This window comes from Paramormyrops kingsleyae, chromosome 7 (genome assembly GCF_048594095.1).
Source record: "Paramormyrops kingsleyae isolate MSU_618 chromosome 7, PKINGS_0.4, whole genome shotgun sequence".
In the NCBI taxonomy this organism is placed as follows: Eukaryota; Metazoa; Chordata; class Actinopteri; order Osteoglossiformes; family Mormyridae; genus Paramormyrops; species Paramormyrops kingsleyae.
In genome coordinates this window covers 3,866,409-3,934,658 of record NC_132803.1, presented here as the reverse complement: position 1 = coordinate 3,934,658, position 68,250 = coordinate 3,866,409, and the positions used below count along the sequence as shown (strand labels likewise).

The window sequence follows — 68,250 nt, the reverse complement described above, 5'->3', positions numbered from 1 at the left end:
ACTTATCATGATATGTTTGACAGTTGGTTAGACTTATGGTCTGATTTGCTAGTTACTGTACCTTTGGCAAAGACAGTAAATTTAAATTCAGTTACAGAAAGCAGTGGAAAAAAATCAATTGCTGTTCTTCTTTCCTCTATGCCATCTACCAAAAACCCCATGTTGGTTTGTACATATGTCTGACAGTGTAATTACAGCGATTGGATCTTTTGTTTTGTTCTAATAATGAACCGGTAATGAAGGCTGGCGATGAGAGGCTGATGTGAACTACATCATGACTAACAAACCAAACCCACTGGATCTCAATCAATTTGCACAGAGATCCATGCAGACCTTCTGAGCATACAGTCTCCACTGCTGCCCATCTGGCCTGGAGTCACATGGATAAAGAAAGATATAAGTAAAAATACCACATCCTTACACATCCAAACACGGGTGTCAAAGCAACATATGTGGACTAAACACCTCTCTGCAATTGTACATTCTGCCCTGCAGGCCTGTTCAGTAACCACATCTCACACTAATACTGAGCACTGGAGTTCCACATATACTCTACTGTTCACCAACTCACACACCCTGGTAATCTACTTAACACAGGAATTACACATGGTATGCACCATTATTTTTTGGAAAAATAAATAAATAAATTATATATATATATATATATAAAACAGCATGATGCCATTTCCGAAATTAATTTATGTTATATTCCTGTGGTAGCCACTGTATGTGTGTCCCCTGTTTGCGATGCTCTACATTGTAACCATGATATTGTATTCTTACTTTCACTATACTCAAGGCTGTGGCCAAAAAGGGGGGAGGGGGGATGTGGGGCTGAAGGGGACCCCAGTCAGCAAAATCCACTAAGGGAGACTCCTCTGGTCACATGGGGGCCCAAGGCATCAGATAAATTTCTCAGGGGCCCCAGAGGTCCTTGCTACGCCCCAGTGTACGCTTGTCTAAAGTGAATTGAATTGAAACTGACACATGGTCCCTTACATCTGTGGTTCCAAACGTGTCCACTAGATGGCACCCTCTCCCCTTTGTAAGAAAAAAGCTCCCTCATCCACGCTGAACTTGATTCACTCTTGGCTCTCTTTTACAGGGGAATTCAGTTACAGCCTACAGCCTGTGAATCATTGCCATTGAATATAAGAATCTGATCATATAAGAACAATATAATTTTACCCACTAAGGTTCCTGACAACACACAGCGAGAGAAATGCCAAAGCGACCTTGCCGGAAAGTAGATAACCCATCACTTACTTCTCACTGCCCTGTTTCAGGCAGAAAGGCAGACTGGGTCATTTTGGAGAAGACGGTGTCTTTGCTTCAGTGTGACTCATCCCTAAATAAGTGGCTTTACTGCTGGACCTGGAATGAAATTCCAGGATCCTAATTAATCAATGAATTACCACATTTGGTGGGTCATTCAACACAGAAATTGTGTCTTAGGTGGTCATGGAGGCTTGGTGGGTGATGTTGTGGGTTTGGAAGCAGCCCAGGGTATCTACATCTGTAGAATTTGCTTTGTCTTTCCTGCAGATTTCTGTGGTACCTGTGGATTAATTTTGATTAATCATTTTTATTTTTAATCTATATTAATCACATTTAATTTTGCATGAGCAAACAGACTCAAGAAAAAAGGGAATATATATGCACTTAACATGTTTATTGAACATCTTGAACATGAGTCGGATGCATTCCATCTGCCACAGAACTGCAATACCATTGACCCATAACAAAAAACAAGAATTTTTGCTTAGCCGGACAACTTGTCGGATTTAAGGTACCTCAGTTTAAATGGTCTTTATCTTAGTTCGCTTACAATTAGCACGAACTACCGTAAATCCGACAAATAATCAAACTAATCATGAAGTCCAATTCTAGCCCGGTTAATTGCCATTGTTAGCAATATCAGTTGATAACACATTACGCGCGGTGCTTTACATATAAAACTCCGTAGCAACACATCCACAGATAAGTTGGACGGTATAGTGTGTGCGACCGATTTAATGAGCCACAAATGAGAAGTAGTGCTTAAACAGTATAAGACTACAACTTTCCCTTCTGTTGAAAAAGGGCGCAGCCATCTTGGATTCTGAACTCGGGATCCTCTGTGCTGCTCCGAGATATTTCTCGGATGTCCGAGAAACGGGAGCGCATGTACTGTACAGTAGTCACTTCCGGCTTCAAAACTCCGGAATCTGACTCGGAATACAAGTTCCGAGGGGAAATGGAACGCACTAAAACTACCCGAAATGGGTTGACAGAGACATTTCAGTGATTTTGAATCATTCTGCGCTGCAGATGGGTTAATTGCGTTAAAAATTTTAATCAGATTAATCATGATGATGGATTAATCCGCGTTAACCCGTTAATTTTGGCAGCCCTAAATAAAATACATTTTAAAATAAAGATTTCTTCTTATTGTAATATTAATAATAAACCATTATTACATTTAATTATAATAATATTGTCGTGCCGAGCAGGGACAGAACAGTGACAAAGGTGCAGATGTCGGACTAAATACAGAGGACTAATGACAACAACCAGAAACAGCTGATCACACGGGGATTATACACGAGGTTAACTGGGGGGTGGCACACGAAAGGAGCGGACGATCGGGGCAGGACACATTATTTTTTTAACTTTACACATTGTTTAGATACATTTATTATTATTACTTAATTTACAAATTGCTCTTTTGATAAATGTGCTTAGATGTGTTTAGTATAGTATATGCTCTTTGTCACGACCGGCTTGCCCGATGCGCAGGGACAGAGAAGCGGCTCAAACCACTCGTTCTCTCCGGGGCAACTCCGTCGCAGCCAACCTGCCTAAGCCGGAGAAAGAAGAGGCGCAAGGGGAAAGAACAGGAAAAAGACTCGACCGTTTACCTGCGGGCTTGCTCTCTCCTTGCAGCCTCTCGCCCCGCTGATTATCAGGAGGAGCTTCTCCCGATACAAACGTCAGTGGGGATCACCGCAGCCGCGCAGCCACCGTCACCAGCAGCCTCCATATTCCAGGGTGGCCACCTGGAATATGTGGGGATCAGGGCCGTTTGGGACGCTATCCCGCAGGTCCCGCGATCCCTTAAAGGGACCACGCATATCTGGGAAGCATTGACTCTGGACGCGCTGGCTGAGGTGCTCTACCTCCCGCCGGTTGACGTCGCTCTGCCCACAGCACCACCTGATGCCGCCGCTCTGTCCACAGCACCGCCTAATGCCGCCGCTCTGCTCGTCTCGCCTGTCCTGTCTGCCTTGCCCATCCTGCCTGCCTCACCAGCACCCCCTGCTGGTCATGAGTTGGCGGTGCCTGCTGTCGCCGCTACGCCCGAGGTCCCGGCAGCTACCGCGCCACCCAGTGAGGCTTCGGCTGCGGCGCCCCCTGCTGGACTCAAGTCAGCAGTGCCTGCGGTGCCCCCTGCTGGATCCGAGTTGGCGGTTGCTGCCGCATCATCCAAGCTCCCTGCTGTGGCTCCGCCTGAGGTTCCAGCTGCAGTCCCGCCTCCTGCTGTGGCCAAGGCGCCTGCTACAGCCTTGCCTCCACTCGTGCCGCGCTTGCAACTTCACCCATGCCCGACACTTCGCCCGTGGCGCCGCCTGCTGCAGCCGCTACGCCCGAGGTCCCGGCGCAGCCTGCTGCTGCCGGTACGCCTGAGGCGCCGCCTGCCGTCTCACCCGTCCTGTCAGCCTTGTCCATCCTGCTTGCCTCGCCTGTCTCGTCTGCCCTGCCCATCCTGCCTGTCTCATCAGCATACCCTGCTGGCCGAGAATTGGTGGTCACTGCTGCACCACCCAAGCTCCCTGCTGCTTCGCCCAAGGCCCCGGCTCTGCCTACCCCAGAACTCTCTGTCCCCGAGGAGGTCCCAGACTCCTCCATCGCTCCTCCTCCCTTGGTGGAGGGAGAGGAGGAGCTTGAATGGGACCCCTCGAGGATCTACCTACTGGGCCCCAGGGACTCGGGTTGTGGAAGGACTCCTCCACCATCACCCCAACGTGGGGGACCCCAACCGGGTCCCGGTAGGGGAGAGGACATAGACGTAGGGACCGGGTCCCTCCCGCCCTGCCCCCTGGCTCGCCCGTGCGTCCTCTGACTGTGGCTCGGTGGCTGCCTGCGGGTCCTGCAGCTCCGGCTCGGCTGTCGCCCCCGGGTCCCCCTCCGGTGCTTCGTCGCCCGCCTGCGGTCCCTCCAGCGACGCCTCATCGGCCACCTCCGGGTCCCCCTGCTTTGGATTGGCGTCGGACGGCGCCTTCCCCAGCTCCGGCTGCACTTTCGCCTCCTGCTTGCCTGCACCAGTGTCCCCTCCTGCTCCCTCCTCGCCTCCTCTGTCAGTCCCTCCATCTGCTTCCTCGTCCCCTTTGTGGTTCCCTCCGGCGCCGGCCTCCCGTCCGCCTGTGGCCCCTGCGGCTGCCTCCCCTCGCCCACCTGGGTTCCCTCAGTCTCCCCTTGTTCCTCCGTCCTTTCCCTTCCTGCCTCCTGGTCTGTTCCCTACTGGTCCCTTTGTTCCTCCTGTTTCCATCCCTCGTCCCTCTGTGTCTCCTGTTCGCTCCTCGTCCTTCTGTTCCTCTGTTCTCTGTTCCCGCTGTGTCTCCTTTCCTTGTCTGCCTGTCTGCGTTCCCTGTTCTGTGTCAGGTCCTGTTGTGGCTTTTGCCCTTGTGCCTGTTCTGTGTTTCTGTCCTGTTTCAGGTGCCCCGTTGATGGTGTTGTTTTTGTCTTCCAGGTCCTGTATCCCCGGTTTCGTCACATCTGTCGCCTCCCCTGAGGCGCGCCCGGAGTGCACGCCTTTTGGGGGGGGGTTCTGTCACACCCGGCTCATCCGATCCTCGTGTGTGCCACACCCCCTCATTACCTCATGTTACTTCCCGATTGTTATCACCTGTTGCCTGTTATTTTCTGCCTATCCTGTGTATTTAGTCCGCGTCTGAGTCAGTATTCCCCTGATCTGTGATTAATGTTTAGTTGTCGTTTTTTCCATGTGCTTGCTGTTCCTGGAATAAACCCCGTTTATCTTCATTCCTGGCTGGCTTCACTTGTTTGTCTGCTCGCCTGCACGCACAGCACAATACACTTGTTTTATCCGGTTCATTTTGTGTTTAAATGCTAAAAAAAAAAAAAACATATTTAGGTGTAATTTTTTGGGACCGGGTAATTGGTTCCCATTATTTCCATTATTTCTTATAGGGAAAATTCGATCAGAACTTAAACTTTTTAGGATTCGATCTGGAGTTCTGAACGGATTAAGTTCGAGTTCTGAGGTACCACTGTATACATAAACATTTACAGTATATTAATTTGTTAATTTGAGACACTTTTATACAGACCTTGGTAATTAATATGAGATCAAAACAGAGACAATGCATTATGTGGAACATCAAAGAAACACTGTTACGAGAATATCTTATCTATTTCATTCACCAGAGTTTATACAGGGCCGCTTTTAAGGTTCTGTAGATGTCGAGCGAGTGAGTGCTGTGCAGAAGTGAGCATGTAGAGAGCATGGGTTTTCTGCTCGCCAGCGCATATGTGCGCGTGGTTTTCATGCGCGCGAGTTTTGGCACTAATTTAACGCCATAATTTTGGACCGTCCGAATCCCAAACAGAGGCCCGTGGTGCATTGCACCGATTGCACCTGCCGTTATATCCAAAGTCCGTTATATCCAGAGTTGCTGTATGCCCAGAACACAACTACAGGACACCATTTACTCATGCCACACTGCAGCAGACACACTTGTGGTTTATTATATTGTACATGTAGTAATCCAACTTTACCTGAGCAGATGCGTGAATATTAATAATCCCGACTACGTATCTGCGCTGGATATCACCTGCACACCACACGCCTTGTAGGCGGAGCCAGCATGTCCGTTATAGACGAAGAGAACTACAGTTAAAAGCAGCCCTGGGGACCAAATTGTTTGTCCGTTATATGCGAAATTCCGTTATATGCGAATCCGCTATATCCGGTGCTTTTTCTGCATGTTCTTAAAGGCGCACGGCCGGAACCAGCGGACCTCCTCCGTTATAGACGATATTCCATTATCGAGTCCACTATAACGCGATTATACTGTAATCCTACAATAAATATAACTTGGAATGAAACTCCTTTTTTTGCATGTATATCTACATGTCACTGGGCTTGTATTAAATGTAAATGTGCTATATAAATAATATATGGAAGCCCGTTTCCGCCAGGTAGTAAAAAAAATATAAGCCACGGAATCTCGCAATTGCGACTTAGTAAGTCACAATTCCGACTTTATATTTCGCAATTGCGACTTAGTAAGTCAGAATTCTGACTTTATATCTCGCAATTGCGAAGGGCAATGCACTAAAGGGTTAATTGCTCTGAAACAAAATGAGACAGTCATGTCCTATGAAGTGTGCCTTGATCAGTGGAGTCAGGGGGCAATGCACACCCCTTGGATTTTCAAGATCACTTTCTGTCTAACAGTTTAATTATTACATCATATCCATATTACATGCCATTGCTCCATTTCATACATATTGACAGTTAATTGATAACACAAATTAATCCATAAGTAAGTTGTAAAGTGTGATTTAGGCAGTGCACCGTGGGACAAAGTAAATGTATCACAGCTGAATTTCTTGATTACGTGTTTCGTAATCGGTGTGCATCGTTGTCTGTGTACTGGAGAACACGATTCTGTCATTAAAAACGCCCCACCTTACTTCCGTGAAAAGTTATTAAAGCTAGAAACTTGTTTCGAGATACCAAGTGGCAATTGCGAGATATAAAGTCGGAATTGTGACTTACTAAGTCGCAATTGCGAGATTCCGTGGCTTATATTTTTTTTACTACCTGGCGGAAACGGGCTTCCATACTCACCCTATTGGGCCCTTAACCCCTGAATAATGCTCCCTCATTTATCTCACCTGGATAAATGGCTTACCCTTCACTCAGACCGCAAGCAAGGTGGGAGATGCGAAAGCTAAAGAATTACAATGTATCTGTAGGCTACAAATGGCAAATAAAGCAGAATTTCTTTTAAAAGCAGGAGCTGTTTTAGAATCAGAATCGGCTTTATTCGGCAAGTGTGCTGGGGCACACAAGGAATTTTTTTCCGGCTGCTGTAGAGACTCCCTAGTACACAGACAATAAATTACACTATACAATACACTATACACTGTACAGTTTGAAATATACACACATGGGTAACAATGTACAAGTATAAGGTGCGAGGTTGAGTGCGAACAGAGTTTAATAATGTGATTAGAGCTAAAGTCAACAGCACTGTGGTGTAAATCAATTGATTTCGTTCAGAAAATAAAAAAATTATATTTTTAAAACACATTCCAGGCCCAGAACCAAAGGGTGTTTTAGAAATGATCGATACCTACGACAGACCAGCAGATTACTACGCTGATGGAGCGTATACTGGCACCGAAGAATACGCATGTGGATTTGAAAACAAACCAGGGAAGCGTATTCCTAAAGCTGGATACATAGCTCAGGCTGGTGTAGGACGAGTTGGAGCTGAGTGGAGCATCTTTTCAGTTGGGGCTAAAGGTCCAAACGTGTCTGTACAGGCCGAAGCTAACGGGCTGCTGGAAGCAGGAGCCATGGCTCGAGCTGGGATTGGCAGTGCATCAGTTGCAGTTGGTCCAGCTCATTTAAAGGTGGGCCTGGGGATTGATACTGGGATTAAAATTAGTCCCACTAAAATAAAGATAAAGGTGCTTGGGACTGGGGTGACTTTTGGAACCACAATGGGAATTTCTTTTTTTGGAAGTGAATTTAAAATAAAACTTTGGTGAACATATTAAAATAAAAATCACTGTTCATCTCCTCTTCACATACGCATCTCTTCCTCTTCACATACGCACAGTCACTTCACTTACCGAGTTTAAATCTCTTCTCAAAACCCACTTATTCACACTGGCTTTTCATACATAACTCAATCTATTAGTTACTTATTTGTATTTTATATTTATTTTCCACTGAAGCTATCGTGTAATTAATTGTATTGTTTGATCTATTCTATTCATGTTTGGTTTGTTTATTTTTGTTTTATCTATTTATTTTTATTTTTTTTTATCTATCTGTTATTGTATTGTTCTATCTTTTGTACTGTGTGTAAAATTATTGCTTTTACCTTGTAAGGCAGGGGTGTCCAAAGTCCGGCCCGCGGCCCAATCACGGCCCTCGGCCAGATTTCATACGGCCCGCAGCTTCGGTCTCATAATGTGTTATTTATGGCCCGCTAGCTCTGTCAGAATAAATAAATACTTTAAAAATGTAATTCCTCCTTTCACCACACGGTTCCGATGCTATCTGGCTCTGCATTAGAGACCTGCACTCCCGCGGGATCCAACGCACCGAGTGCTGCGCGGGACAAGATTTGATGGGTGAATGCGGGTGCGGGCGGTAAGGTCCTCATGTATGTGCGGGTTGCGGGAGAATAGAATTAATCGCGGGACTCCCGCAAAATGGAATTATCTTAAAATTAATTTATTAAAAACAAATACTCTATTATTTATCTACTGCACAAAAGCAACAAGAACGACTAAATTAAAATAATAGTTTACAGGCACAAGGTCGGAAGCTAATTCTCGCGTGGTTCATGCGCGGAACTATAGGCTATATCTATATTCTCGTTCGTGTCCATGTTCATCATTCCATTTAATTAAACTCAAATAAAACGAAACATATTTGTTTGTTTTCTGTTTCTTTTTTATATACACTCAAAAGGGAAGCAAGTGAAACAAATAACAGAGTAGCAGGAAGAAGCGGTAAAAATAAAACTACTTATATGTTTACCTGCGGGATTTTGCGGGCGGGAGCGGGACAAAACTTGAATACTGCGGGCGGGAGCGGGAGAAAATAATATATATTTTTTTGCGGGAGCGGGCGGGAGCGGGACAGAATCTTGCGGGAGCGGGACTGAAAAATGCGGTCACTCGCTAAGAAAATGCTGAGCTTATTCGGCTCCACATATTTGTGTGAGCAAACATTCTCAGTCATGAATCTGCACAAGAACCGATTGAGGTCAAGGATGACTGACTCCCACTTACGTGACATTTTACGCATCTCAACCACTGCCCTCAAGCCAGACCTGGTCTCTTTACTGAAATCTAGACTCCAACCGTTCACCTTCTCGGAGGCAACCCCGCCTCCACCAACCTGCCCCAGCCGAAGAAAGAAGAGGAGACGCAAGGGATATATATATATATTGCTGTTATAAATCGGCAATAGATGCGATTATTTCACCCTGTTCATCAGCGTGCATTCATTCCTACTTAAAGTTTTAATCCCGCTTACATGAAAAGCCCACCTCATCAGACAAACAAGCAGGCAGTTTAGAATAAAATGTCACTTAAAATGCTTACTTTTGGGTTACTGGAGAAATATGCAGGAAAGACAAAGCAAATTCTACAGATGTAGATACCCTGGGCTGCTTCCGAACTCACAACATCACCCACCAAGCCTCCATGACCACCTAAGACACAATTTCTGTGTTGAATGACCCACCAAATGTGGTAATTCATTGGTTAATTAGGATCCTGGAATTTCATTCCAGGTCCAGCAGTAAAGCCACTTATTTAGGGATGAGTCACACTGAAGCAAAGACACCGTCTCCTCCAAAATGACCCAGTCTGCCTTTCTGCCTGAAACAGGGCAGTGAGAAGTAAGTGATGGGTTATCTACTTTCCGGCAAGGTCGCTTTGGCATTTCTCTCGCTGTGTGTTGTCAGGAACCTTAGTGGGTAAAATTATATTGTTCTTATATGATCAGATTCTTATATTCAATGGCAATGATTCACAGGCTGTAGGCTGTAACTGAATTCCCTCGTAAAAGAGAGCCAAGAGTGAATCAAGTTCAGCGTGGATGAGGGAGCTTTTTTTCTTACAAAGGGGAGAGGGTGCCATCTAGTGGACACGTTTGGAATCACAGATGTAAGGAACCATGTGTCAGTTTCAATTCAATTCACTTTAGACAAGCGTACACTGGGGCGTAGCAAGGACCTCTGGGGCCCCTGAGAAATTTATCTGATGCCTTGGGCCCCCATGTGACCAGAGGAGTCTCCCTTAGTAGATTTTGCTGACTGGGGTCCCCTTCAGCCCCACATCCCCCCTCCCCCCCTTTTTGGCCACAGCCTTGAGTATAGTGAAAGTAAGAATACAATATGGTTACAGTGTAGAGCATCGCAAACAGGGGACACACATACAGTGGCTACCACAGGAATATTTTCGTAGTCATAAATGAATTTCGGAAATGGCATCATGCCATTATATATATATATATACACTCACCTAAAGGATTATTAGGAACACCATACTAATACGGTGTTTGACCCCCTTTCGCCTTCAGAACTGCCTTAATTCTACGTGGCATTGATTCAACAAGGTGCTGAAAGCATTCTTTAGAAATGTTGGCCCATATTGATAGGATAGCATCTTGCAGTTGATGGAGATTTGTGGGATGCACATCCAGGGCACGAAGCTCCCGTTCCACCACATCCCAAAGATGCTCTATTGGGTTGAGATCTGGTGACTGTGGGGGTCATTTTAGTACAGTGAACTCATTGTCATGTTCAAGAAACCAATTTGAAATGATTCGAGCTTTGTGACATGGTGCATTATCCTGCTGGAAGTAGCCATCAGAGGATGGGTACATGGTGGTCATAAAGGGATGGACATGGTCAGAAACAATGCTCAGGTAGGCCGTGACATTTAAACGATGCCCAATTGGCACTAAGGGGCCTAAAGTGTGCCAAGAACTTGTTAGAGACTCATCAGACCAGGCAACATTTTTCCAGTCTTCAACTGTCCAATTTTGGTGAGCTCGTGCAAATTGTAGCCTCTTTTTTCTATTTGTAGTGGAGATGAGTGGTACCCGGTGGGGTCTTCTGCTGTTGTAGCCCATCCGCCTCAAGGTTGTGCATGTTGTGGCTTCACAAATGCTTTGCTGCATACCTCGGTTGTAACGAGTGGTTATTTCAGTCAAAGTTGCTCTTCTATCAGCTTGAATCAGTCGGCCCATTATCCTCTGACCTCTAGCATCAACAAGGCATTTTCGCCCACAGGACTGCCGCATACTGGATGTTTTTCCCTTTGCACACCATTCTTTGTAAACCCTTTAAATGGTTGTGCGTGAAAATCCCAGTAACTGAGCAGATTGTGAAATACTCAGACCGGCCCGTCTGGCACCAACAACCATGCCAGGCTCAAAATTGCTTAAATCACCTTTCTTTCCCATTCTGACATTCAGTTTGGAGTTCAGGAGATTGTCTTGACCAGGACCACACCCCTAAATGCATTGAAGCAACTGCCATGTGATTGGTTGATTAGATAATTGCATTAATGAGAAATTGAACAGGTGTTCCTAATAATCCTTTAGGTGAGTGTATATATATATATATATATATATATATATATATATATATATATATATATATATATATATATATATATATATAGACACACACACACACACACACACACAGTGGTACCTCGGTTCTCGAACTTAATCCGTTCCGGACTCCGGATGGAATCCTAAAAAGTTCGAGTTGTGATCGAATTTTTCCCATAAGAAATTATGGAAAACCAATTAATTGGTTCCCGGCCCCCCAAAATTACACCTAAAAATATATATATATTTTAGCATTTAAACACAAAATGAACAGAATAAAACAAGAAGAGCATTTTTTTCTTAATGGCTTCCAAAACAATAAAGATCTTCATAACACTCCTGAACATTACGCGGTTTGTAATAACGAATGTATGCACGGCCTCATAACACTCCTGAACATTATGCAGTGATGGAAATAACAGTTCTTTTTTTCTTTTTTCTTATGGGCAAAGGTTACTAGATTTATCCTCAAAATATTCAGTAAGAGAATTATAGGGTAACACTTAACTCTTTAAGAACCCTGACGCTGACAGCTTCTGCCTCTTGTGACTGGCTTGTTCTCACTGTTCACATAAGAGGAGTGCAGCGCATTGAGAGCAGGCAGTGAAAGTTGGGCACGAAGGTATAAAGTATGGCTCTGATATGGAGACGAGGAGGTTCCCTTCATTCACACCAAAGAACCACTGGAAAGAATCAGATCATCTGTGAACATAACATCAATAATTTGTCGGTTCAAGGTGCAAATCTGACCTAATAACAGACTTAGGGAATAGTATTATTTGTTTGTACAGTATATTGGCCGATACAGTGTGTGTGACAGCGTTAAAGCATTTTTCACTTTTCTGCAAAGTTTTCATTACAATAGTTTTATATATGAATTGCTGAATATGTCAAAATGCAGTGGCAAATATGGCAAATGTGCCTAAATTTTAAAATAGTAAAAAAGACATTTTATTTCTACTTTCAGTTGTTTATTACAGGAACTCTTTACTTAGGGAGATACAAATATTAATACATCCATCCATCCATCCATTGTCCAACCCGCTTATCCTACCGGGTCGCGGGGGGTCCGGAGCCTATCCCGGAAGCAATGGGCACGAGGCAGGGAACACATACACATGGACAAAATTAGTATTAAATTGACCACAGTTACATGTATCATAGTTACTAATGGTGAAATTACTTGAGGATTAGCCAAGACTTGACATGAATTGCTTAAGTGTCTGACGTGTCTTGACATTCTTGCTTCTAAGAAGTAAGATTTGAAACTTGATGCATAGGACTTCTGACTTACAGTGAGTATAGAAAAGAATCGCCCCATTCAAAATATTCACATTTTGTTGCTTTGCGTCCGGAAATGAAGACACACACAATGTTTTTTCCGGGCTGTATTTACTCAATACAAGTTATAACAGCCAAGTGAAAGACATACTGTAATAGCAACAGTCCAGGAAAACATTAAAAAGAAAACAAAAAATCACTCAGATGGTTAAAGGATTACCCCCCTGTGTCAGTACTTTGTGCTTCAGTATTTTGCCCCATCCATTTTTCAGCCTATTTTGACAAATGGCCCAGTCTCTGCTGCAGAGAAACACCCCACAACAAAATGCTACCACCTCCATGCTTTACTGCAGCTATGCTGTTCTTTGGATGGAAAGCTCTATTGACTTTCCGCCAGATAAGCCATTTGGCATTGAGACCAAAGAGTGTGATTTCGGTCTCATCTGACCATAACAGCTTCTTCAAGGTGCCTTTTGGCAAAGCGCAATCGAGACTTAATGTGACCCTTGTTCAGGACTGGCTTTTTCTTGCGACTCTCCCATACAAGCCACATTTGTGGAGCATGTGTGATATTGCTGTCACATGCACACAGTGACCACTCTTTGCCAAAGATTACTATATCTTCCCTCTTGATAGCCTCTCTGACCACTTTCCTCCTCGCTCTTCTATTCAGTTTGGAGCGACAGCCTGACCTGGAAGGTCATAATAATACCAAACACTTTCCATTCCTTGATTATGGACTTTACTCTGCTCCTAGGGATTAATAAAGCCTTTGATTTCTTTTTGTATCCAGCTCCTAACTTGTGTCTGTCCACAACTTTATCCCTGAGATCTTTGGCAGCCGCTTGCCATAGCTGATTGTTTGCTTTCAGTTTCACTCCCAAGCACTGGAATGCTCCAGGAACAGCTGTTTCATGCTGAACTCATCAGGATGATTACAAATGATCACAGGTGGAAGCCAAGTATATCTTTTTGGAGGGGGGGGGGGGTGATCCTTTAACCATCTCAGTGATTCTGTACTGTAGGTATGAGCTTCATATCTCAGGCAAAATCAAAAATATATGTAAAGAACACAGGAATCAAAATGAATGAAGCCCCCTTGATTATTGCTATATTTCCCCCCACAGCTCACAGGCATGTCCTACATGTGTCTTTGCTCACTTCTCCATATTCCTCAACAGTTTGGAACATCAGGAATAGGAGCCAAGACAGCCTGCAGCCTTATGGGCATCCAGCACGATGCAGACTAAATAGAGATTAGGAGAAGACCAAAGCCCCAGGGATTACAATGCCACATGTGATTAGGTGATACTCTGCCCAACACCAACACCAACTATGTTCTATGTGCTCAGTTTCAACTATCAATTACAGTCATGCATCACTTAACGACAGGGATACGTTCTGAGAAATGTGTGATTTGGCAATTTAGTCACTGTCTGAATATTAGAGTATACTTTCACAAATTTAAATAGTATAGCCTATTACATGCTGAGGCTACAGTAAACATTTTTCTAAGTAGAAAGAGCAGACCTGCACTGTAGAATAACAATGAAAACTACAGTAGAGTAAATGTATGGACCAGTAACATAGTTTTTTATTATCATTATGAGTTATTATAATTGTATCTGTTATACTTCTATACGACTGGCAGTGCAGTAGATTTCTTTGGACGAGCATCACGACAAACACATGAGCAATGCGTTGAGCTATGATGTCACTAGGCGATAGGAATTTTTCATTACTGTTATAATTTTATGGGACCACCGTCATAGATGAAGTCCTTTGTTGACCAAAATGTCGTTATGCGGAACATGACTGTAATAATATCTACCAGCTACTACTCAGTAATTTGAGTAATGTTATCAAACAAACAAAGAAGGACATTATATTCTGGGTCATGCCCCCATCTTTCAGATGGCGATGCTGTTTTCAATATTACTTGGGTACAGATACTCGTACGAGAATTTCTGACTCTTTGACCGCTCCTTAATTTTTTCCCCAATGTCATGTAGCTTTTCCTGGAAATTCTTGATCACATCCCTCAGATGTGGATCGTTGGATACATCATCTGCATAAGTTCCCAGGGCAACCTGTGGGAGGCAGCATGGAGGGCTGAGTGATATACATTATGTTAAGATATTTTTCCAATAGCAGACCTACTTGAGATTGGAAAACTGAAGAACAAGGCTGTTTACTTTGTTACACTAAAGCTTGAAAAGAAGATTCCACAACAGTGCCATGAAATTGGTGCAAAATGACAGTGACTCAGTATCCTTTTATCACACAGAAAAGTAAACAGAACAAATCAATCCATCCATTATCAGGCCACTTACCAGTACAGGCTAACAGAGCAGAATGAATCAGTTTGGGATAAGAACATAGGGATCAAGGAATAACTGAAAAAGGTTCAGTACCAGCAAACAGATAAGTACTTACAAAATCTTCAGTGGCTTGACTGAGGAACCGGGCTACAGACATGCCCTGCAGGGTCGTCTCCATATCAGGCAGAGTATTCATGATGTAATCCTCATCTACCTCGTCCGCGTTCCTTGGTGGGGGCTGCCTCATTGTTGTGGGACCGTTTGGCATCCAAGCGTAAGTATCATACTGTAGCAAGGGTAAAGTATATGGCTGAACTTTGCTACAGCTTTAATAAAGATCTTATCATGCATAGATGGTGTGACTGTGATTATCAGCCATGTTACCTGTCCGTGGTTCACGGCGGCGTGCTGAGCTGAGCAGGTAAACATCACCATGCTCAGGTATTCGACTGCTTCGGCTTTAGTTTCCACTGTTTCAGGGAAATCTAATACAATGCATTAAAAAATCTTTCTTGGCTTTGCTTAATGCTTAACAAACTCATCACCAGTGATGCTTTCTTTCTGATTTATAATATAAATACATACTTTACCTAAATTAATAAGCAAGAGAAATTTATTTCAGTTATTGACGGTGTTACCTGTTTGTCCCTCAAATCCATAATGATAAATACAGCGAAAGAAGTTCTGAAGTTCTTCATCCTTTTTAATGTCACTGTCATCATTGTAGTATGTATCAACAACCTTCTGAAGAAATCTGAAATGACCATAAGTACTATTAATGCCATTGACAATATGTAATGATACTTTCAACGCTTACAGCAAGTGACAAAAAGCCGAAGCCACAACGTATCTGGCTAATGTACAATAGTAAAGTTGGCCTGTCCTTCCCAAGGCCCCTGGCAGAGTGGTGACAGATTGGATCTGTCACGACACACAATCAACAAAAAATTAGAGGCTCCTTACTCAGATATTGCATCCCAGATTTGCATGCCATCATCCCGGTAGTGATAGTTATCCAGCTTCTGCACTCCACGGCTCTTCAGGTTGTCAGGCAGACAGAGGCTCTTGTATGTCAGTTGTTTGACTGCTCTATCTAGCACCTTGCACTGGGCATCCACACCAAAGCCTGTGTACTGTGAGGGAAATGAGACTGTATGACTCTGTCACATGTACTGAGTTCAACAGGTTTGCTGCATAATATGATCTGTTGCATGTTAAGGTGGAAACCTTTCAGATTATATTCATGTCAATACAAAACAGAATGTCTAACCTCCTTAAAGAAGCCAGTCTTGTTGGTGAGAGTATTTCTGGCAGCTATGTTGATTGGGATTGTGTATCTCCCGGTGACAGCAAAGATCTGATTGTGGACACAGGAAGGAAGTGTCAAACTCTTACATCACCCAGATAATTCCATGTTCTTTGCCCACTTATGAAAAAAGACCTGCACCCTTCGGATTGGATGGTGATCATGCAGCGATGTGAAGATACTGAAGATGATGATCTCAGCCAGCAGGTGTGTCTTCAGAAGGTGGGATACCAGCTCATGGATGTAGAAATCAGAGTTACGGACCCAGATCTTCGCCAGAAGCCAGGCCTCAGCGTCCTTTGGAGTGAAGATGGGATTCTCCTCACCAGGCTTTTGTTTCAACTGTGGAAGAGCAGAAATTGGATATCAGCTTAACCGTTCAATGTATTACAGTAAAGGGCTGCTTCATGAATAAACCTTCATGACCTGGATGGCGATGGGCATCAGTCCCTGCGCCGTCTCCTGAAGAAGCACGATTGGTGCAGCCAGATACTGTCGATGGCCATGAATGATGTCGTCTTTAATGTTATCAAGCAGTTCATAATCAACCATATAAATCTTCTCTTTCTAAGCAAACAAGACAAAAAATATCAATTATAATAATAAAAAAGTAGAATTTCTCCCTTAACTGCAAAACTGGTTAAGAGATTGACCTATTAAATTAAGGTTGATTCTAGTATAACCAATTAACATGATCTGTTGAACTGAAAATGCATCACATTTCCACAGACTAGGGGATAAGTCGTTTAATGGTCCCACCTGGATGAGCTCACTGATGTCAGGGCACACATCTGATATCCCCGGAATTTTTTCTGGGATTTCAGTGCACATCTGTATCATTCCTGGGTTACATCCATTAAGAAACTGGCTCCCAAAAAAGGCATCATCCTTCCAGTTTTCAGAGATGTCCTCTGGAAGAAGGAGAAAGGTACTTAGCGTGTGATGACCCTATACCCCTCAGCAGAGGGACAGGATGAGGATCACGGACCCAATGTCCACTCAAGAGGAGATGAGGACAGTCCCTGTGACTGTGTGAATATGTCTTTGCTCCACCCTGTTCCTAGTCTGTCAGAGTCCCATCACCTGTTCACAAAGGGCGTTTTTCCACCTCACCAAGTACTGTACTTTTGGTACTTTCCCTTTTCCACTGACTACCGGTCAAGTTCCAGTACCAAAAGTACCAAACCAGCTGAGGTACTTCTTTGGTAGTTTAGTACTTTGGGGTGGGACTTGAAATGCGTTCTTTGTTGACTGGTTATGCAAATAGCCTGCCTCTGAAAGACTATACAAATGCTCCCCTGAAAACAGTTATGAACTCAGAAAACAACGATAAACAAAGTAAAACAAAAAACTGCAATGTGGTCAGAAGAACGGACACAAGAAATAGATCAGGATGGCATGAAAAGAAATTTTGAAAGTATTTCTTTAATTTAATAGGACAGCAGGCAGATATATATAGCATTTAGCGTGCTGTCCTAGTGATGCGATTTTGTTGTAAATATAGTGATGTGATTTTGATGTAATAAATATTGGGGTATTTATAAAGTTCAGCAATTTCTCACAAACCCATCTTAGAGTGATTCAAACAGCATGGATGAAAATGACTACGATTGTCTCAGAGATCACATGCAGCACTTATTCAAAAGGTAAACTATAAACTGATTTTTAAACATATCTTAGATGATCCATAAAAGGAATAATAATTAAAACTGCAAAGCTAGCTAAGGTTCCTTTTTTTCTATGACAGTAAAAATGTAAAAACATAAATGCTCTGCGCTATAATTTCCATACAGAATTGAAAGTAAGAAAAAGCCTGGTGTGGTGGTATGGTGCCCCAATCCGCTGCATCTGAGTCCTGGTATTCTGTGCTAAAGTCATGTAATAAAAGAAAATACCCACATTCCCTGCTTCTGAAGTAGCAGTATTTTTAAATACTACGAAAATTATAATATATCCATCCATTATCATCCGCTAGTCCGGGGTTCGGGTTGCAGTGGTAGCAGCTTCTGGAGAGATACCCGGACCTCCCTCTCCCCAGCCACCTCTACCAGCTCTTCGAGGGGGATGCCGAGGCGTTCCCAGGCCAGCCGAGAGATATAATCCCTCCAGCGTGTCCTGGGTCTGCCCCGGGGCCTCCTCCCTGTAGGACATGCACGGAAAACCTCTCCGGGTAGCCGCCCAGGAGGCATCAGCGCCAAGTGGCCAAACCACCTCAACTGCCTCCTTTCAACATGTAGAAGCAGCGGTTCTACTTTGAGACTCTCCCGGATATCCAAACTTCTCACCCTATCCCTAAGGGAGAGCCCAGACACCCTGCGGAGAAACCTCATTTCGGCCGCCTGTATCCGTGATTTCATTCTTTCGGTCACTACCCATAGCTCATGACCATAGACGAAGATGGACCAATAGATCGAGAGCTTTGCTTTCCAGTTCAGTTCTTTCTTGCCCACAACAAACCGGTTGACAAAGGGCAGCCCTGGCAGAGCCCAACAGGCACTGGGAACATGTCCGACTTATTACCGGCAATGCGGACCAAGCTTCTGCTCCGTTCATACAGGGACCGAATCGCCCACAGTAGTGGACCCCAAACCCTATACTTCCGAAGCAGCACCCACAGAGCACCTCAAGCAACCCAGTCGTAAGTCTTCTCCAAGTCCACAAAACACATGTAGAGTGGATGGATGAACTCCCAGGCTCCCTCCTCACTATGCGCTTAGACCTGCCAGGACTGACTGGCCTCCTCCTCTGCCACCTGAGCCAGCTCACTACCAGGTGGTGATCAGTTGACAGCTCTGGCCCTCTCTTCACCCGAGTGTCCAAGAAAGAAGGCCACAGATCATATTATAAAATCAATCATCGACCTGTAGCCCAGGGCATGTTCGTGCCATGTCCACTTATGGACACCCTTATGCTCGAACATGGTGTCCGTTATGGACAAACCATGCGTTGCACAAAAGTCCAACAACAGAACACCACTCAGGTTCCCATCAGGCAGTTCGTTCCTCCCAATCACCCCCCTCCAGGGCACACTGTCGTTGCCCATGTGAGCGTTGAAGTCCCCCAGCAACACAATGGAATCCCCTCGTGGTGCACTAACCAACATACCACTCAGGGAGTCCAAGATGGCCGGGTACTCCGAACTGTCATTCGGCGCATAAGTGCAGATTACAGTCAGAGACCTCTCCCCCGAACCATAGGTGCAGGAAGACAGCCTTCACATTCAAACTCCGATATTAATAACCGGGCTGTGGGGACACCAGTAGCCCCACCCTAGCTTGGTGTCACTCACCCACCACAACTCCAGATGAAAAGAGCATCCAGCTCCTCTCCAGGAGATCAGTTCCAGAACGCAAAAGCCAGCTTTGTCAGCCACCCAATCCACAAAGCACCGAACCCCTGATATTACCCTTGTGGGTGGTGAGCCCACCTGGGGACAGTCCCGCGTAACTCTTTCGGGCCGGGCCTGGTTGGACCCACGGGCCAAGGCGCGGCTACCAGGCGTTCGCCAACTGGCCCCTCCCCCAGGCCTGGCTCCAGGGTGGGGCCCTGCTGACCCAAGTCCGGACGAGGGAAACAAGACCTTGCAATGTTTACTTTTCATCAGGGTTTTTCAATCACCAGATTGTTCTTTGTCTGGCCCCTGACCTGGGACCTTTTTGCCTTGGGAGACCCTACCAGGGGACACTGCCCCCGACAACATAGCCCCCAGGGTTACTGAGGCACCACGATAAAGTGGCAATCCAAGGAGAGGAATGATGACATAATTTTCCATAAAAAATTTGACTTACTTGCTTTTTTACTTGGAAATAAAAACACACTTTTGATGTCATCAATCTTTTTCCATCTGCGCCCAAACTTATTATGTTTCCTTAGCCAAGTCTGAATAGCCCTTTAGCAAACAAAAGACAATATTACTATGGTATTTAACAAACCTAAACAAATGCCAAACACACAGATTTTTATTGAGATAATATCTATAACCTATCATCTCGGTTACTGGCCATGTCTGATTAGAACTCTCTGGAACTCTTTGCATACTTTGTGAACTCAGCACTTACACGACAATGCCATTTTTGATTATTACCAGAAGTTTATGGGGGCCGAACCACAGGTCTTTTTGCAGCTTGAGGAAGTCACCATGTTTCTCAAAGCTTGGAAGACCACTTATGTAGATCTTACTGTGAAGAGAGGAAATCTGCTCCATTAACCAAAATTTTCGTCCTTCAAATTAAGCAAACTTCACTGCATATTTTCAGTGACTATGCAAACACACATAATGTGGTTAGCTGGAATTCAGGGAGTTATCTATTCCAACTTGATACCTGTTAATATATACATACTGTATATGAAAAAACAAAAAGCAAACAAAACACCAGTAAAATGAAGCATGGTATGAATTACTCACTCAATATCTTTGGAAATGTTGTGTCCAGATAACCTGAAAAGTAAAATGAGATGAAACCGGTGAAATATACAGTAACAATGAAATCAGTTCCAAATGGAACCGTTTGACAATGCAAGACTGGAAGCAACCATGCTGGAGAAAGTGTGTCACTCTGTCCCTGGACAGTGAATCCCGATGTTCCCAACATGAAGCCATTCTGCAGCTGTGATGACCCAGACTGGTGTACCCAGCTGTGTACTGGGGAATGTGGAAGAGGGCACACTGTACAGTGATTGGACAGGAGTGGAAATGAGAATTTATTCATCTGTCATAATTGTTAATAATACAGGGTGACAGTGAGCTTGGAGCAAAGGGACACCTAGGACAAGATGCCAGTCCATCACACACTCTCATCCTCACTCACATACACACACACACACACACACACACGGATATGATGCCAATACATTAAAAAATGCCAAATATCAGCCCAAAATATCGGTCGACCTCTACTCACCATGTATTATATATATGACCAGACACACACACAGACACACACTCATGGCCATTATAAAACACGACTTAGCCTAGCCGCATATAGCTGGACTGTGGGAAGAAACCAGAGTACCCAGAGGAAACCTGCATCACACAGAGAGGAGCTACTGGGCAAAGCGAGGGAAACTCCAACCTAGAAGTGTGACAGTGCAGTGCGAGAGTGCAGTGCGAGAGTGCAGTGCTATCCACTGAGCCATGGCACTGCCTGTGCATTCAAACACAATGTCAAATACAACAATCAAAAACAGTGATTTCAAATTAAAAATAAATCAGGTTTTAAAGATGTACAATTATGTTTGAATCCAAGAGATCCATGGAAGAACTTTACAGGGTGCTGTGAAGATACAGTGGTGTAGAAAGCTGTAACCACATCTACTTACACACGATAATGGATCGCACCACTGATCCAGTTCCATACTTTCTCTTTCGGGGTGTACTGGTGAGCTATGGTAGGACCCTTTACTCCTAAAATTAAGTGAGGCAGGAAAATAACAGGCATATTAAAATTCATTAACTGATTAGACATTACTTGAAATGGCGAACTGCTGATAAACATAGTGTGTTACAATTAGGCAGAAAAGTCAATGCAATTTTTCACATTTCATAAAGCCACAAAGAATGTAAGTTATACCAGGGCCGGAGTGGGACTCATTTTCAGCCCTGGACTTTCATGCCCCACTTCAGATCACGACCTATTATTATTAAAGTCTTGTAATTATAACCTTACATGTTAAGTCTACAATAGCGCACTGTTCTGTAAAGCCTCGTAATTCAATGTATTTTTCTAAAATATTTCCAATTCAGTGCAAGTCAGGGCCGAAGTGGAGCCAGTTTTCAGCTGGGGGGCTTCATGCCCATGACCAGCCCACTTTTTTTCAGGAAAGTGAAAACTGGATAAAGGAGGCAATACTTCATATTATTCACTGGTTTTATTTGCTTTTTTTCAAATATGAACGAAACACAAGTTCTTCACGTGAGGCATGTTGCACTACTATACAAATTTTTACCTGTGAATGGCTTAAACACCAATAGCATCATATCTATAACAGTAGCCATCTATGACGGTAACAGCTGCCTGAGTAGAGTACTGGTCTCTGTAACTTTGTTTATTACTCATTATCTATCAACATAAGGATTTCCTTCTCTGTGCACATCAGCACGAAGACCTCCAAGTGCTCCTGAGTCAGGTGAGTGAGCTTCGTAACCTGTTCTTAACAAATTTAAGGGTAGAGAAGCTTTTGTCACAGGCAACCTGAGTGATTGAAAGTGTCAAAATGTCTTCTACGTCTGTGCCTGAAATATGCTGTACAAAATCATACAACTTTTTAGTCTTTTAACTTCACTAATACACTCTGTGTAGTTTACCTCTGAATCTAAAATGTAAATCTCATCATCTTCTGAATACAGTGATCCCCGCTATATCACAGATTTTTCCCCGACGCATCACAGTTCTCTGCATATCGCGTACCTTGCTTGTGGTCCAATTGTTGTGAACTTTTTGTTTTGTTTTAAGCCCTGCGATTTAAGGCTTAAATTATATTTATAAAATTTGTTTATATGCTCTTTCTATGTCGCGCATCTGGAACGTAACTTGCGCGATATAGCAGGGCATCACTGTATGTGGATTTAAATTAAGTAACTTTAATTGAATACATATATAATACCTGCCCCCTCCGCCATCCTGGCATCCTCACTGCTCATCAGTCCCTCATTCTTGGCAGAACATCGACTGACAGGGGACTGCTGTTCAGAAACTACAAAATGGTTAAATGGTCATTTTACTGAATACTCAGATCGTGCGATAATTTTTTATATATTTTTTTTTCTTAAAATTACATTTGCGCACACATTGATTTGTCATGATAAGCTGTATAAATACGCTAATATTTTAATTGGTTAGTATTGTGCAACAGGTTAACCACATCACTAATGCAAGGACTGTCAAATGGAATAATTTTATTTCCGACCAGTCCAAAGTCAAGTGGCCCACCGGGAAATCTCCCGATTAGCCACTCTGGGCCATTGATGGAAATCCTAGAGTATCAACCTGGACTTCCGATCAGAAGAAGCTCCTCCTGATTCTCAGTCTTGGCCATACTCATATGTGAAACATCCAGGGAGGTCTTCAGTTTGCCAGATGTCTCCTTAATTGCGGCTGCAAAGTCATACGAACAATTAGACATGACTTGATATGGTGAACTGCTGGTAAACATAGTGTGTCTGTTTATAACAATTAGGCAAAACAGTCAATGCAGTTTTTCACATTTCATAAAGTCACAAAGAATGCATGATTTGGTGTAAGTTATACAGTTAGACTGTGATCACACTTTTGGGTAAATTATATTTTGGGCTGTTTCTGTGTTTTATCCAAAGGTTTCTTCCACTCCTTTGGACACAGCTCCCAGAATATCCCACCTACTGTAAGATACAAACTTGGACTCAATTCTCTACATGCATTTTCTGTTATAACAGCCTTCAAACAGATATATACCTTGGGTAGAAATATTAATGATAATTAAGCGCATGCTTGTTTTTGGGTTTGAATGTCAGTCCTTGCAATTATGGTAACACTTTGGGGGAAGTATTATTTACATTCTCAGAGTAATGCATTCACTTGCAAACCCGGTTAACTGAAGTATTTTCAATGCAGGACCAGACGTGCTTTTCTCTTGGTAACAGGCTCTGGACTCATCAATTGTATAAAATAACATCAACCACCAAAAACAGAAGCTATCACAACACAGCAAAATGTTGAGGAACATGCAAATGCTCTCCCTGAATCACTGAAATAGGAGGGGATATAAGCTGCATTGTTTCAAAGAAACAAATATTTACATAAGTGTAGCTGGAAATGTGACCAGTCAGAGAAACAATCATGGGTCAGTTCTTTAGGTTCACAAAATATCACAGTTATTGTATGATCTTATGTAAATGAACAGGACTGACTTACTGGAATCATCTTTGGCCAGTGATAGGAGGGAGAGGATGTTCTTTGAAGAGGAGTTATGGGCAGCACTGCCTGATTGTAGCTTATATCCTGCTCCTTATAATAATGAAAACATTTAAATTACATGGTAAAAACACTGAATTTGGACTCAAAATGAAAACATTCAGATGGAAAGAACTGCTACATCAGTATCAATCTGCTCGTCCCTACTAGCCTGTCTTATTATTCATACTGAAACCACGTTTGGACCGTGAAATGAGGGGTCAGTGATCTCTGAAAGGAAGATGGGTTTATCATAACTGAGCACTTCCATTACTGAATGACATGCCCTGGTCATAATATCAAATACAGATGAAACACATACTGTAATTCACAGGCCAGGCAACTGGCCATGGTGAAGAAAGAAAACAATTCATGATGCATTATAAACTAACATTTTACTACTGAAGATTATCTATTATTTTACATTGATACTTTTGATGTTACACTGCTTCTCAGACCAACAGAAAGCAATGTAAGAGTTTATAAGATCAGGGTTTTGCCAGATGGTCAGTCCAGCCCTGAGTGCCTGCAAGATTTTACTGAGAAACGGAGACTATGGTGTTTCAACAGCCTACTGTAACTGTCACTGCTTAAACTTACCATCAGGAGCTGTCCAGCCAACAAGCTCTAGAGAAAATATAAAAATCCATTAGAAGGTGAAAGGAATTTTACTCAAAAACAAGGAGAACCATCAGTATCAAGAGCCATGTCTGATCTTCGCCATACAGAATTCAACACAGTGTCATTCAATGCACAAAAAACGAACATCATTCTAAAATGAACAAATATATGTCTGTGAAGGCTGTCATACCAAATCTGACAAATTTTCATTGTTGTGAACCATCATTTTTTTTTATTTGGAGAGAAATCGATTTTTGCAATTTTTGGACGCGTTAAAAAAAATGAATGACCAATAGGATGTCAGTTTTTACACATGTGATCAGTTTTTTTGAATAGGTAGAAAACTTTTCATTTGGTACACAACACTAGCCTTTAGTGATTGACAGTACCACTGATTTTCTTTTTGATCCGATTTTGATTAGATACAAGTTTGGTACCGCAGATGCTGAAATTCATTGCTGGCCCAAATTACATGGTAAAAAACACTGAATTTGGACTCAAAATGAAAACATTCATGGAAAGAACTGCTACATCAGTATCAATCTGCTCGTCCTTAGTAGCCTGTCTTATTATTAGATGACAAAGGGGATATTGAGCTGTTTGCAGCTGTTCTGTTTTCTTGTGTTAATGTTGGTTTTTGCTTAATTTTTAAAGTTTTTTTTCCTTGATTCATAGGTCTGTCAGTGTACAATAAATTTCTAATAAAAATCCAGCTAAAAATAAATAATAGACTCAGTTTTAACTTTCTGGCTAATTAACTGATGATAGATGATGTTGCTGCCATGATTTCAATGGTTATCCTGAAGTACCATCTGAAACACGTTGTAAAGTTCAGGCTACTGTAGAAGTAGAGGAATGCAGTATCTTCACCTTATTCTTTTCACTTGTTTGCTCAAAAGAAACATGAAAAACACACTGTCACTCATGGTAGTGCATGTCATCAGTTTTACAATTTCTATCCGTATGCAATGTTTTCTCAATGAGTTGCCAGAATTTAGCATTGTGTTTGCTGTGAAGATGTTTGATCCATCAAATTTCTAAGAAAAAATTTCACATATTCATGTAGTTTTTTTGGTGTTGCATTTTGATGTGAAATGGCCTTTAAGCTGCCGACTGGGACCCGATTGCTCACATCCTGTAAGCTATGGCAGTCTGACATTCAGGGTCATACTAACACAAATGTGACTGAAGCTTTTAAAATGATCACTTACCTTGGAGTTTTTTCTTCTCTTCCAGTCCCTCTCTTCTCTTCTCCTCATCATCTTCCCAAGGCAGCTTTCCTAGAATAGAACATGTGTTTACTGACATGTCTTCACCATGGTAAGTACACACTACTTACTTTGCCGCGTAACATGTATGATGTCTTTGGTGTAAATCCTACTTGCACGTGCAACCATCACATAGTGAACTTGCAGCTCCATCACACTCATTAACATGCGGGTGACCATCACATTCATATATAAAATGACCACATCCTCCCTCCTCCAGCGACAGACCGGATACCTGAGCCTTCTGCTATGGTCTCCTTTGTGGTGGAAATGTTTTTGAAGACTGGAAAGTAGAAGACAGATTCCAAGCTCTGCACCTCAATGTATTTGCAGTAAAATGTCGTGAATGTCCTTTTACAAAAAGATGTTTTTCGTTGGATGATGATTTCTTGTGGTTTTTTGTCAAAGTCTGACAAAACTACCTTTGGGAAGGAAAATGTAGTATTATCCACATAATAAAAATATATTAGTATTCTTTTGCAAATACTATAATAAAGCATTACTTACAAAGTACAGATATATTTAGTATCATACTCACTGTCATTTGTCCTGTAACCCTGACCTCTCCAGACAGCTCTTCTCCATTTTTCAGCTGAATGTAAATGCCATCAGCAGAGGCGTCGGGTTCGATCCTGACTGTGTACTCCATCAGTGTGACCCTTCTCAGCAAACTAAGTGGTACTGTGGATGCTTGACAACAGCTTCTTATAGATCACAGAAAGATATAAATCTCATAAATCACACCTGTCTATTACGTCCCCCGTTGGTACAGTAGCAACTTGTTTCTGTGGAATTCTTCACTGGAAGTCAGTGAGGAAACAAGAATAAAATTCCTGTTTTGTGTCTTCACTCAACTACTTTGTAGGTGGGGCCAGATGCACACCTGCTTCACTCCGTTATGTTCTCCGGTAAGCAATGCATTAATAGAGAGATAAGTGGTACCTAGTAATTTGCCAGCTATACATATGGAGGAGAACATAAAGCATAATGACAGGTACTAAAAACACAGAATATACAGGAAGGTACGATGAAGACTAGGACTGTGTTTCGGCAAGAATCTGGTGATATGATGCGTATCATGATACACAGGTTGTGATTCAATATATTGTAATATACCGTTCTTGGTCTCGAGACCAATTTTTTTGTGGTCTCGGTCTTGTCTTGGTCTCAAGTCTATTTAGTCTAGGCAATGTCTTGGTCTCAGTTTAGACGGTCTTGACTACAACATTAAAGAATATATATGGTTATATGATGTACTGTATTTGTGTACCTATCTGGTATTTGTTTGTGTGGGTGTATTGTTTAATTATTACAGTGGTGTTATTTGACATAATAAATCATCATTGATTTTATATAGCATCTGTCTATGGGCATTGTGTTGAGCAAGCATTCGTTCTATGCTATATGGTAAGTAATTTTAGTGATGTTGATATCTAAGTGTAAAGATTACAGTGGGACAATTCCAGTTTATCTATTAATGTATACAACATAGTCTATAGCATAGTTATAATTCAAATAAATTAGGTATTTTACATTCATTAGAAAGCACGGTCGTGGAGGTGCAAGTCAATCTGGAGGCTCACTCTCTTCAAATCAAAGCAAAGGATCATTACATAGCCGTATTCATAGCTTACCCGAGGCCTCTGTCCCTGGTATAAGAGACTTAATATGAACATCTTTCTGGTACATCTCATTCTGATAAAATGGTTAAAGGAGAGGATTGCTGAGAAAATATGGGAGATTTTAAATGAGATACATATGGACGAACGTGGGGTTTAAGAACAAATTTGTTCATAAGAACGGTTGGTGAATGAGGCCCAATATTCTTCAATTAAATACAGTGTATTTTCTTTTAAAAAATGTTTTTATTTAAAAATTGGCATTGCTGTTGATAACAGTTAATGCAGCCCTCCACAAACTCCTCCTTCATCTTTCAAAAGACAAAACAAACATAATGGAATATCTGACATAACGATGAAAAACCATCCATTAATTTTCTGAAACAATTATTCAGGGTTGCAGGGGATCCAGAGCCTATCCTGGAAGTTATGGGCACAATGCAGGGAATAACCCAGGGTGGGGTGCCAACCCATCGCAGGGAATAACCCAGGGTGGGATGCCAACCCATCACAGGGAATAACCCAGGGTGGGGTGCCAACCCATCGCAGGGAATAACCCAGGGTGGGGTGCCAACCCATCGCAGGGAATAACTCAGGGTGGGGTGCCAACCCATCACAGGGCGCACACACACACAATTCACACTTATGGACAATTTGATAACTCATTTGATAACTGTTTTTGGACTGTGGGGGGGAAACTCGAGTACCTGTACAAAATCCAACAACAGTATGGTTAGAACATACAATCTCCATATACAGGGCCATGGTGGAGACTTGAACCCTGCTCCAAGAGGTGTGAGGCGACAGTGCTTATCCATTGCACCGCCATGTCACCCCAGCAATGAAAATGCAGATTAATTTTCTATTCAAAACAAAAGATTGACAGCAATGAACAATTATAAGGTCCTGTATGTGTCCTCATCTCCCTCTCATCCATACTAAAGGCACTAAAGAGTCTCACATGTTTTCACACCGAGTCTCACATGTTTCACACACGCCTGTGCTTCACTTTCCCTGGAACAACAACTTAGGGCAGGTGTGGAAAGATACTCATGGTGGCCTCAGGCTGGGCTGGCTTCCTTCTCAGGAATAACTGCGTTGGGTGGGTGAAGTTTCATCACCAACAAAACTCTGTTTTTATAAAGTGAAAAATTAACAAGTAATCTTTCACCTTCTTTGTGACATGGCTCTGTTTGCTGATCCGCCCATTCTCATCATGCAGGTTGACGTTACACTCAAACCGCGGCTCTGCCAGAGACATGGGTGGATTACGGCTTGGGCTCATTGGGCCTCATTGACCAATATTTTCTTAAGAATTCCCTTAAATTTGTTTCTGCAAAATTTGTTGAGAACAACCTACGTCGGATTCATGACGTGTTCTTAAGTAACAGAATTGTTCACACCTTTGTTCTTAAGAATGGTGAATCCCACGTCTTCGTAACTGAAAGCGCGTGCCAGTTTGTCCTAATTAGCATAGGGAAATGCCCTGCAATTTTCCATAAAAGGGCATGAGACTGTAGGGCCGTGTGCAAAAAATGGCGAAGAGACGTGCAGGCTGTGGGCAGCTTGGCACTAAGAGGAAAAAAACTGAAGTAATGCTGAAATAGAAGTATTAATACAGTAAAATCCCGTTATAGTGGACTTGCTTATAACGGAATATAGTCTATAACGGACGAGTTCCACTGGTCCCGGCCGTGCGCCTTTAAGAACATGCAGAAAAAGCATTGGGTATAGCGAACTGGCATATAACAGAATTTTAACAATTTCAATTTCAAACAATTTGGTCCCCAGGGCCGCTTTTAGCTGTAGTTTTGTTTGGTTATAACGGACATACAGGCTCCGCCTACAAGGCGCGTGGCGTGTCTCTGATATCCGGCGCAGATACATAGTTGGGATTATTAATAGTCACAGATCTGCTCAGGTAAAGTTGGTTTACTACATATACAATATAATAATTTATAATAATTTAGTGGGGTGTGGCATGAGTAAATGGTGCCCTGTAGTTGTGTTCTGGGCATACAGCAACTCTGCATATAACGGACTTTAGATATAATGGACTGTTTTGCCAGGTCCCTTGAAGTCCGTTATAACTGGATCTTACTGTACAGAAGGTAAATGCAAATAGACACGTTATTTAGTAGTGTAACCAGTGGATATAAAGCCCCCAAGAAAGCTGATACATGGACAGATATCACCTTCTCTGTGAACACTGTGTGCCAAATAAATTTAAATGACCTTCAAACATGCGTTCCCTTCTCAGAGCACGATTGGCAAGCTCTTCAAGAATTAACAGAAATGCCATTTTGATAGCAAGGTCAATGCGCAGAAACAGACATATTTATAATCCACATGATCGCCGTTACTACTATGAAAATAATTTTTACACTTTAAAATTATTTTTAATATTTTACTTTTGTAAATTATTCAAATACTTTCATTTTATGAACTGTAGAAGGAACAAAAATGCTATAACCGATTATTTTGAACAAACTATCATTACTCAAATGTGCGTACGAATGGTCTTGAGTGTGCGTAGATTCTGTTCTTAGCTAAGAACAAATTCAGACAAGAAAACATTGGTGAATGTCAGAATCTTCGTAAAAAAGTGCGTTCATGGAGTTTAAGAACAAATTTGTTCGTAAGAACGGTTGGTGAATGAGGTCCATTGAGCCTCGGCCCAGGGGTGATGTGAGTAATGTCCCCCACCTTGTGAAGGCAGTCTGTGGCCATTTTTAGATTAAGTGATCCTGTAGCTATGGCACTGCCAGTTATTTAAAGGGCTGATTTAGGATGCTTTTCCACGGCACCAGGTATCGTACTTCAAGAAAGTACCAAAAGTACGGTACTTCAAGGTGTTGGTTTTCCACTGGCGTAAAAACTGGTACCATTGCTGAATGACATCGTCACGTGGGGTATTTTATACTAAATTTGAAAAGAAGTCCTACAACTTTCCGTTTACACCTAGAAATAAAATTGCTCAAACCTGAAATAAAGCATATAACAACTAAATATATTTACATCTTCAAAATAAAAACTTATGAAACCACACAGGATGAAATACCTTGGGATCCCCCCCCAGGCCGACACGCCCTCCAGTCCCACATGGCCGTTCATCTGCCTCAGCCAGGGGTTACATGCGCGTCCCCTTGGTCTAGTCCAGCCGAGGTCCTCAGCAATGAGGATCCTGCGAGCCGGATGACCCTCAGGGAAATGCGCCACATGGCCATTTCTGACTCTCCCTCACAATGCAGGTAATGAGCCTCATTCGGGACTCCCTGAGCACCCGCTCGATCAACACAAACTTAAATCAGCAGTACCCGAAGAGACACAGTACAAAAGTAGTCTCAGGTCATTGGATAGCGTCCATGTCTCGCAGCCATACAGCAAAACAGGGAGCACCAGGACTCTAAAGACCTTTGTCCTCTTACAAAGATATCAAGAGTGCCACACACCCCTGTTCAGCGACCTCATGACCCCTCATGCTCTTCCAATCTGTTTACTGACTTCATATGAGAGGCATGAATGTCTCTGCCGAGATAAGTGAACCGCTCTACATGGTCAACATTCTCTCCGCAGACAGACTCACTGCTGATGGCTGTGCTCAAGAGTTCATTAAAGGCTTGGATCTTGGTTTTTATCCAGGACACTCGCAAGCCCAGACACTGAGACTCCTTGCTCAGTCTCTCGAAAGCCCTGATCAGAGCTTCCACTGACTCAGCGAAGATCACAGCATTGTCGGCAAAGCCAAGATCAGTGAACCTTTCTTCACCAACAGATACCTCACAGCCGCTGGACCCCACAACCTGACCCAACACCCAGTCCATGCAAGCATTGAACAGAGTAAGAGTAAGAACACATCCTTGATGAACCCCAGAATCAACTGGGAAGAACGCAGAGTTTCTGCCTCCACTCTGCACAGCACTCATAGTACCAGTGTACAGGCCGGCCATGATGTCCAGCAACTTTGGGGGGATCCTGCAAAGTCTCAGGAAGTCCCACAGGGCAACTCGATCAACTGAGTCAAACATTTTATGAAAACTGATGAAGGCTGCAAAAAAACTCTGCTGATATTCACGTTTCTACTCGACGAGAAACCTCAGTGCCAGGATGCAGTCGAAATCCCTGTAGCCTTTCCTCCCCTCAGCTGATTCACCGCCCGTGCAGTTACAGTGGGATTGGGTGGTTTGCGGCTAATCGGAGGATGAGCCTCAACAACTGTGGGCTGAATGACTCTCAATACCCCTTTGCCAAATGTTTTATACTTAGTGCAATTTTTGTTAACAGAGCATGAGAGTCAATTTCAACTATTTTTGGTTGTGTGATTCTATATATGTTTTATTTATTTATGATATTTACATTTTTTTGACATTCAAATTCCAATGTCTCAAAATTCTTAAGAATTACAAGTTCATTGCTCCTTGCTATGGTATACTTGCCTTATTATGCTATTATATTATCATTATATCAGTGGCATGAAATGGTCTTAAAATGACAATAATATCATTTACCGTAATTATTTCTAGGACAATATATTGTCAAACAAACAGTCATTGTGACAGGCCTACTGTTATACTATGTTATTTTGTTGTTGTTTTACCTTCCTGAGGACAGGCTGGGGGGAACAGGCAGCTTGACGTGTAAGCGGGGTGGTAATGTGTTTTTTTGCCATGCATTCCATTCGCCTCGGTGCCGTGGCCTGGTGCGTCTTTCACCATGGCTGGCTGCTGAATGCTACATATATGGAGTATGTAGCCTCTGATGGGGTCAAGTGGCTCATTATCATCAGCAGCCATATCATCATATTGCATCTTGGGATCCATGACATGCCTGTGTGTCTGTTTCCCTGGAACAACACCTCAGGGCAAGCATGGGCAGATACTCCTGGTGGCCTCAAGCTGGGCTGGTTTTCTTCTCAGAAATTCAAGTTTCAGTTTCATCACCCATTCTCTGTGTTTCAGGTGGGGCTCAGGACTGATTCATTCTTCATGTGAAAGCATTAAAATACTATGTAGCTAAAGTAATGATTAGTTTACCTATAGGATTCTCACACAATACACATGAACCTATGGCACTGCATCGTCCTACAACTTTCTGTCTACCCCTAGAAATAAAATTACTACAACCTAAAATAAAATGCATAACAGCTAAATAGATTGACATCTTAAAAAAACATGAAACTACACCTAAAATTTATTTCAAATGCAAATAAAATAATTAAGGCTGTCAAAATTAACGGGTTAACGCGGATTAATCCATCATCATGATTAATCTGATTAAACTTTTTAACGCAATTAACCCATCTGCAGTGCAGAATGACTCAAAATCCCTGAAATGTCTCTGGCAACCCATTTTAGGCAGTTTTGGTGCGTTCCATTTGCCCTGGGAACTCGTATTCCGAGTCGGATTCCGAGTTTTGAAGCCGGAAATGACGACATGCACGCTCCCGTTTCTCGGAGATCCCAGAAATATCTCGGAGCAGCACAGAGGATCCCCAGATCAGAATCCAAGATGGCTGCATCTTTTATCAACAGAAGGGAAAGTTGTAGTTTTATACTGTTTAAGCACTACTTCTCATTTGTGGCTCATTAAATCGGTCGCACACACTATACCAACCAACTTATTTGTCGACGTGTTGCTACGGAGTTTTATACGTAAAGCACCGCGCGTAATGTGTTATCAACTGATATTGCTACAATGGCAATTAACCGGGCTAGAATTGGATTTCATGATTAGTCGCATTATTTGTCGGATTTATGGTACTTCGGGCTAATTGTAAGTGAACGAAGATAAAGACCATTTAAACTGAGGTACCTTAAATACGACAAGTTGTCTGGCTAAGCAAAAAATCTTGCTTTTTGATATGGGCCCATGGTATTGCACTTCTGTGGCAGATGGAATGCATCCGACTCGTGTTCAAGATGTTCAATAAACATGTTAAGTGCATATATATTCCCTTTTTTCTTGAGTCTGTTTGCTCATGCAAAATTAAATGCGATTAATATAAATTAAAAATGAATGACATTTAATTGTGATTAATCGAAATTAATCCACAGCAACCCTATGATTAATCTGATTAAAAAATTTAATCATTTGACAGCACTAAAAATAATATAAAAACTAAATTTAAAAATCAAAATGATAATAATATTGATGCAAAAACATACACAGGTATTTGATGTTGCAGCACAAACGTATTTTGTTTTGGTCTGTAGCCATTGGGGAATCTTAATCCTGTAGCGAGGAATCATATAAATGCCTGAACTCTTTGATGTCAACCATTCTACTGTACATATCTGCTACCTATATTCATTACACTGGTGTACAGTGATTTTGGTGCCAAAGATGTCTGAACGGTTTTATATTAAGTTTATGGTGCTGATTAAGAATATGACTTTGGTTTTTGCCAGATTGGCTGTAGTTTATGAGATATTTAATAGTTAATTAATTAACATAAAACATTTGAAAAGCATTCAGAAATGCAATATTTTTATTTTAAATTAGGGGTGGGCGATATACCGGTAGATTCGACTAACCGGTAGAAATTTGTCAACCGATAGAGATTTTGGTCTATCGTCTTAATCGCGATTGAGATCACGTGACGTTGCACGTTAGGTAACCACGCAATACACATTCACTTCGACAATGGAAGAAGACGGTGCGGCGGTGAGTTTGCTTGCATGTGACGAAACCAACAAGGAGGAGATTGTAAAGAAAAAAGGTGCATCGCCTGTGGTGTGGAATTGGTTTGAGTATAGGAAAAGTGAATACGAATGAGACGAACGTGATTTGCAAGGTAGGCTATGCAAGAGCACTGTTTTAGCAAGCGGTGGAAACACGTCAAACCTTTTCTATCATCTCAAATCCAAGCATCCAAACGAATATGTCAAAAAATGCAGTACAATACATTGCAGTAAACAGTATGGTTGTTTTTTTTTACTTAAAGTAATGCTGCAATTTTAAATTAAATTACATTATATAAAACAGTTTCTTTGTGTTTGAATTTTTATTTATGCATTTCCAGATACAAATTGCTATATTGTGATATATATTGTTATCGAGGTAGAAAATTGCTTCTACCGTGATAGAAGATTTTGGTTATATCGCCCACCCCTAATTTTAATTATAACTAGTAAGTAAACAGTCTAACATCATACAAAAAAGAAATGTAAAATATATAACAGTGACAGGACAAAGTTATGTATGATTTGATTAAATAATACAATATTAATTAGTTATTAATTGTTATTAATGTCAGTGCTTCAAAAAAAAGTACTGTGGCTGGTTGAAAAAGACGATTAATGTCTACGAAGCGTGATGCGACCTTGTAAAAAAGTCATCAAACTGGCCACAATGGGCTCTAAAGCCATCGACTCACATATCAGGGGGAGAGAAGCACAAGCTTTTTGTCGAAAGTCGGACAACTGTCCCCATTCAGTTGTTTGCCAGTCCTGCAAGTACAACCTCTACAGATGGGCCTACACCCGCTTTGGCAGTGTCTCCGGATCCCCTGACAAGCAATGCCTTCAGTACATTCTCCTCAACCGACACACTGAAAGCAGAAGTGCTATGGGCTTTGCAAACGGTTAGCCGACATCACTCCTGTACGTCCAATGATGACATTCACACTGTGGTGAGCAATTTGCTGGGACACAGTTAGTAATCGTAGGAAGTTGTGGCCCACATGCCCTTCACAACTCATTCAAGACTGGTTTTGAAGTGTGGATGGTGGAGAAAGTGCTCAAAGCACTACATTTTCTCTTCCATGCAAAAACGCACATGTGAACTTAACTCTAATTTTATTTTCAGACTCTCCTTCAACGTTCCATCATTCATTTCATTACCTAAGACACTGTAAAAGAGTCAAAAGACAGACCAAAAGCTATTGCATTTTTTTATCACACATAAGTTGCATTGGGTGAATGTATTATTTTCATGGATGTCCATTATCTCAAAAACTAAAACCAATTCAGCAAATGTAATGTGATTTTTGAATTCAGCACCCTCAAAATACCCCAAATCCATTCAAAAAACCTTGCCAACTGATTTTTTTTTCTTGTAGACCTGTGTTATCATCCTGATTATAGAGCATATGAAAGCTGTTTAGGCCTATATACAATCTTTGGTCTGACTATTTTCTGACTCCCTTGATACCTTTCCACTGGTTCAATGAATGATCAAGGTTAGCAAGCATCACTGAATGGAGCCTCTATGTAATAATTTTCAAGGGTTTTGAGAAAAGGTCAGGGAAGAAACTGTAAATGGGACATCTCAAACAAAGCATGGCGAACAATTCAATCGCCTGGCAGAATTATAATCCAGAAACCAGAACAATACTGAAATATTTAACAAGTTTCAATCAACGACAGATCGCATTTATGGCCGTGGTCCCGTAAGAATAAAATAGAGCAGAAAAAAAACCTAGTGACATTGATCATAACGTCATAACATCATAATAGCAATGCATTATTTACGTATTTGTGATGATACTGACTGTCAGTCATATAAAACTATAACACAGTCTTAATACTTGGCATTGATAATAAAGAACTATGTAACTGGCTTCTGCATTTACTATATGGTACTTTTTATTATTATTCAGGCTGAACTATATAAACTAAGTGTTTAGTAGGCTATACCATCTAGGTTTGTGTAAGTACACTCTATGATGTTTGCACAATAACGAAATCGCCAAATGGCGCATTTCTCAGAATGGATCAGCTGTCCTCCAATTGCAGCTTTGGTTTTAGAGGAAAACAACCTCTCATTTAAACAAAGAGTACATACATGGGTCTGCACTTGATCCCGAAACACCTGCACTACCCAAGGGCTTATGCACGGATCCTGTTTGTGGACTTCAGCTCGGCTTTTAATACGGTCATTCCCGAAATCCTTTCCTCCAAACTTTTCCCCTGCCATCTGCAAATGGATCACCAGCTTCCTGTCAGACAGGAAGCAGAACGTGAGGCTGGGGGGCGTGTCTTCTGGTACACGGACAGTCAGCACTGGTGCTCCCCATGGCTGTGTTCTCAGACAGGAAGCAGCACGTGAGGCTGGGGGGCGTGTCTTCTGGTACACGGACAGTCGGCACTGCTGCTCCCCAGGTCTGTGTTCTCTCCCCACTGCTCTTCTCCCTCTACACTAATGACTGCACCTCCAATGACCCAGCGGTCAAATTCCTGAAGTTTGCAGATGACACTACAGTCATCGAACTTATCCTGGATGGTGACGAGTCTGCATATCGGCGGGAGGTTGACCAGCTGGTGTTCTGGTGCAATCAGAACAACGTGGAGCTTAACACGCTCAAGACTGTGGAGATGACAGTGGACTTTAGGAGGCACCATCAGGCACTTCTTCCTCTCATTATATCCAACAGCCCTGTGGCAACGGTGGAGACCTTCAAGTTTCTGGGAACAACCATTTCCCAAGACTTGAAGTAGGAGCCCAACATCAACTGCGTCCTCAAAAAGGCCCAGCGAAGGATGTACTTCCTGTGGCAACTAAGGAGGTACGGTCTGCCACGGGAGCTGCTGAGCCAGTTCTACACTGCAGTCATTGAGTCTGTCCTTTGCTCATCAATCACAGTGTGGTTTGGAGAAACCACTAAACAGGACCAAGGGAGACTGCAGGGAACAGTGAGTGCAGCGGAAAAAATCATCGGTGCCCCCTGCCCCCCATCCAGGACTTGTATTATGCAAGGACTAGGAAACGGGCTGATAAAATCATTGCAGATCCGTCACACCCTGAACACAATCTCTTCCAGCTCCTCCCCTCTGGCACGCGCTACAGAACTCTGTTTACAAAAACCACCAGACATAGGAGCAGCTTCTTCCCTCAGGCCATCACCCTCATAAACAGCTAAGCTGTGTCTCCTGCCTTCTCATGGGTGTAAATTTCATTTAACAGTAGGGGGGGACAATAAATATAAAATTTCTCATGAGCAATTTTTGAAGGGGACACAAATAATACAGTCAAATTGTACTTATAAAGATATGTCCCCACAATGAAAAACTTTGCTTCTATCATTATTATTGTAGCATGGAGACTGCGTCATTATGGTTATTTTCAAAGTTTTTCTCAGGTTCAATGACAAAGCAGATTTTTCTTCAAAACTATTTATTGCATTGTTTGTTATGTTGTTTACAGTCAAGCCATCAACATACATGGCCGTTAATGTTAAGTTAACATTATGACAAGTCGTCACAAATAAAACAATGCATGGGAAACGGCTTTGGCGTGTTAGTTGCAGTGCACTATGCAACAAGCTATTGTAAACAAGCTAACGTTAACTAGATAAGTAATATTTTAATCGCTAATATAGCAGATTCAAGGAAAATTACATCGGTAATCAGCATTTTTGCCGCGACTAATTTATGAATGAGTCTGCATCAACTACATTAAAGAGAATCGCTTTATTTAAAGTGAATAAAATACCCTACTTACTGGAGTTAAACATTAATTGAGCCGCAGCCACACACCTGACTCGTGTGTGTAGAAGCAGGCAGTTGGCCAAACCACTGTGAGGAAGGGGAGGGGGAACTCAACTGTTTCTAAATGCATTTTTTGCGTTTGTTTTTTTTTCTACTTACAGAATTATTTTAGGGATACATACATATATTTTTCACAATAGATAGTGCGATTTTTTTTATATATATATATTTTTTTGAGAGGACAACCCTCGGATAGGGGGGGACATGTCCCCCCCGTCCCCCCCGGGATTTACCCCATGTGCCTTCTGTCAATTTCCCCCCTTAATAATATTAATGCACTTGTTCCAATATGTTACCATTTCACACCATTTCATCACTGTTTTAATTTAACACATGCACACGCACACACATCTCATGCTACCAGAAGTGTTTAAAATGTATGACATCCAAATCCACAGAGTACACAATTCCACACAATCAATACAACAGATATTCAATGATATTTCAGAATATTAACTGAAATTATTGAGTGCAAATTTGTTTTAGTGTTGAATTTTACTCTTGTTGAATGTAAGATGAAAGAAAACATTGTTTCTTCTTTTTCTTTTAATTACATTTAAGTTGATTTGCCTTATTTTGTGTTAAATACTTTGAAACGTGACTTTAAGTAAAATATATTTAACTGTAAACTTACATTGCTTACGTGGCATCTTCAGGGACGAGATAAAAACCTCAGGCTGGAAAAATTCTGAATAAAAAATACACTTTTCAGTATTGATTACACTACTGCTATATTAACATTAACTTTCATTACATTTTAACAATATTAATTTTTGTGATTTTTGTCAATAACTGGAAAATTTTTAATCATTTAGTTAAAATGTATTTTTTGTTTTTTGTTGTTATTGAGTAAAAAATGTAAAATTCCATGATAATGAGTATTTTCCTAAACAAAACCTTTCATAAAAGTAATATGTTGGTTACAAATAATAATTTAAAATATTTAAACATAATATTATTAAATTATGAATCATATCCAAAAGCAGGAATAGTACAATAGTGCAATATATATGTTAATATTATATATTACTATTAATATAGTATTATATAATATTATAATCAAGGAACTACTATCATACTTACAATTAGATAAAGATCAAAGAAGAAATAAATGTTATTCAGGCTTTAAAAATTCAAGAAAGATGAGAAGCTCTTGAGAAGTTACTAACTCTCACCTAAAGCAAATTCTTTACTCTCAGTTCAGCACACTGCCTTTATACTGTACACATCACTTCTTACGACATTATCTCCATAATTGGAGTTGCTTTTATTGCACCTTAGGAAAGCAGTTTTACATTGAATCAGCATCCTGTTTTTGTGCATTATTGCCCCCCTTTTTCTCTTTCTCTTCTTTAATTTAACTGTTATTTTCTCTTCTCTTTTCTTCTTCTCTCTTCTCCGATATATAACGTATAACACCATGATTATGCATAAATGCATCACACATAACGTACGCACACAAGCAGCACATAAACAGACCATACACATAGACACATCACACACATATGTACTTCACACGCACACAGAGGTACATAGGCACTCATGCGCACATATAAGCACAGGTGAGCATAGGCACGCGCATGCGCACGCACAGACACACACACCTAGCAAGCTCCGCACACCCGGCGAGTTAGTTTAAACATGAGCACAATAAGGTTTGTCACATGGAATGTACGTGGTGTCGGCTCCAGAGTAAAGAGGCTAAAAGTTCTTAATCACCTGAAAGATTTACAAGCAGACATTGTCCTCCTACAAGAGACACATCTGTCCAAAACAGCAGCAGATGCATTCACCTCACCACAGTTTCCTCATGTATATTCTGCTGGATACAACTCAAAACAGAGAGGAGTGGCCATACTGATTAATAAAAGAATACACTTTACTACCATTAACACTATTACAGACCCAGAAGGTAGATTCATTATAGTCAACTTATCTATCCAAAACATGAACATATGTATCGCTAGTGTATATGGCCCAAATGTTGACGACCCCTCCTTTTTTCACACTCTTTTCACCGCCCTTTCTGATCATTCTGACACCACACTTCTTATAGGAGGGGACTTCAACCTGATTTTTAACCCTGAAATTGATAGGTTTAGTAATGCAGGTATAGCTATAGGAACTGGCAATCCCCAGAAATCCTGAAACAATATATGAGGGACCTTGGTCTATGTGATGTTTGGCGTTCTCATCATCCCACTCTTAGAGAATATACTTTTTTCTCGTCTGTACACCGATCATACTCCCGCCTAGACCACTTTCTAATCAGTAGCTCCAAAATGAGGGACACTTCAGTGGTTTAGATCCACCCTATCACTATCAGCGACCACACCCCAGTCTCCCTCACTCTGACTAACACAAAGGTTACTCCGCAAATCAAACACTGGAGATTTAATACATCATTACTTAAAGATCAAAATTTTATAAATTATTTCAAACAGGAGTGGGCACTATACTTGGAGGACAATGACACACCAGGAATCTCAGCTTGTGTTCTTTGGGAGGCAGGGAAAGCAGTCATGCGAGGTAAGATAATTTCTTATTCCTCACATAAGAAAAGAGCAGAGAATTCACTAATATTAGAACTAGAGCAAAAGATTAAAACTTTAGAAAGTGAATATGCTGTCGTATCCCAGGATTGCATTCTGAATTAAGGAGAACAAGACTTAAATTAAACGAGATTAACGATAAAAAAACAGAGTTCTTGGTGTAAAGGCTTAAATTGGAAAATTTCGAACTAAGCAACAGATCAGGTAGATTTTTAGCCAACCAATTAAAACTGAACAAGGAAAAAATAACAATCTCTTCCGTAAAAGACCGATTAGGTAACATTACACATGACCCAGATGAAATAAACACCTTTAGAAATTTCTATGAAAATTTATATAAGTCACAGATTGATCCACCACAGGCTGATATTGATGAATTCCTTAACAATATAAATCTTCCAAAATTACAGGAAGATCAGGTAATGGCACTGGAGGCACCCATTTCAGTGGCAGAACTCCATGATGCCCTTCAGCATATGGCCAACAATAAGGCTCCGGGACCAGATGGTTTTCCAGCAGAATTCTATAAAGAATTTTGGACTACGTTAGAGCCCACTTTCCATAGAATGGTACTGTATGTCATATTAGGGAAAGCGGCGAATTACCTTTAAATATGAACTCGGCCAATATTAGTTTACTCCTAAAACCAGGTAAGGACCCCACGCTCCCATCTAGTTATCGTCCCATATCTCTAATAAACACAGATCTTAAATTAATATGTAAAGCTTTAGCAAAAAAACTGGAGAAAGTCACCCCTTTTATAATACACCCTGATCAAACAGGCTTCATCAAAGGTAGACAGTCGGCAGCCAACACACGCAGGTTAATTAACTTAATGGATTACTCTACCATCAACAAACTAGAAACTACAATTATTTCTTTAGATGCAGAAAAGGCTTTCGACAGGGTAAATTGGAAATTTCTTATAGCAGCACTAAATAAATTTGGGTTTGGATCATCTTTTATTAACTGGATTAAAATTCTATACAGCTCTCCTAATGCATCAGTCAGGACGAACGACCAAACTTCACCAAGCTTTCTTCTCCAGAGGGGTACTAGACAAGGCTGCCCACTCTCCCCCTCTCTCTTCGCTATTTTTATTGAACCTCTAGCAGCCATGATAAGACAAAATAGAGATATTACAGGTATTCAAATTAAAAATGAGCTTCATAAGATGTCTTTATGCAGATGATGTATTAATTTTCCTTCCAAACTCTCAATCCTCCCTATCTTACACAATTTCAGTCATAGAAAGATTTTCATCAATCTCTGAGTATTCCATCAACTGGTCAAAATCCACAGTCCTGCCTATAAACTGCGATTTTCAAAATGCGCCAACTACTACATTACAATCAGGAAATATCAAATATTTAGTATAAATATTTCCCCCAGGCTGTCAGACCTGCAAAAATTAAACTTTGCTCCACTTCTTAAAACAATAGAAGACGATCTTATACGGTGGAAAACCCAGCCCATGTCACTCATGGGGAGGGTGGCCTCTATCAAAATGATGGTTCTACCCAAAATTAACTATTTGTTCTCAATGATCCCCTATAAACCCTCTTCTGCCTGGTTCAATTCATTAAATTCACACATTTCCAAATTTTTATGGCAGGATAAACCACCAAGAATTAGTATAAAAACCTTACAAAAGACTAAACAATGCGGAGGTTTAGATTTGCCAAATTTTTACTACTACTTTCTTGCCAATAGATTACAATATGTTTTGAAATGGATTAATCCAAGCCCGCTAGACAGACTATGGCTAAATGTAGAACAGGAGTTCTGTGATAATTTAGATATCTCCGACTTGCCATTTATCAGCTCTAGTATCAAACACCATAAATGTTTCCTAAGTATTAATATTAGAACATCTCTAATATTAGCCTGGTGGGACTTTCTTAAATTAAACAAATCCTCGCTAACACCATGCCAACGAACGCCCATCTGGAACAATCCAGACATCCTACTGAACAAGAAAGTGTTCAATTTCACAGTATGGAGGGATAAAGGCATACGGTATCTAGAGCATATTATCCAAAATGGACAATTTATTCCATTTGAAGAACTTGTCTCAGAGTACAATATTCAGAGAAGCAAGTTTCTAGAGTACCACCAACTTAAATATATATTACGGGTTAAATACGGACATGATGAATTAAATCTACAATTACCTACAAAGGTAACCCAACTACTGAGAATCCATGCGCCTAAAACAATGTCAAAAATATATAGATCATTGTCAGATTTAAACGACTCAATATCTCTTCCAACCTCAAAATGGGAAATTGATTTATCGATTAATATAGACCAGAGCATCTGGACACAAATATGTTTAAATACTTTTAGAATGACCAAAAAACCCAATCTGCAACTCATACAATACAAGACTCTCCATAGAACACACTACACAGGACAAAGGATGTTCAAGATGGGCCTCATAGAATCCAACACCTGCCCTTACTGCACAGGTAATGCACCAGATGACTACACTCACCTAAAGGATTATTAGGTACACCTGTTCAATTTCTCATTAATGCAATTATCTAATCAACCAATCACATGGCAGTTGCTTCAATGCATTTAGGGGTGTGGTCCTGGTCAAGACAATCTCCTGAACTCCAAACTGAATGTCAGAATGGGAAAGAAAGGTGATTTAAGCAATTTTGAGCGTGGCATGGTTGTTGGTGCCAGACGGGCCGGTCTGAGTATTTCACAATTTTCTTAATTACTGGGATTTTCACGCACAACCATTTCTAGGGTTTACAAAGAATGGTGTGCAAAGGGAAAAACATCCAGTATGCGGCAGTCCTGTGGGCGAAAATGCCTTGTTGATGCTAGAGGTCAGAGGAGAATGGGCCGACTGATTCAAGCTGATAGAAGAGCAACTTTGACTGAAATAACCACTCGTTACAACCGAGGTATGCAGCAAAGCATTTGTGAAGCCACAACACACACAACCTTGAGGCGGATGGGCTACAACAGCAGAAGACCCCACCGGGTACCACTCATCTCCACTACAAATAGGAAAAAGAGGCTACAATTTGCACGAGCTCACCAAAATTGGACAGTTGAAGACTGGAAAAATGTTGCCTGGTCTGATGAGTCTCGATTTCTGTTGAGACATTCAAATGGTAGAGTCAGAATTTGGCGTAAACAGAATGAGAACATGGATCCATCATGCCTTGTTACCACTGTGCAGGCTGGTGGTGGTGGTGTAATGGTGTGGGGGATGTTTTCTTGGCACACTTTAGGCCCCTTAGTGCCTATTGGGCATCGTTTAAATGCCACGGCCTACCTGAACATTGTTTCTGACCATGTCCATCCCTTTATGACCACCATGTACCCATCCTCTGATGGCTACTTCCAGCAGGATAATGCACCATGTCACAAAGCTCGAATCATTTCAAATTGGTTTCTTGAACATGACAATGAGTTCACTGTACTAAAATGGCCCCCACAGTCACCAGATCTCAACCCAATAGAGCATCTTTGGGATGTGGTGGAACGGGAGCTTCGTGTCCTGGATGTGCATCCCACAAATCTCCATCAACTGCAAGATGCTATCCTATCAATATGGGCCAACATTTCTAAAGAATGCTTTCAGCACCTTGTTGAATCAATGTCACGTAGAATTAAGGCAGTTCTGAAGGCGAAAGGGGGTCAAACACCGTATTAGTATGGTGTTCCTAATAATCCTTTAGGTGAGTGTATATGCACGCTATGTGGGAATGCACCAGATGACTATATGCACGCTTTGTGGGAATGCACCAGATGACTATATGCACGCCATGTGGGAATGCACCAGATGACTATATGCACGCTTTGTGGGAATGCACCAGATGACTATATGCACGCTTTGTGGGAATGCACCAGATGACTATATGCACGCTATGTGGGAATGCACCAGATGACTATATGCACGCTTTGTGGGAATGCACCAGATGACTATATGCACGCCATGTGGGAATGCACCAGATGACTATATGCACGCTATGTGGGAATGCACCAGATGACTATATGCACGCCATGTGGGAATGCACCAGATGACTATATGCACGCTATGTGGGAATGCACCAGATGACTATATGCACGCCATGTGGGAATGCACCAGATGACTATATGCACGCCATGTGGGAATGCACAGCTGTTCACCCATTTTGGCAGAGGGTATGCGAAGACTTATCTACGTATTTAGGGTATAATATTCCGGCCTCCCCGAGATTATGCTTGCTAGGCGATATAAGTAATATGGATCTGGAGGGTAGTGCAACACAAATGGTTCTCAAAGCCTTGTGCATCGCCAAGAAAACTATTCTTGTGAATTGGAAATCAAAAAACAATCTGAGTATTAATCAGTACAAAGGTCTCTTGTTGGACCACATTAGTATGGAGCGAATGTCTGCTTCCTCCAAGAATCAAATGGCCAATTTCTCTGTCTGGTCCCCAATAATTGACTCCATCACTTAGTGGGTGTGTGGCGTCATGGCTTTGTTGTTCCTTGTGTCCCTTGAGTGTTGGGGGGGCTCTGGGGGGCGTGGGTGCCGGTGGCTCCGTGGGGCTGGGGGTTGTGGGTCGCCCCTGGGTTGGCGGGGTGGGGGGGCTGGGGGCGTCTACCCGGTGGGCGCGGGGGGGGCCTGGTGGCCCGGGCGGGGGGCGCCGGTCCTGGCCGGGTGGCTAGGGCCTCGTGGGTGCGGGGCGGGGCTCCGGGGGGCCCGCTAGTGGGGTGGGGGCCTCGTCCGTGCCGGGGGGGCCGGTCTCCCCCTGGGCGCCCCTTCCCATGTGGGACTGATTAGGGTGTCGCTCTGGGAGCCTCTGGGCATGCTGGCCTCTGGGGGGAGGGCACCGGGGCAGGGTACAGAGGGTACAGGTCCCAGGTCAGTCTGTCTGGTGAGTGTAGGTGTTTGTGTGAGAGCGGCTCGTCAGCGAGGCCTTCGCAGATGAGGCTCCAGATACCCCCCTCGGGTTGGGGTGGGGGTGCTGCGGCGGGGGGGGTGGCGCCCCCGTGGGCGTTGGCGCTGCGCATCCGGGCGCGTCGTGCTGGATGCCCGCTGCCCTGCTGCATTACCACCTATTCCCCCACAGCCCCCTACAGCCCACACCCACCTACACCACACTCCATATAGGTACTGGGGGGTGATCAGCTAGTCACCCCCCATCTCTTTTAATTCCACTTTAGACACCACACCCTTGCTTGGTGGCTCTTGGGGCGTCCCCCTGGTCCCCCGGGTGGGGGTCTTGGGGGGGGGCGGGTCTCCCCGGGGCTGGCGCTGCCGCCTGTGGCCGTGGGGTTCCTGGCTCGTGCTCGCCGGTGGGGGGCGCCCGGTGCCTCCTTCCCTGCCTTCCTTGGGTGGGCGCGCAGCCATCCGGTGGCGGGGGCCCGGGTACCTGCCCGCTGTGGGGCGGCTGGGTCCATGACCCGTCGGGGCTTTCCCGGCCGTCTGGGGGCCCCGGGGCGGTGTTGTTGTGGCCTCGCACACACACTGGGAATCATTCCATGTTAACCTGCACACTCATACATACACTCACAACACACAAACATACACACACACACATACACGTATGCGTACACACACACACATACATGTACATATGCACACGCACACACATACACACACTTTCATATCAACACACATACACTTAGAATGCACACACACACAGACATGCGCGCACACACACACACACACACATACAAAAGAGCCTAGGGCTCTCTTCCCCTATTTTATCCCTCTTTCCCCTTGTCTGGGTGTGTGTGTGTGTGTGAGAGTGTGTGTGAAAGTTGGTGTGTGGCTTCCACTCCCTCCTCTCAGATGCAGATACGGGTACGACGATATTTGGTGGTCTGCTTATGCATATATATTTATTTTCTTTCGTTGGTATTAACGTATTTAATTCCAGAAGCAGATACGGGCACAAGCATATTCCCATGTCATAATGGTACCACTGGTTTCTTTGTGTGTATACTGTTTGTGTGTGTCCCTGGATCTTATCTTTCAGATACAGCAGCTGGTGTGATGATACGGTGTAAAGCAGCAAGATGCAGAAGCTGTCCTCTTATTACTCTTTCCTTTTTGTTCTACTGTTTGTTATGTATTATTTCTCTTTCCCTGTCTCTCTCTCTCTGACCCCCCTCCTTATTTTATTTTTATTTTTATTATGTATTTATTTATTTTTCTACTTCCTCTGTCTCTCACCCCTTTCTCTCCTTTCTCACTGTCTCTCTCTATCTCTTTCCCACTAACCCCCCCTGTCAGCTCCGGCTTTGTGGCGCATTGACATAAAAATGATTAATAAAGAGTATACCTCAAGTAACAAGAGGAGCTTAAATCCGAAGCTCCACTTGGCAAAATAAAAGTGTTGGCACAATAAGGCACCCAGACTAACATCCTGCTTGCTAAACTGCCGGACACGACAAGGGGGGGGGGGGGGAATCAAGAAAGATGAGAAGCTCTTGAGAAGTTACTAACTCTCACCTAAAGCAAATTCTTTACTCTCAGTTCAGCACACTGCCTTTATACACAAACACTTACGTCATTATCTCCATAATTCGATGAGAACTCGAACTTTTTAGGATTCGATCTGGAGTTCTGAATGGATTAAGTTCGAGTTTCGAGGTACCACTGTACTTTGTTCATATATAAGTATGCAAACCTAACTCATGCTCCATATTCTTTTTGTTGAGAAGGGGATTTTACCCTAGCCACAAATCCATACTTGTTTGGTCTGTTTCTGATTGTGATGTCATGAAAGTAAACATGTGCCTACAGAGGTCTGTAGTTCTCAAGATATAGCTCTTTCTTTTTAACTCTGTACATTAAATGGTCTGACCTTAAACTGAATTTGCTGGGACGCCCAGTCCTGGCAAGATTTGGAACTGTTTTGAAAGATCTGAATTTGTGAACTATCCTTATCATTGTAGAATTGTGAATTGTTTGGAGATGGAATTACAGTATAACCCTACCAGGACTGATGAACAGCAACAACTGAGGTCTCTCTGAGATCTGAGGTCATGACTGATATATTTTATTGCCCTGATGAAGATACACACCTGAGTGCTCCAGAACAATAGACTGTAAAGCCGTCTGCCCTTACTTATATAAATCACATTTCTTGATTTACTAGTCTTGGTCATTTCATTAATAAAACCTCACTGAATCCCACAAAACATAATCATAATAATTATGCTGTGTTTGATGCATCAGACATGCAGCAAAAAACATTCACAAAAGCCTCAGTGTTGGTCTTGGTATGTTTTTAAGAGTTTGTTTTTTGGTTTAGCAAAATGTTCACGAATATTACGGTATGTCTCTATTTCTTAGTGTTGTTTAGTGTGTGTGGGTTTTTTTTCCCACTTTTTAGGCAGCAGCCATCAAACTTCATATACTGGACTGACAGTTTATTAGCTATAAGAATAATAACAATTATCATTTAATGAATGAAATAACTGGCAACAGCTCATGTAAGAATTGTGATGGATTGTGAATTATCGGATTCATAGTTTCTCGTACTCTGTATATTGAACCTGGTTTTCACATTTCTTTCTTTCTGAGGAACTAAAGAGTTGTGCAGTGAAAAATGAAAGAGAAATTTGCAGAATACGACCCGCTTTGGGGAAATTTAAATTGTTCCTGGAACTATGACATAGGGACTTTTATTTGAGATAATTCCTCTGTGTAAAGGGGATTCTTATCTTATATCTTTCAGTAATTACATCCTACTGTAAATACAGATTAACGTTGACTCTGAGTTGGTACATCTGTATAAATTATTATTATCTATATATTAATTTAAAGAATACGCTCTTTATTTCATATACTCTTTATTTATTTTCTATTTTCTATTACAGGACCAAGGGAGACTGCAGTGAACAGTGAGTGCAGCAGGAAAAATCATCGGCGCCCCCCTGCCCCCCACCCAGGACTTGTATAAACAAACAACAAACAAATTTAGGCCCAATCCCAATTCTATTTTCTACCCCTTTGCCTACCCCTCGCCCCTTCCCCTTGCCCCTTGAAATGAAGTGGAAAGGGGTAGGGTTAAAATATTTCCCCTAAGAAATGGGACACCACTACTACACTGTTACACGTCATCATCCATTGTCACTACCTCCTAACGTTACGTCAGAGGACATGCGCCGATGTTTATCACAAATTCCAAGATGTCGCCGTCAGCATCGTAGCATGTAAAGATTACTCACTCCCAAAGTTTTTTGCGCCGTATTTGGACTTTAAAAACAGATGTTCGTTTTCACCTCGAAAACGTATGAGCCTTCGGGTTTCCTCAGCTGTCCCTATACAGAATATAATTTACAAAAATGTTGTCATGTTGCAATAAGTACGAATAGTGTAAGCACCTTTCATTTACATGTACACATATGGCCGTAAGCAAAACAAAACAACGCGTTACCACATGCAGTCAGTTACCGGGTAACGTTATATGACATAAAAATATATTTCCTAATATTGTGCAATCAGTGCTATCCGCAAGCAAACTTTAGCGATTTTTTTTCAAACGTTTCTTTACAGAACATCACCGTAAATACAAGATTGATGGTAATATACATGTAATGAAAAAATGTCATAAAAATCCTTATTAATGGCAAAAATTACTTAACATTTATGGGTCTGCTTGCTCGAGTGGGCAGCCATGTTGTAAATTTCTCTTAGCCCTTCGTTTGAAGTGAGGTCCCGAAAAATCTTCGTTTTGAGGGCTATCTAGCCCTTCCCCTTACCCCTACCCCTCCAATCAAAAGAGAATTGAGACACCCCTACACGTGAACGCGCCAAACGGAGGGGTAGGGGAAAGTGTAGGGGTAAGGGGTAGAATTGGGATTGGGCCTTATTTTCGTATAGCGCATTATCACAACGTTACGTCGTCTCAAAGCGCTTTACAGCATCCCCACCCAAAGCCCCCAGTGAGTAAGCCATAGGCGACAGTGGCAAGGAAAAACCCCCGAGAAGGAAGAAACCTTGGGAGGGACCAGACTCAAAGGGGGAGCCCATCCTCCAGGGGCCGGCAGGGAGAGTCAAATACAGTTAAATCTGAAACACAAACGGGGAGCAGGGGGGAGATGACAAGCCAGTGCCACCGCTCCCTCCAATCACCAGGCAGCCAGAAGGCAGGGAGCGGGTCATACAGTACAAGGAAGATGACACAAGCAGAACGGCGAGCTGGATGCACGGACGTCATTGGTAGAGGTGACGTCATATGTTGCTGGGTGTGCTGGACATATTGATAGATTGAGGTCTTGTTATGGAAATTTGGAGGTAGGAAGGAACAGATGAGTCCAATGGTTTAGCTTGGTTTCATTTATTGAGATATCTTTCTATGCCAGCTCGGGGAGACTCCACAGACAGTTCTGAGAAGTTCTCCAAATAGCAGACGCAGCTGCTTTCATTTTATATTGACAGACAAATGACCTTTCTCTGCAACCACAACCGGAAGACCCATGTCTGCTTTTGCACATTCTATGCTCAGGACAAGCTTTTCGTCTAGCACAAGCATCTTATATTTACCATATATAGAATAAAAATTCATCTCTTGTCTAGCTTAACATGGGTAAGGTCTAAAACCCCTTCCCCAGTCTCTTGCATCTGTTTCTTCAAGCATAGCAACCTTATTTTGCAGTCTAACTTCCTTAGTAACCATTGGACATCATGCTTGGTGGTAATTTTCCACTACAGTCTCCAGGCAGCACCCCCCAGGAGGAGTATGGGAAATAAAATATGTCAAATTAAGGGAGACTATAGGCAGTGCTAAAAGGTAGATGAGTGCAATATGAAGTGCAATGCTCCGGCAGATATGGCTATGGCAGCATAAGTAGGAGGGAGAGGCAGGTGGGAATGCAGGCATGGGGAGTCCCTGAAATGTCAGCACTCCAATCCCACAGCGATTGTGAAGCTAGAGTGACAGCACTGTCAATTCAGTTTATCCAAAGCCAATGGCACCGATCCCCACCCAGCTCTACACCTCACACTATAGATTTAACTGGGAGTGAGGAGTTAGCTAGAGCTAGAACTAGTGTCCCTATAAGCTAAACTAAACAGGTGTGTTTTTAGTCTAGACTTGAATATTGAGAGTACTGCTCAAGGACTAGGAAACGGGCAGATAGAATCATTGCAGATCCGTCACACCCTGAACACAATCTCTTCCAGCTCCTCCCCTCTGGCAGGCGCTACAGAACTCTGTTTACAAAAACCACCAGACATAGGGGCAGCTTCTTCCCTCAGGCCATCACCCTCATAAACAGCTAAGCTGCGTCTCCTGCCTTCTGCCAATTTCCCCCTTAAACTCTGTTCGCACTCAACCTCGCACCTTATACTTGTACAGTGTTACCCATGTGTGTATATTTCAAACTGTACAGTGTATAGTCTTGTATAGTGTAATTTATTGTTTGTACAGTGTCATTTATTGTCTGTGTACTAGGGAGTCTCTAGCAGCCGGAACCAAATTCGTTGTGTGCCCCAGCACACTTGGCGAATAAAGCTGATTCTGATTTAAAGTTGGATTAGGAGATTCTGAATGATTGCAGGATAAAAAGAAACTACATCTTCAGCTTCTTTTATTGCAATAGTTTGTTATATTTAAAGCACTATTACACTTACTACAGGCTGTCAGACAGTCTGTGTGTTACCATGGGAACAATAAATGGAAGCCTGACTGGAAAACACCAAAGGGCTAATCTCACACTGCAACTAGCAGCACCATAGCAACCCCATGCAATACCATAGCATCCAGAGATATTATGTGGTACCTTGGGCGGGGCCTATTTTGTTGGCGGAGCTTAAACGGGTTTATGGTGTCATAATCAGGGGCGTATCCCTTATTCTGATTGGTCGAGGGGTTATCTCCATATATGGTATCATACATGCCTATGCTACAGTTACGGATATAGGGATTATGTCCGTATGTGGTATCATACATGCTTATGCTACGTGATAAGGGGAGCCACATGGCTTGGGGTGCCGCTAAACTCTAATAGAATAAAAATACATTACATGTATTTATTCATGTGTTATTTTTAATTACGTTTTAAGGAATAATAAAACATATAGCAGGATGAATGTAAGGTAGCGCGTACGCGGCCAGCGGGGGTTCCGTCCGCAGTAGACACAAGCGCCCCGTGTATTTTAAAAGAAGAAAGCACTTAAACTCATTACATTTAACTAACATCTTTAAAGAAGAAGAAAAATTTTAACGGTATTTACAGTACCAGTGTTTTATTCCATTGTTAGGTTGAAGAAAACATGTAACCAGCAAACATTTAGGAGGAATAACTGAAAGACGAAATGAGCGAGTCCCAAAGCTCTGCGACATTCGACCAACCTCTTAAAAAGTTGCACGTCAAATGATTGTCCAATGGGGGGCAGCACTTGTGCACGCACACTCACACAGACATCCATTTCAAAATGGCGAAGCCAACGGGGGTGCCAATTATTTCAAATAAGCCTCTTAAACCATAGCGTTTTTAAGTAATGAAACTCTTTTTCGGCCAATGTGTTATTTAAAATAAAACATCCTAAGCATTTCGACAAGGAGAATCAAGGAATAACGCGGCCAATCCTTGTTTAAATGACACTCTCTCTCTCCATGTCGCGCTTGTGCGTAGAACCACAATCCCCACACACCACTATCATTTATTGAAAACAGCTGAGGGAACTAGTTTTCTGAATTTTAAAGTGTGTATAAAATAAGTAAATAAGTAAATGTGTGTTAAATAAGTATAAGATGTGTTATAAAGTGTCACGCCCAGCTCCGTCCGATCCTCGTGTGTCCAACGCCCACCTCGTTACCTCGTGTTAATCCCTGATTGTCATCACCTGTTTCCTGTTTCTCTTGGCTTGTCTGGTGTATATTAGTCCGCGTCTCCCACTGTCTCGCAGATCTGTGATATAAAAGGCCAATAGGATGTTGGGTTACAATTCTAGGTGTGTGGAGTTTAAGTCAAGGGAGGTGATGCTACAATTCCTTTGTAAGATCCCACCTAGATTATTGTGTGCGGGTTTGGTCACCATACTTTAAGGACATTGCTGCCTTGGAAAAGGTTCAGTGTAGGGCTACGAGAATGATTCCTGGTCTTAGAGAAATGTCTTATGAGAGGTTAGCTGAGCTGAATCTGTTCAGCGTCGTGCAAAGGAGATTAAGTGGGGACATGATCCAGGTCTAGAAGATTCTAAAAGGTCTGGATGCTGTTCAGCCAAATGGCTACTTTAATATTAGTTTAAATACTAGAACTCGTGGCCATAGGTGGAAATTAGCAGGAGAACATTTTAAAACAAATTTGAGGAAGCACTTCTTTACACAGCATGTAGTTAGAGTATGGAATAGTCTTCCTGTTAGTGTAGCGGAAGCTAAAACCCTAGGTTCCTTTAAATCAGAGCTAGATAAGATTTTAACAACTCTGAGCTATTAGTTAAGTTCTCCCCAAATGAGCTTGATGGGCCGAATGGCTCATGACTCCCAGTCCATGTAAGCATTGAATAAAATAGAAGCAAGAACATACCCCTGACAAACCCTAGAATTAACTGGGGAGAATGCAAAGTTTCTGCCTCCAGTCATGACATCCAACAGCTTCAGGGGATCCTGCAAAGTCTCAGGATGTCCCACAGGGCGGCTTGAACAACTGAGTCGAACAATATCCCGTCTCCCAAATGGAAGCAAAGATTGCTTATAATACCAGGAGGACAGCCTTCCCACCAGCCTGGAGAAGTTCACCCTGGATACCAGACATTCCTGCTGCATTCAAGCTGCTTGCTGTGACTCCTCTCAATGATATCCAGGGAACTCTGCCAGATGAAGCACCACCTTCTGGGCACACCTGCACCACCAACACAACCTTCAGCAACCTTCAGTGTCTTATCACAGAGGGTCTCCCACATCACGTTAGAATCAGCAGTCATACCCAAGTCTGCATGTTCCTCATATAACCTGCAAGCAAACTCACTAGAATCAGCCTGATATTGGACATCGGACACTATCAGGGAGAGCCAATCCACCACAGCAACAGCTACTCCCTGAGTATGGCAGCCATCAGAGCAACCAAACCAACAATTAGTATACCCACCTACCGAGATCTGGCCAATCCCTGGCCTGCGTACCTCAGAGAGTTCTGCCACTGAAACGCAGAGTTTACGAAGCTCCCCCGACAGCAAAGGAAGATGGTCATATGGACCAGAAAGGCAAGACATTCCACGTGTCTACCCGGATGGGCTACATCAGATTGGGACCCAAGTGTTCCTGTGCAGCAGACGACGCCTCAACACAACTCCAATTCCGAGCCCCAACAGGTCTGATCCTATTGGGCCGCCGAGGGTTTTGACTCCCAAGGCCCCCCCCCCCCCCATCCCCTTCATGGTGCGTGCAGCCTTCCTATGGGCAGCAGCAGCAGAGCTGCTCCCACGCAGAGCAGAATAGTGTCCTGTCTGCCAGTTCGGAGCTGTGTGAAGTTTTACGGTGGCTGGAGGGCCAATCCTGCCATCAACCCCCAAATTTTTCCCTGCAAGCTGTAGGACCTGCAGGACCGGATGAAGTTTGACGTCATACCCAGGATGGTAGTGAACATATAAAAAATTATCATTATCATATATAATTGAAATAAGAAAAATGCTTGATAGCCATACATATGAACCATACTGTTTTTTCATATGGTAAGGCAGTTTGACATGCATGAAATAGTAGTTTTGCACCAACAAGGTGATTCCCAAAGAGCTATTAACTGAAAACTTGCCATATCTCAGCATATCTCAGCATGGTGATACAGTAGTTCTTCTTTTGTCCTCCACTTGTCCAGTTTCCTGAATTTTTTCAAGTACATATGGAGAAGCATTTTTTACACAGAAAATGGACTGAAAAACAGTGGCAACAGGTCTTGCGGAGCAATGAATCCAAATTTGAAATTTACGGTTCAAATCGTCATCAGTATATACAGAGGAGATCAGGAGAGAGCTGAGCTACACAAACTCTTTGTGTTATATACTGTATTTACATGTATGTTTGCACATGTTGCAATAAATCACTGTGCCTATTGTCCCGTCTTCCTAGCGAAATATAAAGAAATGAGGGGTGGCTCATGACTTTTACATAGTAATGTACATCTTTTATTTTATAATGAACCTTACCTGTACTTGTAGTCTATAAACGTTACACTTTTATAGTTTTATCCTTTTCTTGGCGTTTACGGGCTTGCATTTGTAAAGTGACAGTAAAGGTAAACATTTTTGTTTCTCAGATTTTATTCATATGGTGGTGTGTTCTTTATACTTCTATATACTTTATACCGTTTTCCTAAAATTTGATTTAAAACATCTCAATATACTACAATATATTGAATCACAACCTCTGTATCATGACACGTGTCACACTCCGCGGCGAGGGAAAAGACGAACCCCAATATGCAAGAGAGCCGTTTATTTCTAAGATCGGTTTCACCAAAGCAGACAGGGAGAATCCAGTAGAATAGTCGGGAGGGTCAGATGCCGGGGAGATCAGTCCTACGTAGAGAGACGGGACGAGGAGACGGAGAGACAGGGAACACGATGAGAGACGATCTGGCAGGCAGGACGGAGAGGGGGGTCGGGCAGGGAGGCAGGATAGAGGAGGCAGGCAGGACAGACGAGGCGGGTCGGGCAGGCCAGACAGCAGGGCAGGACGGAACAGGCAAGGCAAGTGGGAGAGACAATAGACAAATTAATGCTTGGTATATGTCATAGATGGCAACAGCCGCTGTGCTGCCCCGTCTCTGTGGGCGTGACAATAATAATAATACATTTTATTTATTTAGCGCTTTTACAAGAACTCAAAGACGCCTACAATACGCATCATGTCACCTGTCATAATGGAGTGGAGCAGGTGTACATCTGGACCCACCTACAAAGTAATTAAATGAAGACCGTTTGATACAAAACAGGAATTTTATTCTTGTTTCCTCACTGGCTTCCAGTCAAACTTACACAGAAACAAGTTGCTACCCACGGGAGACGTCATAAAAGGGTGTGATTTAAGAGATTTATATCTTTCAGTGACTTATAAGAAGCATCCACAATACTGCTTAGTTTGCTGAGAAGGGTCACACTGATGGAGTACACAGTCAGAATCGAACCCAACGCCTCTGCTGATGGCATTTACATTCAGCTGAAAAATGGAGAAAAGCTGTCTGGAGAGGTCAGGGTTACAGGACAAATGACAGTGAGTATGATACTAAATATATCTGTACTTTGTAAGTAATGCTTTATTATAGTATTTGCAAAAGAATACTGATATATTTTTATTATGTGGATAATACTACATTTTCCTTCCCAAAGGTAGTTTTGTCAAACTTTGACAAAACACCACAAGAAATCATCATCCAACGGAAAACATCTTTTTTTAAAAGGACATTCACGACATTTTACTGCAAATACATTGAGGTGCAGAGCTTGGAATCTGTCTTCTACTTTCCAGTCTTCAAAAACATTTCCACCACAAAGGAGACCATAGCAGAAGGCTCAGGTATCCGGTCTGTCGCTGATTACACAGAGGAGGGAGGATGTGGTCATTTTATATATGAATGTGATGGTCACCCGCATGTTAATGAGTGTGATGGAGCTGCAAGTTCACTATGTGATGGTTGCACGTGCAAGTAGGATTTACACCAAAGACATCATACATGTTACGCGGCAAAGTAAGTAGTGTGTACTTACCATGGTGAAGACATGTCAGTAAACACATGTTCTATTCTAGGAAAGCTGCCTTGGGAAGATGATGAGGAGAAGAGAAGAGAGGGACTGGAAGAGAAGAAAAAACTCCAAGGTAAGTGATCATTTTAAAAGCTTCAGTCACATTTGTGTTAGTATGACCCTGAATGTCAGACTGCCATAGCTTACAGGATGTGAGCAATCGGGTCCCAGTCGGCAGCTTAAAGGCCATTTCACATCAAAATGCAACACCAAAAAAACTACATGAATATGTGAAATTTTTGCTTAGAAATTTGATGGATCAAACGTTTTCACAGCAAACACAATGCTAAATTCTGGCAACTCATTGAGAAAACATTGCATACGGATAGAAATTGTAAAACTGATGACATGCACTAACATGAGTGACAGTGTGTTTTTCATGTTTCTTTTGAGCAAACAAGTGAAAAGAATAAGGTGAAGATACTGCATTCCTCTACTTCTACAGTAGCCTAAACTTTACAACGTGATTCAGATGGTACTTCAGGATAACCATTGAAATCATGGCAGCAACATCATCTATCATCAGTTAATTAGCCAGAAAGACAGATAAAACACAGCCTATTATTAATTTTTAGCAGGATTTTTATTGGAAATTTATTGTACACTGACAGACCTATGAATCAAGCAAAAAAAAGTTTAAAAATTAAGCAAAAACCAACATAAACACAAGAAAACAGAACAGCTGCAAACAGCTCAATTTCCCCTTTATCATCAAATGATAAGACAGGCTACTAAGGACGAGCAGATTGATACTGAGGTAGCAGTTCTTTCCATCTGAATGTTTTCATTTTGAGTCCAAATTCAGTGTTTTTTACCTTGTAATTTAAATGTTTATATTATTAAAGGAGCAGGATATGAGCAACAATCAGGCAGTGCTGCCCATGGGTGGGGAGAAATGTCCTAGACACTAAAGAAAAGTGTAAGGATCCATCCACTGGCAAATTTCCACCCCCCACCCTGCCAGCTCATCATTTTTAATTTGTCATTGGGGTTGGGCCAGCAATGAATTTCAGCATCTGCGGTACCAAACTTGTATCTAATTAAAATTGGATCAAAAATTAAATCAGTCTTACCACCAGGCACTACAGGCTAGTGTTGTGTACCAAATGAAAGGTTTTCTTCCTTTTCAAAAAAACTGACCACATGTGTAAAAACTGACATCATTTTTTTTAACACGTCCAAAAATTGCAAAAATCGATTTCTCTCCAAATAAAAAAATGACGGATCACAACGATGAGAATTTGTCAGATGTGGTATGACAGCCTTCACAGACATATATTTGTTCATTTTCGAATGATGTTTGTTTTTTGTGCATTGAATGACACTGTGTGGAATTCTGTATGGCGAAGGTCAGACATGGCTCTTGATACTGATGGTTCTCCTTGTTTTTGAGTAAAATTCCTTTCACCTTCTAATGGATTTTAATATTTTCTCTAGAGCTTGTTGGCTGGACAGCTCCTCATGGTAAGTTTAAGCAGTGACAGTTACAGTAGGCTGTTGAAACACCATAGTCTCCGTTTCTCAGTAAAACCTTGCAAGCACTCAGGGCTGGACTGACCATCTGGCAAACCTCTGATCTTATAAACTCTTTCTGTTGGTATGAGAAGCAGTGTAACATCAAATGTAACAATGTGAAGTAATAGATCATCTTCAGTAGTAAAATGTTACACAGTTTATAATGCATCATGAATTGTTCTTTCTTAACTATGGCCAGTTGCCTGGCCTGTGAATTATGTGTTTGGTCTGTACATGATATTATGACCAGGGCATGTCATTCGGTAAGTGGAAGTGCTCAGTTATGATAAACCCATCTTCCTTTCAGAGATCACTTCAATTACTTTCAATTACTCCTCTTCAAAGAAGACCCTCTCCCTCCTATCACTGGCCAAAGATGATTCCAGTAAGTCAGTCCTGTTCATTTCCATAAGATCATACAATAACTGTGATATTTTTGTGAACCTAAAGAACTGACCCATGATTGTTTCTCTGACTGTGGTCACATTTCCAGCTACACTTATGTAAATATTTGTTTCTTTGAAACAATGCAGCTTATATCCCCTCCTATTTCAGTGATTCAGGGAGAGCATTTGCATGTTCCCCAACATTTTGCTGTGTTGTGATAGCTTCTGTTTTTGGTGGTTGATGTTATTTTATACAATTGATGAGTCCAGAGCCTGATACCAAGAGAAAAGCACATCTGGTCCTGCATTGAAAATACTTCAGTTAACTGAATTTGACTTAAAAAATATGCAAGTGAATGCATTACTCTGAGAATGTAAATAATACTATCCCCAAAGTGTTACCACAATTGCAACGACTGACATTCAAACCCAAAAACAAGCATGCACTTAATTATTATTAATATTTCTACCCAAGGCTTTTACTATATATCACACATCTGTTTGAAGGCTGTTATAACAGAAAATGCATGTAGAGAATTGAGTCCAAGTTTGTATCTTAGGTGGGATATTCTGGGAGCTGTGTCCAAAGGAGTGGAAGAAACCTTTGGATAAAACACAACGTACACTAAGTGAGTCCAGCTATTAGCTTGAAATTCAGGGTGAGCTGTGATCTGTTCAGGACACCTTTGTGAGTAACAGAAACAACCCAAAATGTGATTTACCCAAAAATGTGATCACAGTCTAACTGTATAACTTGCACCAAATCATGCATTCTTTGTGACTTTATGAAATATGAAAAACTGCATTGACTGTTTTGCCTAATTATAAACAGACACACTATGCTTACCAGCAGTTCACCATTTCAAGTCGTCTAATTGTTCGTATGACTTTGCAGCCGCAGTTGAGATGCCAGATGAGCAAGAGAAGACCATATTCAGGGGTGAGGTTTCATATGTGATAAAGAGTGTGACTCTGCAATGCAAGGAGCTTCCTCTGATCAGATGTTCGAGATTGATACTCTAGGGTTTCCATCAATGATTATTTATTTCATGAATTAATATTAATAAGCAGATGTGAGGGTGAACCAATCTGCCTACAGTAAATTAAAGCATTTTAATATGCCTGTTATTTTCCTTCCTCACTTAGCTGCAAGTTTAATGAATCCAACCATAACTCACCAGTACACCCCGAAAGAGAAAGCAAGGAACCTGATCCTTGGTGTGATCCATTATCTTCTGTGAGTAGATGTGGCTCCAGCTTTCTACACCACTGTATCTTCACAGCACCCTGTAAAGTTCTTCCATGGATCTCTTGGATGCAAACAGAGTTGTACATCTTTAAAACCTGATTTATTTTTAATTTGAAATCACTGTTATTGACTGTTGTATTTTTCATTGTGTTTGAATGCACAGGCAGTGCCATGGCTCAGTGGATAGCACTGCACTCTCGCACTGCACTCTCGCACTTCTAGGTTGGAGTTTCCCTCGCTTTGCCCAGTAGCTCCTCTCTGTGTGATGCAGGTTTCCTCTGGGTACTCTGGTTTCTTACCACAGTCCAGCGATATGCGGCTAGGCTAAGTTGTGTTTTTATATTGCCCATGAGTGTGTGTCTGTCTGTGTGTCTGGTCATATATATAATGCATTGTGAGGACCAAATGTCCCCACAATGTGATAAAAAAACTGTTATTTTTACCATTTGGGGACATTTTTGGTCTGCATAAGGGTAAATTCAATTTTATAAAAATCTGTGACTGCAATCAAAAAAACAAAAATGCCAACAGAAAGTCTTGTATAAGGTAAAGGTTAGGGCTGTGTGTGTGTGTGTGTGTGTTTCCTGGGATAGGCTCCAAGCTCACTGTCTCCCTGTATTATTAACAGTTATGGCAGATAAATAATTCTCATTTTCCCATTACACTCCTGTCCTGTCACACTTCTGTACAATGTGCCCTCTTCCACATTCCCCAGTACACAGCTGGGTACACCAGTCTGGGTCATCACAGCTGCAGAATGGCTTCATGTTGGGAACATCAGGATTCACTGACCAGGGACAGAGTGACACACTTTCTCCAGCATTGTTGCTTCCAGTCTTGCATTGTCAAATGGTTCCATTTGGAACTGATTTCATTGTTACTGTATATTTCACCGGTTTCATCTCATTTTACTTTTCAGGATATTTGGACAGAAAATTTCCAAAGATATTGAGTGAGTAATTCATACCATGCTTCATTTTACTGGTGTTTTGTTTGCTGTTTGTTTTTGCATGTACATGTATGTATATTTTAACAGGTATCAAGTTGGAATACATAACTCCCTGAATTCCGGCAAATCCCATGATGAGTGTTTGCATAGTAATAGAAAATATACAGTGAATTTTGCTTATCTTGAAGGATGAAAACTTCAGTTGATGTAGCAGATATACTCTCTTCACAGAAAGATTCACAAAAGTGGTCTTCCAAGCTTTGTGAAAGATGGTGACTTCCTCAAGCTGCCAGCATACCTGTGGTTCGGCCCCTATAAACTTCTGACATTAATCAAAAATTCCGTGGTTGTGTAAGTGCTAAGTTCACAAAGTATGCAAAGACTTCCAGAGAGTTCTAATCAGACATGGTCAGTTACCAGGATGATAAGTTATAGATATTATCCCAATAAAATCTGTGTTTTTGGCATTTGATTTGTCCCTTTAGGTTTGTTAAATGCCATAATAATATTCTCTTGTGTTTGCTAAAGGGCTATTCAGACTGTGCTAAGGAGACGTAGTAATTTTGGACGCGGATGGAGAAAGATTGATGACATCAAAAGAGTGCTTTTATTTCCAAGTAAAAAAGCAGGTAAGTCAAGATTCACGGAAAATTATATCATCATTTTCATAGTATTTTAAAATACTGCTACTTCAGAAACAGGGAATGTGGGTATTTTATTCTATTACATTGACTTTAGCACAGAATACCAGGACTCAGATGCAGCGGATTGGGGCGCTTTCCCGCCACACCAGGTACTGTACTTTTGGTACTTTGTGAAAGTACCAAACGTACTGTATAGTACTTCAAGGTGTTGGTTTTCCACTGGCATAAAAATTGGTACCAGCGCCAAATGACATCAGAGTGTGAGGCAGGGCATTTTGTACCAAGTTCAAAAAATGACTGTAGTATATTATAAGGCTGGATGATGTGCAATATTAATACCAACATAGCATGTTATGCACGTGCAATTCTTACATCGCTAGTCAGCTAGATTAAGAACAGGCTTTTTCTTACTTTTAGTTCTGCATGGGCATCATAGCGCAGGGCATTTACGTTTTTCTAAAGCATTTTTACTCTGTCATAGAAAAAAAGACACCTTAGCTAGCTTTTTATAATTTTAATTATTATTCCTTTTATGGATCATCTAATATATGTTTAAAATCAGTTTAATATTTACCCCTGCTACTTTTGCATAAGTGCTGCATGCGATCTCTGAGACAATCATAATCATTTTCATCCTTGTAGTTTGAATCACTCCTAGATGGGTTTGTGAGAAATTGCTGAACTCAGTTTTTGTTTTATAAATACCCCAATATTTATTACAACAAAATCACATCGCTAGGACAGCACGCTAAATGCTATATATATCTGCCTGCTGTCCTTTAATATTAAACAAAATACTTTCAAAATTTCTTTTCATGCCATCCTAATCTATTTGTTGTGTCCGTTCTTCTGACCAGACTGCAATTTTTTGTTTTCCTATGTTTATCGTTTTCTGAGTTCATAACTGTTTTCAGGGCGGCATTTGTATAGTCTTTCAGAGGCAGGCTATTTGCATAACCAATCAACAAAGAAAGCTTTTCAAGTCCCATCCCAAAGTACCAAACTACCAAAGTACCCCAGCTGGTTTGGTACTTTTGGTACTGGAACTTGTGGTACTAGTACTTGACCGGAAGTAATGGCGCTTTTCCACCGCTCAAAGTACGGTACTTTCAGTACTTTTGCTTCTCCATTGACTTCCGGTCGGGTACCAGTACCGAAAGTTCCAGTACTGAAAGTGCCAAACCAGCTGGGGTACTTCTATGGTACTTCGATACTTTGGGGTGGGACTGTTGATTGGTTATGCAAATAGCCTGCTGCTGAAACACAAAATACAACTGCCATCTTTTGAAACACACAGCGAACAGCGAGAAACAAAATATTAAAATAGTAAAATGGAAGGATGGACAAACGAGGAAACACAGGCTTTAATCGTCATATGGTCGGATGAACAGATCCAGTGGGATTTGGATGGCATGACTCGAAATAAAAAAGTATTTGCCGTAATAGCAAGCCGTTTGGAAGAAATGGGGCACAAGCGAAACACCGAATAATGCCGCTTGAAAATCAAAAAACTTGAGCAGGACTACAGGAAAGTGAAGGATCATAATAACATATTTGAATTCAGCGAAAGAAATACCGCGTCGCGCTTTGTGATGATGTCAGTCAGGGGCGATCACTGATGATGTAATTTGGCGCCGATACCAGGTTTTACACCAGTGGAAAACCAACACAAAAGAAGTACCATACTTTTGGCACCCTTTGTGAACAGATGATGGGACTCTGACAGAGTAAGAACAGCGTGGGGTAAAGACATATTCACACAGTCACAGGGACTGTCCTCATCTCCTCTTGAGTGGACATTGGGTCCATGATCCTCATCCTGACTCTCTCTTCTGAGGGGTATAGGGTCATCACAACCAAAGTACCTTTCTCCTTCTTCCAGAGTACATCTCTGAAAACTGGAAGGATGATGCCTTTTTTGGGAGTCAGTTCCTTAACGGATGTAACCCAGGAATGATAGAGAAGTGCACAAAAATCCCAGAGAAAATTCCGGGGATATCAGACGTGTGCCCTAACATCAGCGAGCTTATCCAGGTGGGACCATTAAACGACTTATCCCCTAGTCTGTGGAAATGTGATGCATTTTCAGTTCAACAGATCATGTTAATTGGTTATACTAGAATCAACCTTAATTTAATAGGTCAATCTCTTAACCAGTTTTGCAGTTAAGGGAGAAATTATACTGTTTTATTATTATAATTGATATTTTTGTCTTGTTTGCTTAGAATGGGAACATTTATATGGTTGATTATGAACTGCTTGATAACGTTAAAGAGGGCATCGTTCATGGCCATCGACAGTATCTGGCTGCGCCAATCGTGCTTCTTCAGGAGACGGCGCAGGGACTGATGCCCATCGCCATCCAGGTCATGAAGGTTTATTCATGAAGCAGCCCTTTACTGTAATACATTGAGCGGTTAAGATGATGTCCATTTTCTGCACTTCCACAGTTGAAACAAAAGCCTGGTGAAGAGAATCCCATCTTCACTCCAACGGACAAACCCGAGGCCTGGCTTCTGGCGAAGATCTGGGTCCGTAACTCTGACTTCTACATCCATGAGCTGGTATCCCACCTTCTGAAGACACACCTGCTGGCTGAGATCTTCTTCGTCAGCATCTTCACATCGCTACATGATCACCATCCAATCCTAAAGGTGCAGATCTTTTTTCATAAGTGGGCAAAGAGCATGGAATTATCTGGGTGATGTAGGAGTTTAAGGACACTTCCTTCCTGTGTCCACAATCAGATCTTTGCTGTCACCGGGCGATACACAATCCCAATCAACGTAGCTGCCAGAAATACACTCATCGATGACACTGGCTTCTTTATGGAGGTTAGATGGACATTCTGTTTTGTACTGACATGAAAATGATCTGAAACGTTCCCACCTTAACATGCAACAGATCATATTATGCAGCAAACCTGTTGAACTCAGTACATGTGACAGAGTCATACAGTCTCATTTCCCTCACAGTACACAGGCTTTGGCGTGGACGCCCAGTGGGAGGTGTTACAGAGAGCAGTGACACACCTGACATACAAGAGCCTCTGTCTGCCTGACAACCTGGAGAGCCGTGGAGTGCAGAATCTGAAGAACTATCACTACAAGGATGATGCCATGCAAATCTGGGATGCAATATCTGAGTAAGGAGCCTCTTATTTTTTATTGATTGCGTGTTGTGACAGATCCAATCTGTCACCACTCTGCCAGGGGCCTTGGAAAGAACAGGCCACCTTTGCTATTGTACATTAGCCAGATACGTTGTGGCTTCGGCTTTTTGTCACTTGCTGTAAGCGTTGAAAGTATCATTACATATTGTAAATGGCATTAATAGTACTTATGGTCATTTCAGATTTCTTTGGAAGGTTGTTGATACATACTACAATGATGACAGTAATATTAAAAAGGACAAAGAACTTCAGAACTTCTTTCGCTATACTTACCATTATGGATTTCAGGGACAAACAGGTAACACTGTCAATAACTGAAATAAATTTCTCTTGGTTATTTATTTAGGTAAAGTATGTATTTATATTATAAATCACAAAGAAAGCATCACTTGTGGTGAGTTTGTTAAGCATTAAGGAAAGCCAAGAAAGATTTTTTAATGCATTGTATTAGATTTCCCTGAAACAGTGGAAACTAAAGCAGAAGCAGTCGAATACCTGAGCATGGTGATGTTTACCTGCTCAGCTCAGCACGCCGCCGTGAACCACGGACAGGTAACATGGCTGATAATCACAGTCACACCATCCATGCATGATAAGATCTTTATTAAAGCTGTAGCAGAGTTCAGCCACAGATTTTACCCTCCCTACAGTATGATACTTACGCTTGGATGCCAAACGGTCCCACAACAATGAGGCAGCCCCCACCAAGGAAGGTGGACAAGGTAGATGAGGATTACATCATCAATACTCTGCCTGATATGGAGACGACCCTGCAGGCCATGTCTGTAGCCCGGTTCCTCAGTCAAGCCACTGAAGATTTTGTAAGTGCTTATCTGTTTGCTGGTACTGAACCTTTTCCAGTTATTCCTTGATCCCTATGTTCTTATCCCAAACTGATTCATTCTGCTCTGTTACTGGTAAGTGGCCTGATAATGGATGGATTGATTTGTTCTGTTTACTTTTCTGTGTGATAAAAGGATACTGAGTCACTGTCATTTTGCACCAATTTCATGGCACTTTGTTGTGGAATCTTCTTTTCAAGCTGTAGTGTAACAAAGTAAACAGCCTTGTTCCTCAGTTTTCCAATCTCAAGTACTGTAGGTTTGCTATTGGAAAAATATCTTAACATAATGTATATCACTCAGCCCCCCATGCTGCCCCCCACAGGTTGCCCTGGGAACTTATGCAGATGATGTATCCAACGATCCACATCTGAGGGATGTGATCAAGAATTTCCAGGAAAGGCTACATGACATTGGGGAAAACATTAAGAAGCGGTCAAAGAGTCAGAGCTTCCCGTACGAGTATCTGTACCCAAGTAATATTGAAAACAGCATCGCCATCTGAAAGATGGGGGCATGACCCAGAATATAATGTCCTTCTTTGTTTGTTTGATAACATTACTCAAATTACTGAGTAGTGGCTGGTAGATATTATTACAGTCATGTTCCGCATAACGACATTTTGGTCAACAAAGGATTGCATCTACGACGGTGGTCCCATAAAATTATAACAGAGATGAAAAATTCCTATCGCCTAGTGACATCATAGCTCAATGCATTGCTCACGTGTTTCTCGTGATGCTCGTCCAAAGAAATCTACTGCACTGCCAGTCGTATAGAAGTATAACAGATACAATTATAATAACTCATAATGATAATAAAAAAACTATGTTATTGGTCCATATATTTACTCTACTGTAGTTTTCATTGTTATTCTACAGTGCAGGTCTGCTCTTTCTACTTAGAAAAATGTTTTCTGCAGCCTAGGTGTGTAATAGGCTATACCAGGGTTCTTCAAATCTGGACCTCGATTCCAAATCCAGGCCTTGTTTTCAGTTCTCCCAGGTAGTTACTTCAATAATACCTGATTGGTCAGAGGCTTCACACCTGACTGACAAGAAAAGGAAGGCTGGAAAACCAGCAGTGCTCGGACCTCAAGGACCGTGATTTGAATAACCCTGGGCTATACTATTTCAATTTGTGAAAGTATACTCGGTGATATTCGGAGTAGTGACTAAATTGCCAAATCACGCATTTCTCAGAACGTATCCCCATCGTTAAGTGATGCATGACTGTAATTGATAGTTGAAACTGAGCACATAGAACATAGTTGGTGTTGGTATTGGGCAGAGTATCACCTAATCACATGTGGCATTGTAATCCCTGGGGCTTTGGTCTTCTCCTAATCTGTATTTAGTCTGCATCGTGCTGGATGCCCATAAGGCTGCAGGCTGTCTTGGCTCCTATTCCTGATGTTCCAAACTGTTGAGGAATATGGAGAAGTGAGCAAAGACACATGTAGGACATGCCTGTGAGCTGTGGGGGGAAATATAGCAATAATCAAGGGGGCTTCATTCATTTTGATTCCCGTGTTCTTTACATATATTTTTGATTTTGCCTGAGATATGAAGCTCATACCTACAGTACAGAATCACTGAGATGGTTAAAGGATCACCCCCCCCCCCTCCAAAAAGATATACTTGCCTTCCACCTGTGATCATTTGTAATCATCCTGATGAGTTCAGCATGAAACAGCTGTTCCTGGAGCATTCCAGTGCTTGGGAGTGAAACTGAAAGCAAACAATCAGCTATGGCAAGGGGCTGCCAAAGATCTTAGGGATAAAGTTGTGGACAGACACAAGTTAGGAGCTGGATACAAAAAGAAATCAAAGGTTTTATTAATCCCTGTGAGCAGAGTAAAGTCCATAATCAAGGAATGGAAAGTGTTTGGTATTATTATGACCTTCCAGGTCAGGCTGTCGCTCCAAACTGAATAGAAGAGCGAGGAGGAAAGTGGTCAGAGAGGCTATCAAGAGGGCAGATATAGGATTTTTGGCAGAGTGATCATTGTGTGCATGTGACAACAATATCACACGTGCTCCACAAATGTGGCTTGTATGGGAGAGTCGCAAGAAAAAGTCAGTCCTGAACAAGGGTCACATTAAGTCTCGATTGCGCTTTGCCAAAAGGCACCTTGAAGAAGTTGTTATGGTCAGATGAGACCGAAATCACACTCTTTGGTCTCAGTGCCAAATGGCTTATCTGGCGGAAAGTCAATAGAGCTTTCCATCCAAAGAACAGCATAGCTCAGGGGTGGCCGATCTTATCCGCAAAGGGCCGGTGTGTATGCAGGTTTTTGGGATAACCTGTAGGTCAGCTGTTCAAACCCAGGTGTGAGGACTCTTCAGCCAATTAGTCCTCTAATTAGTAATCTAATTAGGGAGTTGCAGAGAAAACCCACATACACACCGGCCCTTTGAGGATAAGATTGGCCACCCCGGCATAGCTGCAGTAAAGCATGGAGGTGGTAGCATTTTGTTGTTGGGTGTTTCTCTGCAGCAGAGACTGGGCCATTTGTCAAAATAGGCTGAAAATGGATGGGGCAAAATACTGAAGTACAAAGTACTGACACGGGGGGGTAATCCTTTAACCATCTGAGTTATTTTTTGTTTTCTTTTTAATGTTTTCCTGGACTGTTGCTATTACAGTATGTCTTTCACTTGGCTGTTATAAGTTGCATTGAGTAAATACAGCCCGGAAAAAACATTGTGTGTGTCTTCATTTCCGGATGCAAAGCAACAAAATGTGAATATTTTGAATGGGGGCGATTCTTTTCTATACTCACTCAGAAGTCCTATGCATCAAGTTTCAAGTCAAGTCTCACTTCTTAGAAGCAAGAATGTCAAGACATGTTAGACACTTATGTTGCCGGGGAAGGTATCCACGAAACAACAAGCAACTTCTTATGTGGGATCTTTTATTCAATGTAGGATCTCCACCGAACCGGGACAATTAAGTTTCCCATTCATTAAACAATGAAAAGAAAATTACAATTTGGCCTTCGTAAAAATTCAAAT

The 68,250-nt window shown here is 42.0% G+C and overlaps 2 protein-coding genes and 1 long non-coding RNA gene across 4 annotated transcripts in view; 1 reads left to right on the top strand and 2 right to left on the bottom strand.

Moving 5' to 3' along the window:
* Positions 1-12,445: 12,445 nt before the first annotated feature.
* Positions 12,446-39,380, bottom strand: LOC111859840 (polyunsaturated fatty acid 5-lipoxygenase-like). 2 transcript variants are annotated; one of them, XM_072714113.1, is made up of 22 exons: positions 39,295-39,380; positions 38,846-38,899; positions 26,644-26,809; positions 26,341-26,527; positions 26,049-26,117; positions 24,817-24,843; positions 24,178-24,270; positions 23,275-23,382; positions 22,892-22,981; positions 21,608-21,692; positions 20,694-20,726; positions 20,347-20,466; positions 20,077-20,177; positions 17,048-17,199; positions 16,715-16,855; positions 16,430-16,630; positions 16,253-16,339; positions 15,946-16,115; positions 15,621-15,736; positions 15,367-15,467; positions 15,098-15,268; positions 12,446-14,751 (listed from the first exon to the last, which is right to left on the bottom strand). In XM_072714113.1, the coding sequence occupies exons 3-22, from the start codon at positions 26,752-26,754 to the stop codon at positions 14,572-14,574; spliced, it is 2,343 nt and encodes a 780-aa protein (XP_072570214.1). In that variant the 5' UTR covers positions 26,755-26,809; positions 38,846-38,899; positions 39,295-39,380; the 3' UTR covers positions 12,446-14,571. The 2 variants fall into 2 exon arrangements, with proteins under 2 accessions (XP_072570214.1, XP_072570215.1); XM_072714114.1 differs by lacking the exons at positions 38,846-38,899; positions 39,295-39,380 and having other exon boundaries at positions 26,644-28,049.
* A 16,283-nt stretch (positions 39,381-55,663) lies between these two features.
* LOC111845825 (polyunsaturated fatty acid (12S)/(13S)-lipoxygenase, epidermal-type-like) lies at positions 55,664-67,937 on the top strand. Its single transcript, XM_072714112.1, has 20 exons — positions 55,664-55,946; positions 56,063-56,249; positions 56,481-56,549; positions 57,914-57,940; positions 58,299-58,376; positions 58,938-59,006; positions 59,273-59,317; positions 59,524-59,614; positions 60,546-60,578; positions 60,807-60,926; positions 61,104-61,204; positions 63,102-63,253; positions 63,445-63,585; positions 63,670-63,873; positions 63,967-64,053; positions 64,195-64,364; positions 64,574-64,689; positions 64,843-64,943; positions 65,042-65,212; positions 65,559-67,937. The coding sequence occupies exons 1-20, from the start codon at positions 55,836-55,838 to the stop codon at positions 65,736-65,738; spliced, it is 2,253 nt and encodes a 750-aa protein (XP_072570213.1). The 5' UTR covers positions 55,664-55,835; the 3' UTR covers positions 65,739-67,937.
* LOC140592071 (uncharacterized) overlaps positions 66,379-68,250 on the bottom strand; it is a 2,356-nt gene continuing 484 nt past the window's right edge. The window contains exon 2 of the long non-coding RNA XR_011992313.1: positions 66,379-66,655. This is a non-coding gene — a long non-coding RNA (uncharacterized lncRNA). The remainder of the gene's footprint in view (positions 66,656-68,250) is intronic.

What these genes read in the sequence shown, in the direction of transcription:
- LOC111859840 (XM_072714113.1), bottom strand. Translation starts at nt 26,754, where the DNA reads ATGGAGTACACAGTCAGGATCGAACCCGACGCCTCTGCTGATGGCATT. An exon ending in ACTGGCCAAAGATGATTCCA is followed by an intron (nt 23,383 to 24,177) that starts GTAAGTCAGTCC and finishes ATGACTTTGCAG; the next exon opens with CCGCAATTAAGGAGACATCT. An exon ending in TCTTCTGATCGGAAGTCCAG is followed by an intron (nt 22,982 to 23,274) that starts GTTGATACTCTA and finishes ACCATTTTGTAG; the next exon opens with TTTCTGAACAGCAGTCCCCT.
- LOC111845825 (XM_072714112.1), top strand. Translation starts at nt 55,836, where the DNA reads ATGGAGTACACAGTCAGAATCGAACCCAACGCCTCTGCTGATGGCATT. An exon ending in GACCATAGCAGAAGGCTCAG is followed by an intron (nt 56,250 to 56,480) that starts GTATCCGGTCTG and finishes GTTCTATTCTAG; the next exon opens with GAAAGCTGCCTTGGGAAGAT. An exon ending in CCGCCGTGAACCACGGACAG is followed by an intron (nt 64,944 to 65,041) that starts GTAACATGGCTG and finishes CCCTCCCTACAG; the next exon opens with TATGATACTTACGCTTGGAT.